Consider the following 72089-nt stretch of genomic DNA (forward strand, 5'->3'; position numbering starts at 1 on the left):
GAGAAGCTTATACCCAAACCTGCCCCAAATGGGACAAAAGTTTTACCACCGCATGTTGATGCCGCTCCATGATAGCATGCCAAGTTTCATGAATTTCATATGGGTTTTGAATTTACTAGAATCTAAAAACCAGGAATCTCAATGTTTGCGATCGAGTGACGGTGGCAGGGTGTTTGACATTCATTCCCATTTCTTGCATGGTACCTAAGCATGCAACCAAGGACACAGATTTGAATTTTCAACCAATTTATATGCATTCGAGCATGTGCATGTAGTTCAAATTTGAATTATGCACCTAAATGCATCGAAAACTCAATTAATGCATAAAAATGTCCAAATGAACCCCAAAAAATCCCAAAAATTGACAAAACACTCTTGTTGTTCTATGTTGACACTAGAAAAAAAATTAAAGTAATAAGAGGCAGCTGATATCGTTTCGTCCCCAAAGGTCGAAGTTCCCTACGAAACCATCAGGCTTGTTGTGAGAAGCTCTAGTTTGTGAGAAGCATATCCCCAAACCTGCCCCAAATGGGACAATATTTTTACCACTGCATGTTGATGCTGCTCCATGATAGCATGCCAAGTTTCATGAATTTCAAACTAGTTTTGGATTTATTAGAATTTAAAAACCAGGAATCTTAATGTTTGCGGCCGAGTGACGGTGGCAGGGTGTTTGACATTCATTCCCATTTCTTGCATGGGACCTAAGCATGCAACAAAGGACACAGATTTGAATTTTCAACCAATTTATATGCATTAGAGCATGTGCATGTAGTTCAAATTTGAATTGTGCTCATAAATGCATTGAAAATGCAATTAATGCATAAAAATGTCAAAACAAACCCCGAAAAATCCCGAAAATTGACACAAGACTCATGTTGTTCTATGTTAACACGAGAAATATTTTGAAAGGAAGAAGAGGCAACATATATCGTTTCGTCCCCCAAGGTGGCACGTACCCTACTGAAACCATCAGGCTTGTTGTGAGAGAAGCTCTGGTTCGCGAGAAGCTTATATCCACACCTGCCCCAAATGGGACAATATTTTTACCACGGCATGTCGCTGCCGTTCCATGATATCATGTCAAGTTTCAATGAATTTTAGACGAGTTTTCAATTTAGTAGAATGTTAAAAGCATGTATCTCAATGTTAGTGGCTGAGCGACAGTGTCAAGGTGTTTGACATTCATTCTCATTTCTTGCATGTGACCTAAGCTTGCAACCAAGGACAAACATTTGATTTTGCAACCCGTTTTTATGGACTGGAGCATGTGGTTTAATTTTGAATTGTGTACCTGAAATTCCTAGAAAACCAAGTTACCATATAAAAATGTCCAAACGAACCCTGAACAATTCCATTTTTTTATGACACACATATAGTTTCATGTTCACTACAGATAAAAGGTCTAGAAATTCAAACACCATCCATTGCGGTTGTGATCCCATTATGTAATTCAAATCAAAATTCAAAATCAAGTAGATCCCACACAGTTTATTATCACCAACCGTGTGAGATGCAGTACAAAATATCCTGGAGCACCGTCGGTGTATAGTACGCCTATGGCTTATGCGAGAAGGTGTGTCGGCTACAGTCCACAGCGGGTGTCATGCACACTAGCTCGCTCCCCAGATATCATTTCACTGTTCAATCGTCGCAGGTGAAAGATGGGGACGTGGACCCGTGTCGTGAGGGCAACTTCGGCGGCCCACTTAGGCGAGAGCGTGGACGTAGCCGCCATGCGCGTGCTAACAAGGTGCATGAGCGCGGCCGCAATCTGCGACCGGGCGCCCATGGCAGCCCAAACGGCCGTTGTTGCTTCTCAGGTGGTGGCAGCAACATCTGCCTCGGGGATAGAAGCTGGCGAGAGCGGCATAGCAGTTGTCCGTTCCACGGCGGCGCCCTTAGCCCTGATGGAGGCCGCCCATGCCCAGCTCGTGGCGGTCACCACACAAATCGAATGAAGCTTCTCTCACAATGTTCGGCAACCCACGGCCGAAGAGTTGGCAATCACCGATAGCGTTCGAGCAGCGGTCCGTTCCTATGCTGCATACCTTGCAACGATGGAGCCCGTCCAAGCCCAGATCACGGCCGCCCACGCCCAGATCATGACGGCCTTTTCCAAAGAGATGGCGGACGCGGATGGCGATGCTTGCTGAATATGGTGCGATGGATTCCATGAAGCTCCTTCCCTAGGAGACCGCCAGGCGCAAGTTAGACATGGAAGAGGAGGCGGAGATCGACGAGCACCAGCCGTAGTAGTACTCTTTGTTTTGTTTAATTAAGAGCATCGGTTTTCAATTTGTTAGAGTAATGTTTAGGCCAGCTAGCTCTGTTTAATTGTTGAACTTGCTCAACTAAGAAGTGTGGGTGTGCTGTAATCTCCTTTGTGTACCCAAATTATGCAATGACATGGATGAGAGTTGTAACCAGGGAAATTGGAACCAAAATTTTTGACGCTCAAACTCATCGCACATGGGTTAAGCTATCTGAATAGTTTTTGATGTTCACATATCATACACAGTTCTGAATAAGGGACCGTGTGTGATGATACTTTGCGCACCAGTTTTTCGCTGAAGCGATTCCAAATTTTTGGCCTCCGCGGAAATATCTACCTCCCTGCCCCCTCCCCCTTACTAAAAGCCACATTTCCCATGTTTCCGCGTTCCTTTCCAAGTTGAAAACTTCACTCCTTGCTTGCAGCGCCGCCCCCTCGCCGGCGACCCTCCTTCACACTGCTCGGCCTGGTCTATCCACGCAGGTAATCCACACCAGACCCCCATCCTCCTCTTCCTTCCACATCCCACATGCCCCGACCGCCGGCGCAACACCTTCCACCCAAATCACTTACCCATCCACCAAATAAGCACCGCCCTAAGCCATGGTGCACACAGTATAGCCAGGAGCTCAAGGAGCATTTGGCAGCGGAGAAGCAAATCATGGTTGCACGCGCGGATGAGGTCATGATGTCTACCATTCGTACCTACCCCCAGATCTTGGAGGAGCACCTTGCCATTTGCTAGCTATGTCGGTTAAGCATGCTTGGTTTACCCATTGCGTGTGCCGCTCCTGCCTTTCCTTAACAAATTCTAGTGAATTGTGATATCTAATTTTACCATGCAATATGTTTCTCCTGTGTATATGTTCTATACGTCGTGCAGTGTGGTCCTCACTTATTAACTGTTTGATTAATTAGTTGTTGTCTTCAGGCAACTATTTGGTTCAATTCTGCAAATGTGATGTTCAATTCTTCAGGCTGCAATTTTGTATTGTCTTCCATGTGAGAAATAAATCGAATTTATCTTTACAAAATACATGAGAGGCGAATACAATTGCTATATTTCCAGGTTGTCAAGCATGCTTGGTTTGGTTATACATTGTGCAATGTGGTGCTTAGTTAACGTTTGGTTCATTTGTGTTGTGGTGTTTAGTTAAATGTTTGGTTCAATTCTGCAATACGATGTTCAATACTTGTGGGTGCATTCTGTTATTGTGTACCATGTGAGAAGTAAATCGAATTTGGTTGTACTAAATATATGATAAACAAATATTGTTGGTATCTACGGTAGGGTGTGTCGACTGCAAATTAAAATTTTCCTACACGCAGAACAACCAGGAACATGCTGCGGGAATGGATCATAGATCGTTACAACTAGACGCGTAGTGTCATGCAGTGGAAGAAGAGTTGGGGCAGAGCGTCCGCGTGGTTCGTCTCCTTCCCATCCGATCTCCCTCGAACAGCCGGCCGTCGGATCCCTCGTATAGGTTCACCGGAGCGGTGCAAGTGCATCGCCTCTAACAGTATCCGTGCGTGCCGGAGTAACGTCGTGCGGCGGACTACCAGGTCCGATCACACAACCGGCAGCAAGTGGAGGTGTCTATTCACAACACATGCAAACCCTAGTGACAACACTGAAGCGATCAATCAAATGTGTGCGCCGAACCTCCACTTTATATAGGTGTTCGTCGTGGGCTCAACACTTGGGCCTCGCACGGACCCTAAAGCCCAAAATCTGTTCGGTCAGTATTCGAGTCTGAGTAGGATCACATCTGACTCGTGGAGTCTGACCCGGCCTCACAGGTTCCTTCCCTTAAGCGCGTGACCCCTTAGGTTCAAGTCATCTTGGCCGCAGGTCAGATCATCTCCGACCTGCTCGGCTGGTAGCGGCCTCTAGCAAGACGTGCCGACCACCAAGCGTACAATGAAGCCAGTAGGTGAACCTACACATCACACTTCCATTCCCTTTGCCACACGATATATGTTATTGGGATCAAGGCGAGTTTGTCATCCTTGTCCTAGCCCGACCTCTTTCTGTTCTAGTGATGCTGACCACAAACCGGATTATCTCATAATCCTTATCGCATGGCCATGCTTATGCTGGTCGGATCACACGAGGGGCTCAGAGTATATCTCTCCTAATCGGTGGGGCAAATCCCATCTTGCTCGACCATGTCTCACGGCATGGGTCTGGACAAGCCTGAAACCTACCTTTGTAACTACCCAGTCATGGAGTAGCCTTTGGTTGGCCCAAAGCAGGTCTGTCACCATCCCATGTACATGCGCCAGCTCAGGTCTTAGGACATAGAATGTATGTTGTACTAGAGACTCACAGATTACATATCACTACGCCTCATAGCTGGGTCTGTCTGACTCACACCTTATCTCGACTCGGATCCGACTACGTAGAATCCGACCAGATCCTTCCGAGTCCATATTATCAGGTTAGCATCCAATGCTCCATGGCTAGTGAGACCAAGCCATCCACCGTGTCATATGCTAGTCTAGTTGGATGCGCGTCCACACAGCCCTTTCGACTAGGGACCTTTTAGGATAGTAATCATACAATGCATAGTCCCACAAACAAGTCACGTACTTGCTGATATACATCATTGATAATGTCCAAGGACTATCTTTATTCATAAACACAAGGAAATATCATCATACATGATTGCCTCTAGGGCATATCTCCAACAGTCTCCCACTTGCCCTAAAGTCAATCAAATAGACATCGAATGCCCATAGATCTAACGTGCCCCTCATGCTTGGGTTGTGGAAGTGGCTTAGTCAACGGATCTGCAACATTTGCATCTGTGTGAATTTTGCATAACTCTACATCACCATTCTTTACGATATTTCATGTCAGGTGATATTTCTGATCTATGTGTCTGACCTTGTGGTGATTCCTCGGCTCCTTGGCTTGTGCGATGGCACCAGAATTATCATAATAAAGGTCCAATGGTTTTACCGAGGCTGGGAAAATACCAAGATCATCCAAAAAGTTCCGGATCCAAACACCTTCCTTTGCAGCTTCACAAGCCGCAATGTATTCGGCTTTTGTGGTAGAATCGGCCACCGTATCTTGCTTGGAACTCATCCAGCTCACCGCTCCTCCGTTCATGACGTACACAAATCCAGAATGTGATTGACAATCATCTCTCTCAGTTTGGAAACTAGCATCAGCGTAACCACTTACGACGAGCTCTTCCTCACCTCCATAAACTAGGAACATCTCTTTAGTACTTTTCAGGTACTTCAAAATAGTCTTTGCCGGTGCCCAGTGACTCTCACCTGGGTTGGCCTGGTATCTACTTGTTAGGCTTATTGCAAAAGCAACATGAGGCCGTGTACATATCATGGCATACATGATGGATCCGATTGCCGATGCATACGGAATCCTACTCATCCTGCTTCGCTCATCAGATGTCGAAGGACTCTGAGTGTCGCTTAGCCTTATACCATGTGAGAGAGGCAAGAATCCTTTCTTCGCCTCACCCATGTTGAACCGCTTCAACACTTTATCTTTGTACGTGCTCTGGCTTAAGCCGAGTAGCCTCCAAGATCTATCTCTATAGATCTTAATGCCTAAAGTATACATTACCTAACCAAGGTCCTTCATCAAAAACTTGCCATTCAATGACTCCTTGACCGAGTTTAGCATCTAGAAATCATTCCCGATCAACAATATGTCATCCACATACAAGATCAAAAACACTATCGAGCTCCCACTTAACTTCTTGTATAAACAAGCGTCCTCTTCGCTTTTGATGAAAACGAGACCAGTGACGACCTCATCCAAATGAATATTCCAGCTCCGAGATGCTTGTCTCAACCCATAAATGGATCTCTTGAGCTTGCATACCTTACTAGCACTAGTCGGGTCGACAAAACCCTCGGGCAGTATCATATACACATCCTCGGTTAAATTTCTGTGAAGGAAAGTTGTCTTGACATCCATCTGCCATATCTCGTAATCGAAATATGCAGCTATAGCTAGTATGATCCTCACCAACTACAGCATCGCTACCGGCGAGTAAGTCTTGTCGTAGTCAATTCCTTGAACATGTCCATAACCCTTAGCGACAAGCCGAGCTTTGTGGATCTGAACATTTCCATCCACATCGGTTTTCTTCTTAAAGACCCATTTGCAACCAATGGATGTTACGCCAGGAGGTGGATCAACCAAGTCACAGACTTGATTCTCATCCATGGACTTTAACTCGAATCTCATGGCCTCCAACCATGCCTCAGAATCTGGGCTCACCATCACTTCCGCATATGTGGTCGGCTCGTCGCTTTCTAGCAACAATACATCACGCACTCTGCGCAACCTTTCCGACCTCCGTAGTTTTGGTGCTGCTTCCACTACAGGTTCCCTGACTGACTACGGTATGATCTCATCACCAGCTGAGCCATCCCCGAGTGGTCCTCGAATTTCTTTGAGTCAGACCGTCCTCCCACTGGCCTCCCGACTGAGAAACTCTTTCTCAAGGAAAACCCCGTTCTGAGCAACAAACACTTTGTTCTCTTCACGGTTGTAGAAGCTATATCCCAAAGTTTCCCTCAGATATCCTACAAATATGCATTTATCCGAGGGTGTAAGATAGTCTGACATAAGTCGCTTGACAAATGCTTCACAACCCCAAATCTTTAGAAAAGACAAACTGGGACTGTCGTGGATTTGTCACGACAGATGTCCTTAGCATGAGGACTTAGTCGCGAGGCCAACGCATCTATTTGGTAGCTTGAGAGGGGTTGATCGGGACGAGAGACGCAACACGCAAGACAAGGATTTAGACAGCTTCGGGCCCCGGGAAACATCATCCGGTAATAACCCTACATGCTGTTTGTGGTTATGTCTCATTATGATCATGAGGGAGTTGCCGGCAAGCCGGCTCTTTGTGTCTAGCCCTAGAGATTGTTTCTTCTTTCTTGTCCCTCTTTGGGGAGCCCTGCCCCTCCTTATATAAGTTAGAGGGTGGGTTACATGTGGAGTCCAAATAGGATTAGGACTAGCCTATCTTATACTACAAGCCGGATACAAGTCCGGGTCTTGAATCCTTGTAAGGGAGATATTCCTCACGCCTTTCCTCTTAAGCCGGCCTATCACAACATAAGCCGGTCTTTCGGGCCTTGAGCCTCCTGGGCCCCCAGGTCTTGTCGCTCCTCTGATCTGCTTGCCAGGTCACCCATAAGTCGCCAGGATCGGGCGGGTCACTTAGTGTGTCGTCCAGCCAGGGCAGGTCATTAGTGAGTCGCCAAGTCCGGCCGGGTTATACTTCCGGCCGGGTTACACCGCGGGGTATATCCCCGACATTAGCCCCCAAGTTTAGCTTGGATTTATCCATGGTAAACTTATGCTGCAAAATAAACACAAGAACAAATTTGACAGCTTGTGCTCCGGGTTAAGAGTTCTTGCAAACCGGCACCTGAACATCCTGAAGTCCTTGTCATTTCCTTCTTCTAGAAAATCCGGGTCAATAGACCAGCTTCACAATCAATTTGCTTGTAGAAGAAATATTGTAAACAAGTAATCCACTTGAACCGGCTTCCAAAGCGTCGGCTTAAAACATATTGGTCTTGAAATATTCATCTGGGCTTGAAGAGGTAAAACTTATCGGTTTATCCTAACCAAAATTGTCGGCTTGTAAATATTGATAGCACCGGGTCATAACTGTAGCCGACGCCGGGTCATAATTATTGATGATACCGGATCATGATTATTGCAAACACCGGGTCAAGCTGATCTGCTCAAAACTGAGAATTTGAAGATTTTTCCCTTTATATGTATATCACCTATAGCCCCCAAGTGCCGGGTTGTCATGCTTGCAGCAACCTCGGACTTGTAATTGCCTTATGCTCATAAAACTTCAACCAGTGTAGCCCCCAAGAGCCGGGTCATTATGCAATAATGAGCAGGGACTTTGTAAATATAATCTTGTAAACTTGAACAGCAATGTGTAGCCCCCAAGGGCCATGGTGCATGCTGGCAGTGTCATGGGACTTGTATATTCGATGTAATCTCGATTTGAACAATGTAGCCCCCAAGTGCCGGGTCGTAAGCCTGCAGCGACTCGGGACTATTTCCTCCATTGTAAAATAAATCATGCCCATTGATAAAAACAATAGCCATTGCGCTAAAGCGACTTTGAAAACCTCAATCATAACACTGGTTATTGATAATCATAGTAGAAATCCAGCCATGTTGGCTATTGAAGATTTGAATAATATAATCCGGTATGAAAACCTCAATCATTCAATATCATCATGAAAATCCAGCCAGTTTTGGCTATTAAAGATTTGAATACCTCATTAGTTGACAAGTAAATCCAGAGTTCAAATACCTGGCGGCTCTTGGCCGATGACGACTTAATGCGCATTCATTGTAAGCCAGAATTTTTGTAACCCGGCGGCTTATAGCCTTTGAGAAAAATCCAGAATGGATAATCATTTTGAAGCATCAATGTTGGTAATGCGCTTGAACTTAATCATTTATATGTCATATTTCTGCAAATCCTGCAAAGAGTTTTAAAAAAACATATGCCCTGGCGACTTACCGTCGAAAGCCAGGGCGGGTAATCACCCAAATGTAGTCTTATCCTGTACACAAGTAGATCAAGATCCCTATGATCCTTTGAATGATACCGCCGGTTTATGTGACCCGGACAGTGAAGTTAATAACTCAGCTCTGTAAGAGCCGGCACATATGATATTTGTGACAACTCAAATACTTGCGATTGTATAAAGTTGTAGAAGAAACAGACAAAATTTTGAGGCTTCTGATTCGAATACGATCAGTAAACCGTTCCAAAGGGGTTAAGCTAAGATTCGAATACGATCATATAGCCCCTAGTGGCTTTGGCGATGCCGATCAAGTGGGTATCGACAGCTATGTTCTCTTTGGTTCGAATACGACCTATGTTTGAACAGGAAGCCCCCAAGTGACCATGATAGTTGTTTAACGATGATGATTCGAATACGATCCACGTCGATTCCCAAAGGGTTGAGCTATGATTCGGATATGATCAAGAAGCCCCCAAGTAGGTTCAGCAGTTTGCTAATCAAAAGGGTATCGACAGCTATGTTCTCTTTGGTTCGAATACGACCTATGTTTGAACAGGAAGCCCCCAAGTGACCATATAAGTTTTGGCATTGCGCCGATCAAGAGGGTACTGATAGCTATGCCCGATGAGCAGGAAGCCCCCAAGTGACCATAATAAGATAAGCCGTAAGGCATGATACCTATGTTTGAACCGCGCATCATGGCAGCAAGTTCTTTTTAATCTTTCTAAGAGCTCGAACTTGCGAGAGATTAATTCTTTTTGAACCGGAAGTTTAAACCGGATTTGAAAGCTTCAAAACTTTGAGAGAGATAAATTTACCTTGAACTGGTTTTTAAACCAGATATTAAGAGTGTCAGTGCTTTGCGGGAGAGAGATGTCTCTTGAACCGGATTTTAAACCGGAGTCCTTCTTTTTAAGCCGGAAATTTTTCTGACGACCTTTAAATTTTTCACCAATGTAGCGGTAGTCTCTGGAACCGGGTTACCTTCCCTCCAATGACCCGGAGTTCTTGAATCCATTGAAACCGGCTAATTCTGCCGAGCCATACCATTGTAGCCCCCGAGTCTCAAGATGACTCGAGGAGTTGGCTTGAGATTCTCCATATTTGACCATGATATAAACTGGCATAACTTGTATATCATTGGTGTTGATAGCACGATGTGAATCCATAGAAGGTTGAGGTGACTGTGGCTGGTTATAAATGATCCCATATGAGCCGTGTCAGCAACTCGGCCAATGGTTCCTTCCAACTGGCGATTTGAAGTTAACCAAACTGTAGTGGCGGCGACTTGTGCGCCTGTCCATTAAGCCCTCCAGCGCAGACGGCGGTTGGTGACAATTTGCCTTCAATTTGTTGGAAGAAAACCGGCTACCCAAGCAGTGCCTTGCTCATACTCAATCAACCGCTCATCCGGATAGGTGCGGCCCAGTGTGTTGATGTAGACCCGACAGGGTTAGACGAATGAACCGGACCACGGTGCGGTCAGTAAGAACGACTGCGGCATAAAAGACAACCACGAACACAGATAGATGAATCGGCCGTGGCATTATAAGCCGGTGCGAACATGGAGTAATCCGCAGGCGCGGTCCCGGCAAGTTGATATAAACCGGACCGCAAGGGCAGCGGCTTGCACATATATTCATTGATAATTATAGCAGGTCAGACGCATGATATCCTTGATATGACCATCACTCTTGTACTGAACATTTGTCCTGCATCCAAAAAATATCGCAAGCCAGAGTAATTGCTCTTTTAAAGAGATGATTATTTAAAAAATATGCTTGATGGATTTCACCTGATATGTTAGGTTGGAAATTATCCGCTGCAGTGTTGATGATCACTATGGTGAAGTTGAAATCAATCACGAGCGAGTCGGCCGCAACGTTTTAAGCCGGTGCAGACGAGCAAGTTTGTCCTCCATGTTGTAAGCTAGCGCGGGCTCATGAACCGGCCACGAGAGCGGGCGAGTCAATCGTGGGCATGGTTTCAGCGAGTTGATGTAGATCGAGCTGCACGGGCGGTGGCTTGCGCACGTATTTGTTGAACAATGCGGTATGGTTGGATGCTGATGCTTGATAATATTGGCCCGAGCTTTATATCCGTGACATAACAATCATTCTTGCAATGAGTAATTGTCTTGCATAGAAAACATCGCGAGCCAGAACAATTGTTTTTGGATAAATTAATATGTACTTTTTAAAATAGATAAAAAAATAGCACCTGGTATTTTTTGTCGGGTCAATGGGTATATTGGTGCTCGATAATGCTGGACGTAGCGAGACGAACAAAATAGCCCGCGTCTAGCTCAGATGATCTTACATACTCCACTAACCCCACGTGGTCTTCTCTTGTCTTGATGTGATGATGAACTGGTCGTAGTATTGTACTACTCCAAGAACATGCATGTACTCCTGCATGTACGTGCACCATCAAACGGGGCTAGCGAGCACATGCCTCGAACACTTTTTTGTCCTGGTGCCTTGGGCGTCTGCTGCCGTAGTTTATTATTATTTTTCTCGTATGCGACAACAATAATAGCAGATTCGCTGCTGCCACTCATTACTTTTTGCTTTCGCTGTCCACACGCAACCACTGGTCATCACTGATATAATTGCTATTATTCAGATCGAAGCCTCCTGATCACTGTCAAATCAATCAGTTTAGCGGCGGCTCGCGGCTCGGCAGAGGCGGCTTGGCGGCGCACGGGTGAGAAGAAGACTGAGTCGTCCACGCCGGCTTGCCGCAGAGGTGAGGCTGGCCCGGCGGAAACGATGGTGAAGTGTGCCCCGACGGCAGAAGCCCTAACCTGGCAGCAGGTGTTGATTTAACGCAAGGGCGTGAGGCGCGGCTCAAAGCCAGCCACAACTTGGAGGCGGCGGCGACTTGGCCGTGGAGGTGCGGGGGCTGACCGCAACGGGAGGTCTCCTCTTTTCCTTTGATTTATTCAAGGCTTGAGTAGACAGAATGTATCTTTTCTATAGAGCGTAGCAATTGTCCAAGCGTGTGCTAGATCACGACCATGAATATATAGAAAAGAGGTAATATCACTGGTAGTCATTAAACTTGCATTGGATGTGCAGTTTAGTGCTACAACTTTAAAAATACGGATTTTCGGTCAGTTAACTTGCGTTTAGGTTCATATACGGTCACTCTCGTTGACTGCCCGCGTATTCGGTGATGACATGGCATGCCACGCAAGGAGAGGCCCACTGTCAGTGACACAGTCCGTTTCGAGGAGTCACGTGCGTGGTGTTTTTGCACAGACCCCCCTGCACTTATTTTCTTCTGCGCAAAAATGTCCTTGCTACAGTGGCCCCACCAAAACCCGGTCACCTGTGGAACAAAGGAAAGAGATGGTACAAATGGTTGGTACAAAAGAGTTGAGTACACGTAACTGAACAAATTAGTCTCACTGCCCGAGTGGTTAGATGGTGTGGGTTGTTGCTAGCACGGCGTGGGCTCGAATCCCAGGCACTCATTTTTTTGGTAAGACTATGAACATATCTGCAGAATGTATTTGAGCATAAAAATCTCAGTAAAACAATGAGAAAAGTAGGCCACTCTTTTTGGGCATATGACGGTAAGCATATGCGCAGACTCAGTTTAGCTTATGGCTGTGAACATATCTGTAGAATGTATTTGAGCATAAAAATCTCAGTAAAACAATGAAAAAAGCAGGCCACTCTTTTTGGGCATATGACTGACCATATGTGCAGACTCAATTTAGCTTATGGCTGTGAACATATCTGCACAATGTATTTGAGCATAAAGATCTCAGTAAAACAATGAAAAAAGCAGGCCAATCTTTTTGGGCATATGACAGTAAACATATGTGCAGAGTGATTTTGGGCATATGACAGTAAACATATGTGCAGACTCAATTTGGGCATAAAAATCAGACAGAAAAATGCATATGTAGAGGAAGAAAGATAGCTCCATAAACAGTCATAGCTCCAAACTGGGAGAAGTAGCGAGCATAATCCATACTAAACAAGGAAATTAGTACTGACAAAAGCATGGTTCATTTGTCATGTAAACCTAAGCAGAACAAGGTCTTTTTTCCTGATTTACCCCAACAAAAGGAGCAGTTCATTCATGAACTATTCTACACAAAAGTTCATTCATGAACTTCATCACTTTGTCTCACCTTTTGCCTTTGGAATAGAACTTTTACAAATAATGGTGAATAGAACCTAGGTGCAGAACTTTGGAATAGAACATTTTACAAATAAAAGAACAAAAAAACTATGACTCACCTTTTGCCTGTCACTCATAATGGTGAATGTTGATGTATTGATTATATTCAGGTCATCCTTCAAAGAGGCTAGAAACCACTCCCAACTGTGTGTTGACTCCACTTCACATATGCCAAATGCTATAGGGAAGATACAATCATTTGGATCAATCCCAACTGCTGTCAATATATTCCCCTTATATCTTGTTTTGATGTGACAACCATCAAGGAAAATTATTGGTTTACAGCCCTTCAAAAAACCCCTCTTACATGCATCATAAGACCAGTACAATGTTGAGAAGTGGTCCTTTGTGACCTTGGCCTTGTCATCAAACACTTCCTTTGTGCACAAGAAAAATAGGCTCCCTGGATTGCTCCTTCTCAACTCCTGCCCATAGTCCCACAAAGTGTTGTATTGATCATCATCTTCTCCCCTGATTTCTTTAACAGCTGCTTTTCTTGCCCTTCCCAGCTTACTCCTGTGAGCAACTAAGTTAAATTCTTGTTCCACCTTCTCTGAAAATTTCAGTAAGGGCATTTTCTCATTGCCTCTGAACTCTTCTCTGAACTGTTTAGTAAGAAAGGGAGCAGTAAGCACTTTCAGATCCCAAGCTTTGGTGCAAGTATGTTTGTCAGTATACTTCTTGATATGAATGCTGCTGGATCTGTTGTCTTTGCCTGCCTTCAAGTACCAAGTACAGTCATCCTTGCATACTGCCTCCAATGACCTGTTAGTATTCCTGAGCTTCCTCACCTTCACTCTATTTCTGACACTGTATGCATTGAGAGCATGTCTCAGCTCTATCATGTCTGCAAATACCATACCTAGCTTGAACACTGGTACATTCAGGTCTGTGGTAGGGTTGAAAACACTGAATTTATGCTTCAACTTCTCTTTCTCTTCTCTTGACATATTCAAATGACTGTCCTCTAGTGCATCTTCTGGGAGTTCTGCTTCATAGTCAGCAATTTCAGTCTTCTCTCTATGGTCATCTACATTTTTGTCAACATGTGCATCAAACAGGTCATCGTCACCATCTTGCACATCAAAGTCACTCTCATAAAAATCCTCATCTGTTAACTCATCCTGAACATCACCCTCTTCTTCATTGCTCTGACCATGCTCCTCTCCTTGCTCTTCATCCACTTCAGCTGTAAACCCAGAACTAGATCCTTCACCATATGACATCCTCCTCTTTGTTTTCTTTGATACATTCTGTCTTGGACTCTTTCCTTTCGCTGAGCAGCTAACATTTTCTTTTCCATTGGGTTTTGTGGGAGTAATGACCTTAGGCAGTTCTATCACTCCAGTAATCAAAACATCATCATCCGATGACTGCAAAGTTTCACCATGATCTACTACAAGCAGTAGGTTCTTGTGCTCTATTGTTGCAATAATCATAAGAACAATATCTTCATCACATTGCATAAGTTTGAGCCCATTAGCAACTGTCTTCCCTGGTTGGCACCAATACACATCTAATTTGGAGGCTTCCATGTCATGTCCCAGTTGTGAAAGAAAATCCTTGATCCATAACATTGACCATGTGTCACTCTCACACATGTCAAACCAGTCAACCTCATAATCCATGTAAGTCTTGTTGCTCTCACTCCCACAGAAGAAACCCTTGTTGTGGATCTGAACACTAAACAAGCCATCAAAATCACCTGCATTGTGAAAATAAAACAAATTCAGTAAGTAGAGTACGTCGAATTTACTGAAGAAAAATTCAGTTAACAAGTAAATAAGTACAACACAAGTTCAACAGCTAATTATCCATTACATTACACATTTTGAGTACATTTTCAGTACACGCATTCAGTAGCTAATTATCCATTACAGTACCAATAGAGCACACAATCTTAAAAAAACATAGTACACGCATTCAGTATCAAAAAAATCCAGTTAACTGCATGAAGTTTCTGAAATTCAGAGTACACACATTTAGTGTCAAAAAATTCAGTTAACTGCATGCAGTTTCTGAAATTCAGAGTACACACATTTACTGTCAAATATTTCAGTTAACTGTATGCACTTTCTAAAATTCTGAAATTCGGTTAACTTCTTGCCCTTCCCAGTACAAACATCAGACATTTGTCAACTATATAATCCAACCAAACAAGAGACCTAGACCTTCCCGAACCCTAGTTCGATTTGTAAACAACGAGCCTAGACCTTCAAAATCCAATTTGTCCGTTCAAGATCGGTTAAGAAGTGCGTCCATACGAGAAACTATCAAAGATAATGGCCATAACACATGAACCCTAGGTACAGGAAACGGGGCAAAAAGAAGACAACCAGGAGCAGATGAGAGAAACTAGAGGAGGAGAGCAGGGAGGAGGGGACGTACCATACGACGGCGCAGCTTTGCCCGGACGTCGACGACGCGGTTCATTCATCGCCTCTGACGACGGCTGCCGTCACGCACCGCCTCCTCCGCCTCCGCCTCTGTTTGATCGGGAGACAAAGCGGTGGGGTGTCAGAATGAATGGCCAGAGAAATTGGGGTACCGCTCCGCAAATATGCATGGTTGGCTTGTTCCCGCCCTTGCAGGGACATTTTGCGCAAAAGAAAATAAGTGCAGGGGGTCTATGCAAAAACACCACGCACGCGACTCCTCGAAACGGACTGTGTCACTGACAGTGGGCCTCTTCTTGCATGGCATGCCATGTTATCACCGAATACGTGGGCAGTCAACGAGAGTGACCGTATATGAACCTAAACGCAAGTTAACTGACCGAAAATCCGTATTTTTAAAGTTGTAGCACTAAACTGCACATCAAACGCAAGTTTAGTGACTACCAGTGATATTAACACTATAGAAAACAAGAGCAGCAACTTGCAGCTAATAGATCGATGTATAGGGCTTAGTTGGAAATCTTCTCTGAACTTTTTAAACGCCGGGCACATCAGGTATGGTATTTGAAAACTGAAAACTGACGTGAGAAATCACTTTTTAAACGCTGGGCACATCAGATGCGGCGACTCTGCAATGGCGCGGTTGGCTGGCTCGGCAACTGATGGCCGCTTTAGCGGGTGAGGGCCGGCTCGGGACCTGACCATGGCAGATGAGTGAGGCTGGTCGGCGACTCGAGGCCGTGGTGGTGACGGTTCGTCACAGCAGAAACGGACGCGCCATGAAGGCGACCGGCGGCTCGCATGAGGGCCGTAGCTCAGATAACGGCAACTGCGGCAGGCCACTGTCGCAGAAGCAACGACAGGCCTCGGCGGCGGCTCAGGATGGGAGGCACGACAGCGGCTGTGGACTCAGCAGGGACCAGGTCTTCACGCAGCCATGGCGGCAATTTTTAGGCGGCTCGATAGCGCGTGACCACGACGGTCGAGCAAAGAGAAACACGGCAAGGTGGCTGAAGCAAGTGGAATCGAAAACGGTCGTGGGCTCGTGGCCGGTTCGGAACACAGCGGCGACGACTCGGAGTGGCGAAGGCGAGTCCGAGCAGGGGTGGCGAAGGCGAGTCCGAGCGGATACGGCTTGAAGGCGGATACCGGGCCGGCTCGAAGCAGCGAGGCCGGACCGTAGAGACCGATCCAGATGCGGCCGTGAGAGCGGAGTGAGGGCGCTCCGCGGGCCGATGGAGTGCCTCCACGACGACGACGGGTTGGAGAGGCACGGTGCAGTGCCACGGCTGCTTGACCCACATGGAAAGTCAACTTTTTTTCCTTCTCTTGTAAATCATGGTGACGTACTACGACGGCCGGCGGCACACTTTTAATTCTGATCTGATTTAGAATGCCGGCAATCAACTTCTCGAAACCATAGATGATATACCTTCAAGAACTCAACACCACCGTGCGCAGGCCCCACGGTGGGCGCCAACTGTCGTGGATTTGTCACGACAGATGTCCTTAGCGTGAGGACTTAGTCGCGAGGCCAACGCATCTATGTGGTAGCTTGAGAGGGGTTGATCGGGACGAGAGACGCAACACGCAAGACAAGGATTTAGACAGCTTCGGGCCCCGGGAAACATCATCCGGTAATAACCCTACATGCTGTTTGTGGTTAGGTCTCATTATGATCATGAGGGAGTCGCCGGTAAGCCGGCTCTTTGTGTCTAGCCCTAGAGATTGTTTCTTCTTTCTTGCCCCTCTTTGGGGAGCCCTGCCCCTCCTTATATAAGTTACAGGGGCGGGTTACATGTGGAGTCCAAATAGGATTAGGACTAGCCTATCTTATACTACAAGCCGGATACAAGTCCGGGTCTTGATTCCTTGTAAGGGAGATATTCCTCACGCCTTTCCTCTTAAGCCGGCCTATCACAACGTAAGCCGGCCTTCTGGGCCTTGAGCCTCCTGGGCCCCCGGGTCTTGTCGCTCCTCTAATCCGCTTGGCAGGTCACCCATAAGTCGCCAGGATCGGGCGGGTCACTTAGTGTGTCGTCCAGCCAGGGCAGGTCATTAGTGAGTCGCCAAGTCCGGCCGGGTTACACCGCGGGGTATATCCCCGACAGGGACTCTTCCCGGCCCACATCTCATGTGATGTCTTGTTTACGGATTTTGATGGTACGCTGTTAAGTGTGAAAGCTACAGTTTCTAGAGCGTATGCCCAGAATGACAAGGGTAAATCTGATTTGCTCATCATAGACCGGACCATGTCCAACAAGGTCCTATTCCTCCGTTCTGACATGCCGTTTCTCTGTGGCGTACCCTGAGGTACTATACCTCGGCTTTTCAGATGATTATCGAACTCCTGGCTCATGTACTCACCTCCATGATTTGATCGTTAAAGTTTTATAGTCTTGTCGAGCTGATTCTCAACCTCATTCTGAAACTCTTTAAACTTTTCAAAAGTTTCCGACTTGTGCCTCATCAAATAGATATATTCATATCTACTCAAGTCGTCGGTAAAAGTCACGAACTACTGATAGCCACCTCTGGCAGTTGTGCTCATTGGACCACACACATCACTATGTATAAGTTCCAACAGCTCGGACGCCCTCTCATAACTCTTTGCGGAAGGAGACTTAGTCATCTTGCCGAGCAAGCATGATTCACATGTCTTAAATGACTCAAAGTCGTACGAAGTTAGGAGCCCATCATCACGGAGCTTCTTCATGTGCTTCAGACTAATGTGTCCAAGCCAGCAATGCCAGAAGTATGTCAGATTTATCTCATTAGGCTTATGCCTCTTTACATTCAGGTTATAGACCGGTTCCTGTTCTAGATTCAATATAAAAAGCCCATCAACAATGGGTGCATAGCCATGGAACATACCATTCAAATAAAAGAAACAACCATTGTCCTTTAAATTGAATTCATAACCCTGACTCATCAAGCATGAGGTAGAAATAATGTTCCGACTAAGTACAGGAATGTAATAACAATTATCCAATTCCAAAATAAATCCAGAAGGGCTGGAGCTGCATCGTGTCGACCGCCAACGCAGCAACTCTTGCTTTGTTGCTGACCCTGATGTCAATCTCCCCTTGTGCCACACGCCTAGTTCTTACCAGCCCTGCATCGAGTTGCAAATGTGAACAACCGATCCGGCATCAAATACCCAAGAGCTACTAGGTATGTCAGCAACGTAAATGTTTATAACATATGCAACAAGTGTATCTTTGCCCGAAGAAGCATTTCCGACCTTCTTGTCATGCTCTACAAGCCACTTGCTACAGTTCCTCTTCCAATGACCGGTCTCCTTGCAGTGATAGCAAATGGTGTCCAAGTTCGGTCTAGACTTCGGCGCAGCGGTGGAGGTTACCGTCTCCGTGCCCTTTGCCTTATCCTTTTTATTGGACCAACTCTTCTTAGCCAATTTCTGCACCATCAACACTTGATGTGTGCCTTTCTTAATATCCCGCTCTGCCACTTTGAGCATCCCATGCAATTCAGTGAGCTTCTTATCCATGCCATGCATATGATAGTTCTAGATGAACATCCCATAGCTGGGCGGAAGAGAAACCAGAACTGCATCAGTAGCCAGCTCATCCAAGAGCGGGAAGCCCAACCAATCCAAAGTTTGCACAATCCGATCATCTTGATCACATGCGGGCTCAGTGGATCACCTTCCTTCAGCTACAATCCATCAAGGATCACCAGACGTTGAACCTCTAGGTCCTAGCCTGTACCTAAAAAATGCTCTTGAGACTCTCGATCATATCGAAAGCCCCAACATCTTCGAAATGCTATTGCAAATCAGGCTCCATACAAGCTAGCATGAGGCAGCTGATCTTGTTTGATTCATCAATGAGTTTCTGGTAGGCATTCTTGGTTGTGGCATTAGCATTATCGGCAGGTTCCTCTGGAAGTGGATCCTCTAGAACATGTTCCTTTTTATCATGCTTGAGAACAATTCCCAAATTTCTATACCAGGTGGTAAATTTTGTTCCATTCAGTTTATCCTTTTCTAGAATTGATTTCAATGCAAAGTTGGGTTGAGCAGATGGTGCCATTGATCTTCAACACAAAATATGCAATCACTAAGCAATGTGTTTATGTAGAGTAATTATAGCCTTAAATAGAAATACTCCCACTGAAGTCAGCATCCCTCCACAAACTCTCAGTGATTCAGGATCCGACTAGCACATGCGACTAGTGAGCTTTAGCATCACTGCTTGACAGCATGCCTATCCGGTAAGCAACTCCTTGCTAATTGCATCTCTATACGACTCCTGTCGGTAGGGAAGGTATCTCATACCTCGGCTCCCAACCTTCTTTGCCACCAGGCCCAAAACCGTTTTGATAGCCTTGTCAGGTAAACCTGATGCAGTGCATGTCCGTGTCCGACACGAACCCTTTAGTTGAAGGACACCTAGTAGTACCCCAATTTTATGAGTCCACTACTAGACGTACTTGACGTGCGAAGGTGCAACATCGGGAATGGCAATTCCGTTGATATTCATGAGGGATCTTTCTACCATTCTAACATGCATAGAAACAAAGAAGCATGACAATCACAAATAAACACATATTGTGAAATTGTATGGCTCCTTCATGGACGTTCTTCCAGGTCAGCTCCGACTCTGATGACCATCTAGGAACTCCATCTTGTTTGTCACGCCGGGACGCTAAGCCACCAACCTGATCTCTATTATCCAACTACTACAACTAGTAATGAATTTTACATAGAGTCACAAGTCGACATGCAGGTCGTTATACATTATAATGACAACACTTTGGCTCCTGCCGGCTGACAAACATGACATGCATGCCATGTATAATTTACACACATGCATCACATACACATGAGCCATACTATTCACATCAAACCCTACAAAATAAAGTAATGCATAGAATCGCATTCTACTGGTTTGAGTGATCGTGTACGAAATACAAGGCGCTACGCACACGGAATTCACATATCACATCTGAACTCCGATCACACTAAGTTTTCTGATCTGACCGATCTTATTGATCATCGCGAGTCCGATTCAGATTTATGTTTCACTGTTAACCCCGATGGAGGATACCGACCAGTAGGGGTAGGTTGTGTCACGACCTCATCGACTCTGATCATCAGAAAACATAGCCTCTTCAATCCCCATGTGCAATTGATCTCATCAATCATGCACATAGCCGATGCTGCCTCCACATATCTAATATGCATACGATCTAAATACCAATCCTATAGTAGAGGCTCTGATACCACTGTTGGTATCTACGGTAGGGTGCGTCGACTGCAAATTAAAATTTTCCTACGCGCAGAACAACCAGGAACATGTTGTGGGAATGGATCACAGATCGTTACCACTAGATGCGCAGTGTCGTGCAGCGGAAGAAGAGTTGGGGCAGCGCGACCACGTGGTTCGTCTCCTCCTCGTCCGATCTCCCTCGAATAGCCGGTCGTCGGATCCCTCGTATAGGTTCACCGGAGTGGCGCAAGTGCACCACATCTAATGGTATCCGCACATGCAGGAGGAACATCATGCGCCGGACTGCTAGGTCCGATCACACAAGCGGCAGTGAGTGGAGGTGTCTATTCGTAACACATGCAAACCCTAGTGACAGCACCGAAGCGATCAATCAAATGAGTGTGCCGCACCTCCACTTTATATAGGCGTCCATCGCGGGCTCAACACTTGGGCCTCGCATGGACCCTAAAGCCCAAAATCTGTTCGGCCGGTATCTGAGTCCAAGTAGGAACAAATCTGACCTGGCCTCGTGGAGTCTGACCCGGCCTCATAGGTTCCTTCCCTTAAGCGCGCGACCCCTTAGGTTCAAGTCGTCTTGGTCGCAGGTCGGATCATCTCCGACCTGCTCAGCTGGTACCGGCCACTAGCAAGGCGTGCCCACCACCAAGCAGACAATGAAGCCGGTACGCGAACCTATACATCACACTTCCATTCCCTTTGTCACACGATATATGTTGTCGAGCTCAAGGCGAGTTTGTCATCCTTGTGCTAGCTCGGCCTCTTTCTCGTTCCAGTGATGCCGAGCACAAACCGGATTATCTCATAATCCTTGTCGCATGGCCATGCTTATCCTGGTCGGATCACACGAGGGACCCAGAGTATATCTCTCCTGATCGGAGGGGCAAATCCTATCTTGCTCGACCATGTCTCGCAACATGGGTCTGGACAAGCCTGAAACCTACCTTTGTAAACACCCAGTCATGGAGTAGCGTTTGGTTGGCCCAAAGTAGGTCTGTCACCATCCCGAGTACATGCTCCAGCTCAGGTCTTAGGACATAGAATTTATGCTTTACTAGAGACTCACAGATGACATATCGCTGCGTCTCATAGTTGGATCTATCCGACTCAAAACTTATCTCGACTCGGATCCGACTACGTCGAATCCGACCAGATCCTTCCGAGTCCATATTATCTAGTTAGCATCCAATGCTCCATGGCTAGTGAGACCAAGCCATCCACCGTGTCATATGCTAGTCTAGTTGGCTGCACGTCCACACAACCCTTTTGACTAGGGACTTTTTAGGACAGTAACCATACAATGCATAGTCCCACAAACAAGTCACGTACTTGCTGATATACATCATTGATAATGTCCAAGGACTGTCTTTATTCATAAACATAAGGAAATATCATCATACATGATTGCCTCTCAGCATATCTCCAACAAATACAATTGCTATATTTCAAAGTTGTCAAGCATGCTTGGTTTGGCTATACATTGTGCAATGTGGTGCTCAGTTAACGTTTGGTTCATTTGTGTTGTGGTGTTTAGTTAACTGTTTAGTTCAATGCAATGCGATGTTCAATAGTTGTGGGTGCATTATGTTATTGTATACCATGTGAGAAGTAAATCGAATTTGTTGTACTAAATACATGAGAAACAACTATAATTGCTATATTTCCAAGTTGTTAAGCAGGCTTGGTTTGGTTAACTATTTGATCTTCTATTAGGAGTATGTTATATTGTGCAATGTGGTGCTCGGTTAATCTTTGGTTCATTTGTTGTGGTGTTTAGTTAACTGCTTGGTTCAATTCTGCAATGCGATGTTCAATTGTCGTGGGTGGAATTTTGTATTGTTGTGCATGTGAGGAATAAATCGAATTTGGCTGCACTTAATACATGAGAAACATATACAAGTGCTATATTTCCTAGTTCTTAATCCTGCTTGGTTTGGATAAATGGGTTTTCCATGTGGCTTGAATTAATCTGATGAATCTGCAATGTGCTTATTTTTCATCAACATATTTTACTAATAGCATGCGAATCCTTACTTAACCTGATGATTGACTACCTTATATGTGTTGTAGGGAAACAATGGGAAGCACTGAGGTTTACAATCGAGGTTAGCACGTTCATGGTCCGTTGTCTAATAGCACATTATTGTGCAATTGCAAGAATCATTCTAATACTTAGATTTTTAACAATTTGGTCTTGCACATGTAGGTCCTGCTGTCAGAGGTTTTTGACCCACTGTTCGACCCTTTTTGCATATGGGGAAATGAGTTGTCCATGAATATCAATCAAGTCAAGAAACTCAGAAAGATTGTTAGGATAAAGAAATTAGCGACAAAAAACAACAAGATCTTTGTCTGCACAATGAAGAAAACATCAGTTCACTACAAGATGGTACTAACTATTATACCTTACCTTTTTTTATTACTTTACCCCATTTTCAATATAGAGTAGATATTTATGCACATCCTTGTTTTCAGGCCTTTCCAAAGCAGTTCACTGAGGATTACCTCTCAAACCACCTCTACGATCAGGAGGCGAGGAAGGTTTTCATACAACACCCATGGTTCAATATTGAAGTGTTCCTGAAGAGGACGAAGGATGGACGGTCAATCATCCACGGGCACTGGCCTAAAGTTGTAAAGACCATCAGCATCAATGAAGGCTCAATATTCGCCTTCCGCTTCACCAGTTGTCCCGATGAGATGCATCTGTCTATGTACCGTCTATGATGTTAATTTCGAAAGGTCATGTGAAAATTAGTGCTGGTGCAGTTGTGTAATGGGGTAGCAGAGTGCTGAAGCTATATCATGTTGTACTCTGATGTATTTCAATTATGAAATGTTGTTTCCTTAATATGTGAATGAAATATATTATGTGTTTAATATGAATGTTAATTAGATTAATAAATGGATTATTAATAATAAGGCAATTAGCCTGATAATTGCTTTTTGCTATTGCAAACGGTTATTGAGAAAATACTGTGGCCGATGACCTAAGGCAACGCATACAGTTTCTAGGAATAAATCGTGTTGGATCGATGAACAATCACACACGACATTCTCTTCAAAACTGTTTGCGTTAGGCCACCTTGCGCAAACGTTTACCGCATAAAAACTGTGTGTAATGGATAGCCTTTGCCACAAGGTTTCTTCTACGCACCGTGTGTGATGCATTCAATAACGTAAATGATAATTTTTTTAATATTGGGTGCAATGGGAACGCTATCACAAACGATTTAACGGGGTAAATTATGCGTGATGTACCTACGAACGGAAACGTTTTCCTTGCAGTGACTGTATGGGATGTATATACAAACAGAAACGTTTCGCGGGGACCGACTGTGTGGGATGTACTTACGACCGGAAATGATTTCGCCTGTATAATTGTATTTTTTTAGCACTACTGTACGTATAACCGTATTTGCTCGCTCGCCGGTCGCACACGACCTTATTTTGCCGAGCGTGTGTGCCGGGAGGGCATATCCCCGACGGTTTCTGGGTCATGTGGTAAGGACCTCCTAATCGCCCACACTCACTAGGTGACGGTTTCGAACGCCGTCGCGGAAAGAGGTTAAAAACCGTTTGTATAGCACCATGATGTACTAGTGTGCATAGTGTTAACCTGACCATCATGGACCGGAAAGCACATCAGTACACTGATATTGTAGTTGATGGCAATACTTGACGCAACATCATACACCCTAAAAAGATGACTTGACAGCATACATCGATTAATTGGTAATGGTCGTTTGGTGGTCTCATAATCTCGATGCAATTTTAGTATGTTTGAGATGTTTTGTACTTCCGGTGAATTTTTATATTATATTTGGTCAATTCTGAAAAAAACACTCTCCACAAAAATTTACATAAACCATATCTTATGCCCGTAGAATAAATCCTAAGAAAAAAATGACAAGAAAATAAGAAAAATTGCTAGAATGAGTTTGTACACTACCACTAAATGGTCAGTTTTAGTTGGAGTTGGAGTTTTTAGAGGGCCCTCTAATAATTATTGGGACAACAGAGGCTCTAGTGAACTGTTATAGTGGTATTTTCTCCATTTTGATACTTTTTATATGGTGGGAATTCGGGGAGTCTAAGTTGCTTTGAGACTAGAGGAACAAATGTATTGCATAGGATGGAACAAGATACAATCTATAATAAAACTAAGGTCGTAGTTGGGTGTCATTTTGGGCTCCAAAACTAGTGTAAACTAGAGGATACCCCACGCGTTGCTGCTGGAATTGTTTGATGAAAATTCGGGTTGATAACATGAGAACCAAAATTAAAAAACATATGACTTACTATATTTGATCATGTATAGTTGTAATGGTATTTAATGAAAATAAGTAGAATAATTGAATGGATTTTTGTCCCATGTAAGGTTGAATTTTATGGTGGGGCTTTTCCCATGCATGATTGCATGTTGAAGGGAGTCTTATTTCATTCATAATTATATGATGAGCTGACCTGCTTGCATATTAAGATAAATAAGTTATGCTAGTCGTAATGGGAGTATCGTATCATGCATGTCAACCAGACAATTTTGTTGAGGTGACATAAAATTAAATGAAAAAAGAGGGGCTTGAGTATCGTATTATGATAATGTATAATAATAAATGATATGCTTCTATATCTTATGCATGGCAATAATAAAGTTATCTATGATACTAATATATGATATTATGCATTATGGAAGTAGTATCATACACTAGTAGTATCATATGCATGATACTAAGTTATGATACTACCCACTACAGGCAGCCTTAGTGGGGATGAATCTATGTTACCATCACATAGCAGTTTTCAATGTAGCATAACTCTACAAAGTAATAAATGAAGCTCTCTATGTTATCACACTTATGATACTAATACTCACTATAAATGTAGTAATATAGACGAAAAATAGACTAGTCATATACACTTTACTCGTCGAAGTTACTCCCCACTATACTAGTCTTAGGTACATAGGATAGGATAGGATAGGATTACAACTCTCGAATAGATTTTGGGAAACGTTAACGCGCGGTGCGCCGGCGGAACGCTCGGGCCGGTCACTTCGCCACGCCATGCTGGCGCTAGCGACCAGGAAGGAAACATGTGTACCTTGTCTTCTCCCCAACGCCCGCATCCATTCCTTCTTCCTTGCGGCCGTGACCTCGCTTTTCCATTGCTTTCCGCCTCGTCTCCTCTGCCATAGCACCAGGCACCACCGAGCACTCCTTCCTTCGCACCTCACGCTGCACCTCCTCCATGGGGGTGCTGCTCCCATGCGCCATGGCCTGCAAGCTCAAGGTCAGTGCGGCCATGCCTTACGAGCTCTGGGCGGACTGCGACGGGGGCTCCTACGAGCTGCTACGGGCGCCATGGCTTATGAGCTCGGGGGCAGACGACGGGAGACTACGAGCTGCTATGGGCGACGCCGTTGAGCATTTACTACTGGGAGAATCTCATCGGAGCTATGAGCATCAAGCGACACCTCCCATGTTACAACTGGTGTTTAAGGAAGCTGCCACAGGCGCCGCAAAAAGCTTCAAGCGGTGACACCAAATGCTGGGACCGCTTAGTGCCATTGCAAAAAGCTACAACCGGCGTCGCAAAAAGCTTCGACCGGCATCGCAAAAAGCTTCAACCACGACGACATATGTCAGGGATGGCTACTGTCAATACCAAAAAAGTTGCACCCGTTGTCGCTTTTGCTACTACCGACATCGTTGTTTTGCTACATACCTCACGGCTTAGCTGTGATGTGCGAACACGGCGGTGATCAACAAGATGTATGTTTTTGCTGGAACGAAGACTATGTGTGCTACAACCGGCTTCGGCAGAGCTACCACCGGTGAATTCTTTTGCTACAACCATGTACGGATTAGTTGTGACCTCGGTCGGGAGCTGCAACAGTTGATGTTTTTGCTACTATCGGCGTTATTGTTTGCTACATGCTTCGCGACTTAGCTGTGACGTTCGACGATGGTGGCGACGTTTTTGCTACAACCGCCGCTGGATTTTGCTTCATCCGTTTATGGATTAGCTGCAACCCGCGACGGCGATTCGCAGCAACTGTGCTTCGGTTTTGCTACCACCGGCGAAGATTTTTTGCTACATCCATGCATATTTGCTACGACGGTGCTTCAAACACGGTGATGAGCAGCGCGAGATGGTCGTGGGGGTTGTGATGGGGGGCGAGGTGGCCAGAGGCAGGACCAGATGTGTGCGGGAGAGACAGGCGCAGAGCTTGGGGGAAGAAGGTGCGGCTGACCTGCTGGTGCCGGATACGCGAGGGGAAGAGATGGCATCATGTCGTGAAGAAGACAACGATAGAGGTCAAAAACGCCAGATTGACGGCTACTGATGCGGCGAGCGGCGACGGCGAGCCGGCGCGAGCTGCAAGCAGCAGGCCATGTGGAGGAGGGGCGATGGGGGGCTACAGAAAATTCCGTCGAGCAATGGCGGACGAGGGCTAAACCAGATGAGGACGAGTGGGGGAAGGAAGAAGAGAACGCAGACCCAATCGGATGGCTGCGCCTGGCTGAATCGGACGGACAGGGGCTGACCGGCCGAACCGTTGGGCCGACGCACCGGCGCAGATTAGTGCATATAGATTTTAGGTGCAGGCGACTTGGATTACTAGGATGGCAAGCAATTATTAGGTCCCAAGTGAGATCGTTTTGTAATAGTGGTAAGTTTCCTTCTCGGTTAAGAAACCCAGATATCATTGCGCAAAAAAAAAAAAAACAAGATATCAATCCATAAACATCTCACTTAAGCCTTCAAGTTACATGAAGTATAACTAAAAGCATACTTGTGTCCCCAACACTTCTAGCGAGGTTTTTAAAGTGCAAAGAAATTGTCACCTTGATGAGAATATGCCCAACTCCAAGTTATATAACTAAGGACTTTCTCATCGAAATTAGGCTTCGAAGTAGAAATGTGAAAGAAATTTGAGAAGATATTCAACCAAGCATGGACGCACCCCTTTTAAAAGCCACCACCCCGGTGCACCTGATAACCCGTACCGGCTATACGTGATACGTGACGGTGCCCGAAAATGTCTCCAGCACCTTCCCACCTCACCGGCGCTGACGCGACGGCGGAACCATTCCGCATCTACGTGGGCTACGACTCCCGCGAGGACATCGCATACCGCGTCTGCCGGCGGTCACTCCTGCGCCGCTCCTCCGTGCCGCTGGAGGTCATCCCGATCGTCCAGCAGGAGCTCCGCGAGGCTGGGCTGTACTGGCGGGAGCGCGGGCCGACGGAGAGCACAGAGTTCTCCTTCACCCGCTTCCTGACGCCGCACCTCGCCGGCTACCGTGGCTGGGCGCTCTTCGTGGACTGCGACTTCCTCTTCGTCGCCGACGTGGCAGAGCTGGCGCGCATGGCCGACCCTCGCTACGCCGTGCTGTGCGTGCACCACGACTACACGCCCAAGGAGGCCACCAAGATGGACGGCGCCGTGCAGACGGTGTACCCCCGCAAGAACTGGTCCTCCATGGTGCTCTTCAACTGCGGCCACCCCAAGAACCGCGCTTCGCTCACGCCGGAGGCCGTGAGCACCCAGAGCGGAGCGCACCTCCACCGATTCGCGTGGCTTGACGACGCCGATGTCGGCGAGGTGCCATTCGCGTGGAACTTCCTCGTGGGGCACAACCGCGTCGACCCGGCGGACGTCGACGGGACCACGCCGCGCGCCATACACTACACGTCCGGCGGGCCGTGGTTCGAGCGGTACAAGGACTGCGAGTTCGCCGACCTCTGGGTCCAGGAGCGCGACGCGTACGAGTCCGAGGAGAAAGAAGACGCGGTGGAAGGTACAGGAGTGCCACCATCGTCTGCAGTTGCAATGGACGCATGATGCACCACGTGTCCTGTTCATCTTTGTTGTTTTCCATGTCGACGTGCGATCATGTCACTGCGTACACGCCGTTGTCAAGTTAGTTCCTACTATGAGTGTGACGACTATCATGTAAAAATAAGGCCCTGGAAGGCGTTCCTTGAGGGCCAAAGTGCAGTATCGAATATAATATATCATACTCCCTCCGTCCGAAAATACTTGTCATCAAAATGAATAAAAATGGATGTATCTAGATGTATTTTAGTTTTAGATACATTCATTTTTGTTCATTTTGATGACAAGTATTTTCGGACGGAGGGAGTATGTTGCAGTTTTTCCCAGAAAAAATAAAATTAAGGATTATGAATACCTAAAAAATTGAGGCGAGCTGACTTTAAATTAACAAAGCCATCAACCAACCAGAATTACAACATAGCCACTTATAATAAAAAAATAAACGGCTAAAATATAGAGTGCTTGCACAGCTTAAAATCAGAAAGGAGAGACATGCAAAAGAAAAGCTAAGAAAACCGAGGCCTGCTCCGGTGCTCCCCCCTAACCTAATTTCGGAGGGGTATTTTTGTCCCCGCGAGTTTGTTTTTTCCTGGCACGCCGTAGCCCAGATCCAAGCCCTGTCTAGCCCTGCCAAGCCCTGTATAGCCCAAACCGTATACGTACAGTACCTGGTCCGGAAAAAAAACATCACACGACCCCACGACCACGTAGGACCTGCCGGATCCAATCATTCACGCACCTCCATCAATCTCGCGAGCATTCACGCAGCTCCATAATTCACGCGGTAGATCTCCAGCGTCGCGCGGCTATCTCATCGCCGGCGATCTCGTCGGACAGCGGGCGTGGCAACATCGTGAATCTCCAGCGCTCACAGGTACCGCATCCTGCATCCCCCCGCACCCCTCTAGTCTCGCTCGCGGCAACAATCGAACGAACTGCCGCCGTCAGATATAGTGGTTAGCCTAGCTGGGAGGGTAACCTACCTACCCGGCGGCGCATGCAATCGTGGATCTTGTTCCGGTAGTGCTGCTCCTCGTGATCTGGGTTTCTTCAGTGTAGGATTCACGTAGCATCGGTTGCCGTCGGCTGTGTCCACCAAGACTATCATTATTTGATGTGGCGGCTAACCTAGGTATCCGGCGGCAGAGGTAATCACAGATCTAGCTAGGTTTTGTAGTGCTGCTCCTCGCGATAGAAAGTGATCACGACGGGTGCCGTGGCCATCTTCCTGGCTTGGTTTGGCAGATCTGAACGGCCTCGGTTGGGGTTGTTTATAGAACATCCGTGATCGTTAGCTATCTGTTGATATTTCATCATTGATAATGTTTTCATCATTTGTTGTAGGAAATGGCGGATAAGGAGTTAACTTATATGATGGTAGACATGGAGTTTGGAGAACTGATGAAAGACTAGATAGAAGATTGGTCAGATGATGACAATTCAGATCTTGGAAATCAGTCAGAGAATGAGAACGAATGGGAAGATTTTAATGTGAGTGGCATTACCACGTTGTAATTTTTTGGTGCCATCGTACAACATTATATTTTTGTGTTGAAAATTTGTAGATGGATGAGCATGATGATGGTCAGGAAAACAATTCGGAGCTCTCAAATGAAGATTACATTAGTCAGGTATGTAAGTGAAAAAATTTATTGGCATGCAAATTGAATTCATTCTGGAATATTATATGATAAGTAATTATGTATTTGTGTTGTATTTTTCAGTTCATTTCCGAATGTCATAATGCATACGACTATTACGGTGAATCCGACGCGGAGACAGGCCTTAACGACGAATCATCAGATGCACCTGATTCTGGTTTTCAAGGTTTTATATTTTTTTAATTTTTTTTGAATTGATACTGCCCTCTAGACTGGCTGCTCAAAACATCGGTCTATACCTCAAGGGGGCCTTGTAAAATATTATTTTTCCAAATTTTATTTGATAGCCATGTTTGGCACATATGGGCCACCATGTACAAGAAAATTTGGGTGATTTGGAGGTGGTGGAAAAAATCACCTATGTTCAAAAACTGGCTTAAGTACCAAATGGCCTCTCCGGAATGCGGTGATTTTTTCGACCACCTCAAAATCACCTCTATTTTGGCACACATGACCTATTACACAAACTAGGCTAGGTTTTCAAGGTTTTCTATTTTTTTAATTTTTTTTTAATTGATACTGCCCTCTAGACTGGCTTCTCAAAACATCGGTATATACCTTAAGGGGGCCTTGTAAAATATTCTTTTTCCAAATTTTATTTGATAGCCATGTTTGGCACATGTGGGCCACCATGTTCAAAAAAATTTGGGTGATTTGGAGGTGGTGGAAAAAACCACCTATGTTCAAAAACTGGCTTAAGTTTAGACCAAATGGCCCCTCCGGAATGCGGTGATTTTTTCGACCACCTCCAAATCACCTCTCTTTTGACACACACGACCTATTGCAGAAACTAGGCTAGGTTTTCAAGGTTTTATATTTTTTTAATTTTTTTTGAATTGATACTGCCCTCTAGACTGGCTGCTCAAAACATCGGTCTATACCTCAAGGGGGCCTTGTAAAATATTCTTTTTCCAAATTTTATTTGATAGCCATGTTTGGCACATGTGGGCCACGATGTTCAAAAAAATTTGGGTGATTTGGAGGTGGTGGAAAAAATCACCTATGTTCAAAAACTGGCTTAAGGACCAAATGGCTCCTCCGGAATGCGGTGATTTTTTCGACCACCTCCAAATCACCTCTATTTTGGCACACATGACCTATTGCACAAACTAGGCTAGGTTTTCAAGGTTTTATATTTTTTTAATTTTTTTTGAATTGATACTGCCCTCTAGACTGGCTGCTCAAAACATCGGTCTATACCTCAAGGGGGCCTTGTAAAATATTCTTTTTCCAAATTTTATTTGATAGCCATGTTTAGCACATGTGGGCCACCATGTACAAGAAAATTTGGATGATTTGGAGGTGGTAGAAAAAATCACCTATGTTCAAAAACTGGCTTAAGTTAGACCAAATGGCCCATCCGGAATGCGTTGATTTTGTCGACCACCTTCAAATCACCTCAACTCTTGCAAACATGACCTCTTCCACAAACAAAGCTAGGTTTCCAAGATTTTATATTTTCTATTTTTTTTGAATTTATACTGCCCTATAGACTTACTGGTCCAAACATCGGTCTACACCTCAAGGAGGCATTGTAAAAATTATTTTTTCCAAATCTATCTTTCATAGCCATGTTTGGCACATGTGGGTCACCATTTAAAAGAAAATTTGTGTGATTAGGAGGTGGTGCAAAAAATCACCATGTAAGCTAGACCAAATGGTCCCTCTAGAAGGCGGCGATTTTAGCGACCACCTCCAAAATTTCCACTTTATAAAATATATCAAAAATGAAAGATTCAATCTTGCTAACTTATGAATTGACAAAAAAATATTTTCAAAATTTTCTAATTCTTATAATATATTTCAAATGGATTATTCAATCATGCTCACTTATGAACATTGACAAAAACAAATTTCAAAATTATCTAATTTTAAAAATATATTAGAAATGGAATATTCAATCATGCTCACTTATGGACATTGACAAAAAAGGATTTTCAACATTTTCTAATTCTAAAAATATATTTGAAATGGAATATTCAATCATGCTAACTTATGAACATTGACAATAAAGGATTGTCAACATTTTCCAATTTTTTATATTATATTTGAAGTGGAATATTCAATCATGCTAACTTAAGAACATTGACAAAAAATGATTTTCAACATTTTCTAAATTTAATAATATATTTATAATGGAAGATTCGATCATGCTAACTTATTAAAACCTCAAGTCAATGTTTTTTAGTATATATCCTATGTAGATAAGGCTGGTTCTTTGCACACACCATTACCAAGCTCATGTCCACTGTATGCAGCATGTCTCATCAGTGAAGCAACATTGAAGCACCTACTGTGATCATTGTAGCATCAGAATATAGACACTGCAACAAAGCATAGCTGACCTGCTTCTAGACAGTTGATATACTTCAGAGACATACTAGAATAATTAAGTCTCTGCCATAATTAAGAGTATGCCATAGTACTTAATAGTCTGCCATACTACTTAACAGTTCACAAACACTTCCACCTTCCAGATTCACAGTTCACAACCATACAAGCGCAAAAGTTAAACATCATCAACTATACTAACGATGATAAGTTCCACTACCAGCTTCACAGATGGTGACTAGATGGGACCCATAGCCTTCAGGAGGGCTGCATGCTCTGCCCTGATCTTCACGTCGCTCCCACTCCTGGTTAAACCGCGTGCATGTGCCATAAGGTGCTCATACACCCCATCCTTGGGAATTGGCTTAGTGGTGCAGTATGGGCACCTGAACTTGCCCCACTTGTAGTACGCCGCCTTCCCCTTCTCCCTGATCTTGTTGGCTTCATGCTCAATGAAGGACCTGTGGTTCCACTCTTCCACCTCATCTCCAGAGTTGTACTGCACATACAAAAGATTTGCATAAATACATACTTCCCAAGTAATGTAATTAACAAACATCAGATAATTGCCATTTACTGGAATGTAATGAACAAACAAACATAATATCCCATTTACAGCTACTTAATGCACAAACAACTAAATAGTTCCATTTAGAAGAATTTAATGGACAAATAACTAAATAGTTCCTTTATATGCATTCATATATGGTTTCATGAAAAAACATCACACATATCCAATTTATAGCTAAGTAATGCACAAACATCAGATAATTGCCATTTACTGGAATGTAATGAACAAAAAACATAATATCTCATTTACAGCTACTTCATGCACAAACAACTAAATAGTTCCATTTAGAAGAATTTAATGGACAAATAACTGAATAGTTCATTTATATGCATTCATATATGGTTTCATGAAAAAACATCACACATATCCCATTTACAGCTAAGTAATGCACAAACATCAGATAATTGCCATTTACTGGAATGTAATGAACAAATAAACATAATATCCCATTTACAGCTACTTAATGCACAAACAACTAAATAGTTCCATTTAGAAGAATTTAATGGACAAATAACTGAATAGTTCATTTATATGCATTCATATATGGTTTCATGAAAAAACATCACACATATCCCATTTACAGCTAAGTAATGCACAAACATCATAACTTTCAGAGCAATTAATTGAAAGTATAACAAAACTTTCCATTTTAGAATAATTCAATGGACAAACAACACAATATTTCCATTTATGAGCATTCAAATATGATTTCATGATCAAAGACTACAAATATGCCATTTAGAGCTAATTAATGACCAAACAACACAACTTTATGATAGAAGTGAATAAACTACATAACATTCCAATTTAGAGGCATTCATATAGGGCATCATCAACAAACAACGTCTCACACAGATTAATAAACAGACATAAAAAAGCTTGTGGTTACCTCCAAGTCGTCGTCAGAATCAGACGGGTCGTCGAACCCAGCGATGTCCAGCTTCCTCTTGTTGCTAGCACCTTCCTCATTGACCTAAAATGATACTTTGACCAATAAGTAATTAATTCATTTATACTACTAACTACATAACACGGTATGCAAAGGTCAAGCAATCTGCAATGTGCTTCTAATAACCTAAAATGATACTTTGACCTAAAATTAAACTATATCAGTGACGCATTGTGGTTGACAACAAGTAATTGCATTGACTTCAACTGGCTCATCTAATGTACATAGTGGTGCATCAGCTGCCCTATTCTCTCAACCGTATATTGGATGGTATATTGTAATGTCATGAGCTTCAAGAAAGGAAATATTTGTGCAATTTTTGGTGCTAGGTGTGAAACTATTTCATATGACATACATGCATGGAGATAGGCAACATAAATTTAATATGATTTGGTCATCTGGCATAGTTGCATGTCTACCAAACCTACTTATGGTTTACTTTATAACTACAGCAATCCTACAGATCAAAAATAAACATACCTACAATTTGAGTTTATAGATAATGAAGTGAAGCTCCTAACTATTTTAAAATTGCGCACTAGTTAAACATACTGTGTTCATTTTAACAATTAATTGATACACTTCTGTCACAGAAAGTAGGATTTAAACCTCATTTCTACAATATCAACTTTAATAGATACACTGGGTAGCTGCTCAGCCCCCGTCGTGGCCCATTGAGTGAATATGCACAACAAATCTAACAAAATATACAGCACAGAACATAAACTGGGCACATGCGGCAATCCAAATTCTAATATAAATTAACTAACTCTCATTATGATGTCTCTAGAATTCAATCATGAATCAACTTGACAAAACCCTAACTCTGAAATGGGGTTCACCATTCAATCAAAAAACCCTAACAAGCAGAAGGGGTGCCGCAATCAATCACAAATCTACTATAAAAAACCCCATCTACTAAATCTTCTGCTTATCTGCTACAAGTATGAAAAGAGGGGAACGAGAAGCATTACCACATCCACCACCTGCCTTCCGCTCGCCTCCGCACCTACATCCAGTGAGCCGCCAGACGCCGTCACCACCAAGTCTGCCACGACGGAGTCCGAGCCCACCACCCCCTGCGCCACCAGATCCGCCGCCGCAGGGACCGATCCAGCGACTGCGGGTGCAGCATCTCCCGCACAGCCGACGGCGGCAACTTCTTGGACGGCATCTGTGGCGGTCTCCGCGCCCTCGACCACATCTCCGTGCGCAGCGACGGCAGCCCCACGACCTTGCTCCATTGAAGCCTGAGAGAACCCGCCGGAGAGAGGGAGGCGGTGGGGTTGAGCAAGTAGGTGCGGTGGCGGGGCGATGGAGACGAGGGGGAGACGATGCGGCAAGGATAGAGGGACTGAGCCGATTTGGGGGTAAATGGTGGGGGCGATGCGGCCAGTGGTGGTTCCCCTCCCTCTTTATAGGATGTGACATTTTTGGAAGTTTTCATGTGATGCGTGGCCGCGTGGCTAGCCCACGACCGCCGCCGCCCACGCCCACGACCGCAGCACGTGACAAGGGAAAACGAATCGCCCACATACAATACATGTATACCCTCAGTGTACAAAAATAATCGGGCCGGTGCGGGCTTGTACAGGGCTGTACGCGCGCCGGTGCGGGCTTCTACAGGGCTGTACGCGCGCTCTCCTCTGGCATAAAAAGACGATCGTGCCCCTCTTCACGAAGCATTTTTGACACATCTCAGCCGTCCTTGTGTTTCTCCCCCTCGCGTTCAACCCAGGGGGGGAGCACCGGAGCAGAAACCAAGAAAACTGGCTTGAGACCCCAAGGTTGGAACCCCATGAATAGCAGCCACCACCAGCAGGAAAGTGAAGATCATGGAAGGGGTCGCCAACACCAGAAAAACACATCCTCTCTCACTCCATACAAGCCAAAATTAGGTCACCCATGCCATCCGACATTGCCTCCGAAGAGGCCACCACCCTCTCGCCTTGGCTCGAAGGACGCCGCATCGCCGGCAGACAAAATGCTTCCACTACAGCTCGCATGAACAACGCCTAACTAGCTACCCAGGAAGAAACCAAAAAAGTCATCATCATAAACACAGCCTGCCACGACCACACCGACACCCGCAGCTCAACCACACAATAAGATGCAAGCTACAAAATCACATTGCACAATGAAACAAGCGAAGATGAGCCAGCATCATCCTAGTGATCCCACACAACACTTCTAGAAAGGGAAGGGGCGACGACACGCCACCATTGTCCACAAGGGGAACTGGGTTTTCACCGGAAGCAGCGGATGCAAATCGGTCTGGGATGGGACCTCGACGAGGCCTTAGAGGAGGGAACCAGCGTAAGTCGAGGGTGGACTTGTAACTGGAGACAAGAAGAAGATTGGACTCGCTTGGAAGTTAATAGTGAGCTTGCAACTGGGACGAAAAAATGGTTGGTCCCAGTGGCAAGGTGAGGGTGGAGTTGCAATTGGGGCAAAATTAAAAAGGATGCCACAGAAAAAGGCAACGGCTATAATGGAAGACAAAAGGGCAAATGGAGAGAGAGAGGAGGAATGGCGAGAGGCAAATCAGCCGCATAATGAGGGCGATAAAAGAGGTAGCTAAGAGAGCACCCTGTCTCTTCCGCTTTTACAAAGCAGGTCAATAACAAGTGACAAAAAGCCCATGAAAATGGCTAGGAAAAACAAAACAAAGGACCAAATAAAAATAAGCCTAACAAAAACCAGCTAACAACTAGACATCACAACGACACATGACGCACGCGACAAAAACGAAGCGGGTTCAAGTTTGCGCCAGGATTACAACAAATAGATTGGACGAACAACAACTTAGCCGAGACATTGTTAAAGTCTCATCTAGATGAGATTTGGCAAATCCTATTTGATCTTTTAAAAATATTTTTGAAATGTTCATGAATTAAAAATCACAAATTCACATAAGTGTTCACAAATTAAAAATTTATGAATTTTAATGATTGTTCGCACAGTTCAGAAAATAACAATGATCAACAGTTCGAAAAACCTAGGGAGATCAGTGACGTGGGACACAGCGACAACAACGATCAACAGTTTGCACAAAATATTTCAGCACCTTGGTCGTGTGGTGGACAAGACGTTACTCCTACATTGCTACTAGCTGGAGCTGGGGCTTGTAAGAACAAGATTGCCAAAATTAACCGACTGCGCTACCCCCTCTAAGCTTACACTTAAAAATGGTCGAAAATAGAACACCATGTTTTTGTTATTTTATTCAAACTCAAACAACTCACACTTCTACAATTTCAACTCGAATGACATTACTTTCTTTGACTTCTAGATGACGATGTTTTTATGCTGTTACTGTGTTGAAGGCATTGCTCGAATATGTTCGGACTGGTTAATCAGGGTGAAAACCAAGCTAGATTCTGATCTTGTGTGGTTGAGTACGGTGCCGGAGTGGTTTGAGCGTCACTCCTTTACTGAAGGCGTTGTTGAAGAAGAATCTTGTCACTTTTGTAGTGTCATGAGATGATTGGCGCGGATATGACCATTGTTGTAATTTGTAAATCGTGCATTTGACGCTCATGTGTTTTTTATGTGCATGCGTTGATGTTGGTTGTATGCATTCTAACTATGCAAAGGTCAATTGTGTTTTTATTGTGTTCGTATCCTATTGTGCTTCATTTTAAACCAGTGAAAAGATTGTGTGCTGCTATTTAAGAAAAAACCGTGCTTGTTCATTCATGTAAATCGACGTGACAACGTGGAGATCGACCGAGTGGATCTTCTCATTTGTAATCGAGTTACACGCACATCGGATATGAGCAAAAGGCACAAACTACACGTACCCACCATTGACCCGAATCACCTGGCCATTAATCCACCCGGCGGCGTCACTACAGAGAAAGCCGACCACCGGCGCCACGTCCGCTGGCTCGCCGATGCGCTTCATGGGGCACTCGTTGGCGACGACCCTCACGCGCTCCTCGGACTTCCCGGCGTAGAACATGGGCGTGGCGACCGGCCCCGGCGCCACGCTGTTGGCCGTGATGCCAGTTCCGGCGAGCTCCTTGGCCAGCACCTTGGTCATGGCCTCCACGGCCGCCTTCGTCGCCACGTACGCGCCATACCCTGGCCGGAGCGACGCAACGTTCGACGAAGAAAAGGTGACTATCCGCCGGCCGCCGCCTCTGACGAGCCGCCGGGCAGCCTGCCGGCAGCACAGGAACGTGCCGCGCGCATTCACTCCGAAGGCGCGATCCCACTGCTCCGGCTCGGTGTCCGCGATGGCTGGGTACGCCGCGTCCTGGAACCCGGCGGCCGCCACCACGATCTGGAGGTCGCGCCCGAACGCCGCCTGCGCCGCGTCGAACAGACGCTCCACCTGCACAGGGTCCGACACGTCGGCACACACCGCGACCGCACGTGGCCCGGAGCTGCCTGCGGCCGCGTTGAGGGATGCGACCAGCTGGTCCGCGGGTGCCGAGTCGCCGATGTAGCCGACGACGATGCGAGCGCCGAGGGATGCGAGGTGCGCGGTGACTTCGGCGCCAATGCCGCCAGCGCCACCGGTCACGATGGCCACGCGGCCGTCGAGCGGCGGCAGCTGGTGGCCACCCGCAGCTGCCAGGAGGGAGGAGACATCTGCGTACTGCGGTGGACTGCTCATTGGATCACGGCATGCGAAGCTACTGCTGCGCCATCTCTCCGATTATAAACTCATGTGTGGGTAAGCGTGGCAGGTGCAAGTGGAACAAATTCGAAATCATGTTTTTTTTGCGGAACTTTTTTAATTAATGTTGTCGAGAGAAAATACTTAGGTGATTTATTGTAAATATGTTGTCTGCAGTAATTAATCCAGTCATATGGTTGCAGGTAATACACACACAAAATTACAATCCTATTAAACAGCTAACTTTCTTTTGCATGGTACATGTGTAGCATTTATATCAAACAACTAACCTAAGAGCTTATTTTAACACAGTACAAATGCAGACGTTTATACATGCGCACATAACTCATCCATATCAACACACGTCATACCCTTATAAACTCCATCAAGAGGCTGAGCTGGCACATCATCTTGAGATCGATAAAATCGATCACCACAAACGTCTTCATAGTCGATGGGAATTTCTCATCCCTGAACGAACATCGCCGAAAAATGGGTTGTTACACCATAATGAACCCAACTATCTGAACTGGGTTCGTTTCATAGTTCAGAATTCCACCGCACAAAGAACCTAACCTACCAACAGTCGTAAGAGCAGTTAGCCAAGCATATTTTACCCAACATCGATGACAGCATAATCTCCATAATGCACACGCTCCCACCTAACCTCAGGCATTCCTCGATCTTTGTGAATGTCTTCGGAGGTTGCGTATCATAGTTTTGCTCGCTTAAAACAACATTATAAGCCAATAAAAGCATTTTTTTTATCACGGAAAATCAAACAAGAATCTACGATAGAACACTTCTGCTTCGGTACACCCCCCCTTAAACACATCAAGGGTTGAGATTCACCCATACCCCTTCGCTGCCAGGGGCACGATCGTCTTATGTAAAAAAAATTGCCCCGGCGCGTCCGCGGTGATACCCCCGCGCGCCTGTGTATACGCGGCTGCGGGACCAGCCGAGCGGCTTGGCAGTCGTGAGGGCGCGAGCCGAGCCGAGCAGTTGGCAGCCGTGAGGGCGTGTTTTTTAAAAAAAAGTCGGCGTTGACCGGTGAGGCGTACGTGTGGGCGTGGTGCGGACGGCCGTATCGTCGTGCAATAACTGCTTTGCAGTAATGGCGGCGTGCATGCAGGCATCGACTGCTCACGGCAGATCTCGTGCCGCCCGCCTGATAGCCTCGTAGTCCGCGCCCTCCACTGCCGTGCGTGCGGCGACCGGGCACCTGCCGCCCGCCTGGTAGCCTCGTAGTCCGCACCGTCCACTGCCGCGCGTGAGGCGACCGGGCGCGTGCCGCCAGCCTTCCGCCTCGGGCCGGCAGTTGACGCGACCGGTCGGCTGCCGCCGCTGCGGTGACCGCCCGCACGCCACCGACGCTTCCACTGCCGCGCCTACCGTCCTCACGCCTTCCCACGCCACCGATCTCTCGCCTGCCGCGCCGCGCCTTCACACGCCGCCGCTGCCTCGCTTTCACACGCCACCGTGGTCGCGCGTGCCGCCAGCCGCCCGCCTCTCCCTCGGGGCACGCGCCACCGACGGCTCGCCCGCCCACCTCCCTCCCCCGCCGTCTATAAAAGGCCGCGCCAGCCCTCACCATGTCGTGCCATCTCCCTCGCCCCGCCCATCTCTCTTCCTCTCATCGCCCGCCCATCTCCCTCTCCTCGCCGGCAATGTCTTCCAGCAACTCCGACGAGGGCGCGTGGCCGACCGGCGTCTGGCTGCTGAGCCTCACCATCAGCGACACGGAGCTTATGCCCCGGTATGGCGTGTTGGTGCCGCCGGCAGCCAAGGTGCCGGGGCCATGGCGGATCGGGGCGAACGGCATCCTCACCATGAGACCACCGCCGACAAGGGAGCAGCTCTACACGTTCCCTAGCGGCCGGTACAACCGGAGGGCCCGACATAGGTTCTGGCGCAGGAAGAACTTCGACATAGTCCTCGGAGCATTCAGGGATGCGGCGGCCGGCCGCATCGTCGGGGTCATTACCAGCGAGGCCGGCACGTCCCGTGGTCGCCGCGGCCACGGCCCACCTCCAGCCGCCCCCACTGCCCCGGCACAGCAGGCGCCCCCTGCCCCGGCGCTGGTCGAAATCCCGCCGGCGCAGGCCACCCTCGCGCAAGACGGAGACCCCGACGACACGCAGGGGCTACTTGCGGTGCTGGCCCAGTCGGCAGAGGAGGCGGCGGCGGCGGCCATTCGTGAGGAACGAGAGCGGCTGGCGGCCATAGCGGCGGTGCAGGAGCAGCAGGCGCAAGAAGACAACTGGTGGGATTTCAGTGACGACGACGACGACGACGATGGCGGCGACGGCGGCGAAGGAGAGGCCGGCGGCATGGCGCCGGTCATCGACCTCACCAGCACCAGCAATGACGAGTAGTCTAGTTTTAGGGTTTTTTATTGAAATTTCGGTCTAAGTTATTTAAACTGCGGTCTAAGTTTTAGTGCTCGGTTATGTTTAGGGTTATGTAAAATAATTTGAATTATGAATGAACCTTGAATGGTTTATCTGGAAAAAAAACCATATGTTTAATTTGATGTTAGTCATGCAACTTCAAAAAATAAACGGAAACATGAATTTCAATGCTACGAGACGATAATCGACACACAAATTGTAGAAAAATCAGTCACAACTTGTCATGCATGCAAAGCAAAAACATATTGCGTCACGTCCGGGGTGTGGTATGTGGTGTTTTCACCTAAAAATTATAAAAAATTCTTAAAGCGATAAAAAAGTCAAAAAACTTTTGAATCCTACTGACGACCAGCAGGTCGAGGTTGGAGAGCCACACCCCGTGCTTCGGCGTCGCCTCGCTTGGCGTCACCATGCACGACTCCAGGATCTCCACTGCCATTTTCTCTCTGAGTGACGGAGTGAGGACTGAGGACCGAGCTGTTAGAGCAGGAGATGGTCTCGCTAAGGGCGTGTTTGGTTCCTTGCATAGCCCCACGCTGCATCGTATGCACCATCCTGGCTGAGTCTAGGCTGGCTAAGCTAGTGCAAAAAAGAGTTGAGATGTGTTGGAAACGAGAGTTTGGCAATGCTTCACGATGTATTGATCGGTGCATAGCGCACGTATATATAAAGTACAAGGTGGGTCACAACCTCAACTATACAATGACTAGGAGGTGGGCCGGGTTATACAATATACATGCACAAACCATATATTCAACCCCCCCCCCCCCCGCGCGCAGTCGAAGCGTCGTCGGAGACGCAAAGACTGGACCTGAACTCCTCGAATACAGAAGTAGGCAGTCCTTTCGTCATGACGTCAGCGAAGTGCTGCGCCGTCGGGACGTGGAGGACCCGGATGCGCCCAAGAGCCACCTGCTCATGAACGAAGTGTACTTCGAGCTCAATATGCTTCGTTCGACGACGGTGGACCGGGTTGGCGAAGAGGTAGATGGCAGAGACGTTGTCACAGTAGACGAGCGTGGCCTTGTGAACATCACAAAGCAACTCCTGGAGAACTGAAGGAGCCAAGAGCATTCAGCAACGGCGTTAGCCACTGCTCGATACTCAGCCTCGACACTCGAGCGGGAGACGGTGGGCTATCTCTTGGAGGACCAAGAGATCAGGGATGGCCCAAGGTAGACACAATACCCCGAGGTGGAGTGCCGTGTGTCCGGGCAGCCGGCCCAGTTCGCATCAGAGTAGGCGACGAGGTCGGTGGAGGCAGAGGCCGTCAGTGTAAGTCCCAGGGACTGAGTGCCGCGTATGTATCGGAGGATACGCTTCACCAGAGTCCAGTGAGAGTCGCGCGGAGCATGCATATGAAGACAGACCTGCTGAACAGCATACTGCAATTCGGGGCGCGTCAGGGTCAGGTACTGCAAGGCGCCCACAATGGAGCGGTAGAAGGCCGCATCAGATGCGGGCAAACCATCCAAATCGGAAACCTTGACCTTGGTGTCGACGGGCGTGGGAGCGGGCTTACAGTTAAGCATGCCATCTCGATCGAGAAGCTCATGGGCGTAGTGTTGCTGATGCGGGAAGAACCCATCTGGCCGTCGAAACACCTCAATGCTAAGGAAGTAATGTAGGGGACCCAAGTCCTTCAGGGCAGACTCATCGTGAAGACGAGCAGTGAGCCGCTGGAGGAGCGCGACAGTGGATGCTGTCAGAATGATGTCATCGATGTACAACAGCAAGTAGGCCGTGTCAACTCCATGATGATACACGAAGAGGGACGCATCGGAGCGAGTCGACGTAAATCCGAGCGTCTACAGGAAGGCGGCGATGCACTGGTACCAGGCCCGAGGTGCCTGCTTCAACCCGTAAAGAGAACGGGAGAGCAAGCACACATGATCTGGATGCATGGCATCGACGAAGCCGGTGGGCTGTTCACAGAACACCTGCTCAGCGAGGTGGTCGTGCAAGAAGGCGTTCGAGACATCCAACTGATGCACAGGCCAAGCTCGGGACACGGCGAGCTGGAGCACGACGCGGATCGTGCCCGATTTAACAACCAGGGCAAATGTGTCGGTGAAGTCCACGCCCGCGCGCTGCCGAAAGCTCTGAACCACCCAACGAGCTTTATAGCGCTCGAGAGTGCCATCCGGACGAGTCTTGTGCCAAAAGACCCACTTGCCCGTGATGATGATGGCACGGGGCGGCCGAGGGACGAGCTGCCAGGTACGATTCCGCTGGAGCGCGTCAAACTTTTCCTGCATCACAGCGAGCCAATGAGGATCCCGAAGGGCGGCTCGAGCTGACGATGGGAGAGGGGACGACTCAGAGACGGAAGCAGCGAGAAGGTACTCATAGCTAGTGTACCGCGTGCTCGGGCGAAAGGTGCTAGCCTGAGAGCGAGTCATCGGGCAGGGCAGCGGGTCCAGGGTGGAGATGGGCGATGACGAAGAAGAGCCCTCCTCCTCCGAGGCCGCGGAGGAGGCCGCCGGTGAGGCGGCGGGCGGGGTGGTGGGCGAGGCCGCCGGGGAGGCCGACGGCATGGTCGGGGCCAGGGATGCCAGGGGCATCGTGGGCGCCGAGGGAGGTGCAGCCCCTAGGGCAGCCAACCGGGAGAGACTCGACCCGTGGCGCGGGGGGCACCCTCAAAGCCGGGAGGCGACCAAGAGAAGCACGCGAGCGGCCGTCACCGGGAGCAGGCAAAGCCGCAACATCCTAAGGTACATGTTTAAACGGAAAAACCATCTCATCAAAGTAAACGTGTCGTGAAGTGATCACCCGATGTGAGATAGGATCATAGCAGCGGTAGCCTTTGGTGTTGGGGGGATAGCCGAGAAAGATGCAGGCCACAGACCGAGGTGCGAGCTTATGAGCAGTGGAAGCGATGCTAGGGTAGCACAGGCAACCGAAAATGCGGAGCTCAGCATAGGAGGGTGACGTGCCAAACAGGAGGTGATGAGGTGTGCTGCAGTGGCAAGCGCGTCAGGGCCAAAAGCGTGGTGGCACGTTGGCGTAAAAGAGGAGGGTGCGGATGCAGTCATTAAGGGTGCGAAGGACATGCTCAGCGCAGCCGTTTTGTTGCGAAGTGTACGGGCAAGTGAGACGAAAGATCGTGCCGTGTGTGGCGAGAAGGTTGCGGATTGCAAGGTTTTCAAACTCCTTCCCGTTGTCTGTTTGCAACGCATGAATGGGACGTCCAAACTGCATGGAGACATAGGAGTAGAAAGCAGTGGGAGTAGCAACAGAGTCTGACTTTCGCCACAATGGGAAGGTCCACACATAGTGCGAAAAATCATCAAGTATGACAAGATAATAAAGATAGCCTGTGTTACTTGCAACAAGAGAGGTCCAAACATCACTATGAATTAACTCAAATGGGTATGATGCGACATGCGAGGAAGTGCTAAAAGGAAGACGAGCATGTTTGCCGAGACGACAAGCATGACAAGTGTGATCATCGATCTTATTACACATGAATGAAAAACTCAAAAGAATATGACGAAGGGTGGCGGTGTTGGGATGACCGACACGAGCATGCCAAAGGTCCACTCCGGCGGAAAGCGCCATGGGTGCAGCGATGGAGGAGGTGGATGAGTGGACCAGGTAGAGCTCGTCGGGGTTGTCACATCGGTGGAGCACCATCCGAATACGGGCATCCTTAACAGAAAAGTCAAACATGTCAAATGCAATGGTAACAGGATTTTCACATGTAAGAGAACGAACGGAAACAAGATTTTTAATGATGTCAGGAGAGACAAGTACGTTAGAAAGATATAATGGCATGGATTTAGAAGGAAAAGCAGCATGGCCGACATGAGTAATAGGCATGGAGGAACCGTCACCCACGGTAATGCGAGCAGCGGTGTGAACAGGGTGAGCGGCAAGAAGGTTACCGGGGTTGGCGACCATGTGAGCCGTGGCTTCAGTGTCCATATACCAGTCGCCACCGCTAGTGTACTGCTGTAGCGTGGGGGCGGTGTGGAGGGCCGCTAGGAGTGCGGGGTCCCAAGGCGCCGGCGGGAGAACCGGGGCTGACGGCACCAGTTGAGGCGGTGGCGCCACGAACCCACCGGCCGAAGGCAGCCCATAGGCCGCAGAGGGGCCGTAGAGCAGCACAGGCGGGTATGTCTGAGGGGCCGCGTGAAGCGCCTGATGAGAGGCCGGCTGGGCGTCGAAGAGGCCCGAAGCGGGGGCACGGGGTACAGGCATGGAGTACGCATGCACAACCCCGGTCCAGGGGTTCTAGCCGGCCTGCTAGGGCGTCGATGGGAGCTGCTGCTGCTATTGGCAAAACGCCCCGCCGGGCGCAGCCGACTGCTGCTGCTGCTGTTTGTGGCCGCGTCGGCCATGGCGGCCCCTGCGGCGCTGCTGCTGCTGCTCGGCAGGGGGCTGCGGAGGGGCCGGCGGCGGCTGCGGGTATGGGAACCCGGGCGGCGGCGGCGCCTAGAAGGGGCCCGAGGCGACCCTCGGCGGGGCGGTGGGCGGCGCACCGCCGTGGGTACCGACGGTGAGGGCGGTGTGGGTGGCCCGGGTGCATGACATCCGCATTCTCCTCTCCTCCAACTTCAGGTACGCAACTATCTTGGGGAATGTCAGGTTGGTGATGAGGGGGATGTTGGAGGCGGCGTTCCCGAAATCATCGTTCAGGCCAGCGATGAGGGTGCTGAGGAGGAGCTCGTCGCAGACCGTCTCACCAAGGTCATGGAGCTCGTCAACAAGCTTCTTGAGGCGGATGCAGTAATCGTCAACAGACGAGTCGAGCTGCTGGCACCCAAAAAACTCGTTGTGCAAGAAAACCTTGCATTGGAGCGCGTTGTTGGTGAAGAGGCCGTTGATCTTGGTCCAAACGGTGTGAGCATCCTCATCGGCGGAGACCACCGTGTGGAAGAGGTCCTTCGAGAAGGTGGTGTAGAACCAACGAATGAGAGTGGCGTCGATGGACATCCACTCCTCTCATCCTCGATGAAGCGGGAATCCATGGAACCATCGATGTGATCCCGGATGTTGTACTCCCGGAACACAAGGAAGAAGTACGTCTTCCATGCGTAGTAGGTGGAGGTGAGATGGTCGAGGACGACAGGAACCCGAGCGAGGATGTTGAGATCGCGGATGACGACGGGGTCAGGACCCTCAAACAGGTTGGTGCATCGGCTGCGGTTGGTGCCGGAGGAGCCGGGGGAGGCCATGAGGAGATGGGGGTGACGGTGTCACGCGGGAGGCGGCGCGACGGAGGGGTGGAAGCGCGGCCCTAGGGCGGCGCGGCGGGGTGGGGGCGAAAGCATGGGCGGTGGCGCACACGGGGGCGGTCGCGGCAGCGTGGGAATGTTGCAGCGATGGCGGTGGTGTTTGGTGGCGGCGGCGGCGGCGATGGGATCGCGGCAGCGGCAGCGCAAGGGTTAGGGTTAGGATCTTAGGTATGATACCTTGTTGGAAATGAGAGTTTGGAAATGCTTCACGATTTATTGATCGGTGCATAGCGCATGTATATATGGAGTATAAGGTGGGCCACAACCTCAACTATACAATGACTGGGAGGTGGGCCGGGCTATACAATATACATGTGCAAACCATATATTCAACAAGATGGATGTTTGGTTGTGTGCATACTTTAGGGTAGGCCAATGTTAGAAGTTGTTTGCTAGGCTGTATGAGAAATCTGCACATACTTCCCAACCCATCATTCGCTTGAACCTCCACCACCAGTGCCCCATGACGGGCCGTCCGCGGCACAGGTGCGCCTCCTCTTTTGTCGCAGCCCCTGCAAAGCACACACCGGCGGGCGGCGGAGCATGGATGCCCGGCGGCGGGGTCATAGTGGACGATGGAGCTCGGACCGATGGAGAAAGAGGGAGCTCAGATGGCGGGTTGAGGCAGACAAAGGAGCTCAGACCGACTGCGCAAGAGGGAGCTCCCCCCCCCCCGGTGGCGGCAGGGGCGGTTGGTTGCTATGAATCGATCTGATTCGATGCGTGGGGAGAGGAAAGATAGATATGAGAGGCTACAATGGCACTTTTGAAGTAATTCCAGCAAACAACAGGGCTAGTCGCACATACCATTTTGTTTTAAGTGGAGGCATGGGTGCGGATAACCCACAAGTGTAGGAGATCGCAACATCTTTCGAGGGTAAAGTATTCAACCCAAATTTATTGATTCGACACAACGGGAGCCAAAGAATATTCTTGAGTATTAGCAGTTGAGTTGTCAATTCAACCACACCTGGATAACTTAGTATCTGCAGCAAAGTGTTTAGTAGCAAAGTAGTATGATAATATTGTAACGGTGGCAAAAGTAAAGATAATAGTTTTGGGGTTTTTGTAGTAGTTGTAACAGTAGCAACGGAAAAGTAAATAAGCGAAGAACAATATGTGAAAATCTCGTAGGCAATGGATCAGTGATGGATAATTATGCCAGATGCGATTCCTCATGTAATAGCTATAACATAGGGTGACACAGAACTAGCTCCAGTTCATCAATGTAATGTAGGCATGTATTCCGTAAATAGTCATACGTGCTTATGGAAAAGAACTTGCATGACATCTTTTGTCCTTCCATCCCGTGGCAGCGGGGTCCTAGTGGAAACTAAGGGATATTAAGGCCTCCTTTTAATAGAGAACCGGACCAAAGCATTAACACATAGTGAATACATGAACTCCTCAAACTACGGTCATGACCGAGAAGTATCCCGATTATTGTCACTTCGGGGTTGTCGGATCATAACACATAATAGGTGACTATAGACTTTCAAGATTGGATCAAGAACACACATATATTCATGAAAACAGAATAGGTTTAGTTCTGAAATCATGGCACTCGGGCCCTAGTGACAAGCATTAAGCATAGCAAAGTCATAGCAACATTAATCTCAGAACATAGTGGATACTAGGGATCAAACCCTAACAAAACTAACTTGATTACATGGTAAATCTCATCCAACCCATCACCGTCCAGTAAGCCTATGATGGAATTACTCACGCACGGCGGTGAGCATCATGAAATTGGTTATGGAGGATGGTTGATGATGACGAAGGCGGCGAATCCCCGTCTCCGGAGCCCCGTACGGACTCCAGAACAGCCCTCTCGAGAGAGATTAGGGCTTGGCAGCGGCTCCATGTCGTAAAACGCAATGAAACTTTCTCTCTGATTTTTTTCTCCCCGAGACGGAAGATATGGAGTTGGAGTTGAGGTCGGTGGAGGTCCAGGGGGCCCACGAGATAGGAGGGCGCGCCCTATAGGGGGGGGGCGCCCACGAGATAGGAGTGCGCGCCCTATAGGGGGGCGCCCCCTGTCTTGTGGACAGAGTATGGGCCCCCCGGTGTATTTCTTTTGCCCAGAAATTCTTATTAATTCCAAAAGGTGCCTCCGTGGATTTTCAGGACATTCCGAGAACTTTTCTTTTCTACACATAAAACAACATCATGAAAGTTCTGCTGAAAACAGCGTCAGTCCGGGTTAGTTTCATTCAAATCATGCAAGTTAGAGTCCAAAACAAGGGCAAAAGTGTTTGGAAAAGTAGATACGTTGGAGACGTATCAACTCCCCCAAGCTTAAACCTTTGCTTGTCCTCAAGCAATTCAGTTGATAGACTGAAATTGATAAAGAAAAACTTTTACAAACTCTGTTTGCTCTTGTTGTTGTAAACATGCAAAGCCAGCATTCAGGTTTCAGCAATTATTATGAACTAACCATACTCACAATAGCACTTAGGTCTCACAATTACTCATATCAATAACATAATCAGCTAGCGAGCCATAATAATAAAACTCAAATGACAACACTTTCTCAAAACAATCATAACAAGATATAACAAAATGGTATCTCACTAGCCCTTTCTGAGACCGCAAAACATAAATGCAGAGCACCTTTAAAGATCAAGGACTGACTAAACATTGTAATTCATGGTAAAAGAGATCCAGTCAAGTCATACCCAATATAAACCAATAGTAATGAATGCAAATGACAGTGCGCTCTCTAGCGGGTGCTTTTTAATAAGAAGGGTGATGACTCAACATAAAAGTAAATAGATAGGCCCTTCGCAGAGGGAATCATGGATTTGTAGAGGTGCCAGAGCTCGATTTTAAAACAGAGATTGAATAACATTTTGAGCAGCATACTTTCGCTGTCAACGCAACAACTATGAGATGCTTGTATCTTCCATACTAAATGCATTATAGGCAGTTCCCAAACAGAATGGTAAAGGTTTATACTCCCCCAACCACCAACAAGCATCAATCCATGGCTTGCTCGAAACGAAGAGTGCCTCCAACTAACAATAGCCCTGGGGGAGTTTTGTTTAATTATTTTGATTTGCTTTGATCTTTTTGGATCATGGGACTGGGCATCCCGGTTACCAGCCCTTTCTCGTGAATGACGAGCGGAGTCCACTCCTCTTGAGAATAACCCACCTAGCATGGAAGATATAGGCAGCCCTAGTTATAACATGAGCTGCTCGAGCATACAAAATAGAATTTCATTTAAAGGTTTGGAGTTTGGCACATACAAATTTACTTGGAACGACATGTAAATACCGCATATACGAAGGTATAGTGGACTCATATGGAACAACTTTGGGGTTTAAGGATTTTGGATGCACAAGCAGTATTCCCGCTCAGTACAGGTGAAGGCTAGCAAAAGACTGGGAAGCGACCAACTAAGAGAGCGACAACAGTCATAAACATGCATTAAAATTAATTCACACCGAATACGAGCATGAGTAGGATATAATCGACCATGAACATAAATATCGTGAAGGCTATGTTGATTTGATTCAACTACATGCGTGAACATGTGCCAAGTCAAGTCACTCAATTGATTCAAAGGAGGATACCATCCCATCATACCATATCATAATCATTCTAATAGCATGTTGGCATGCAAGGTAAACCATTATAACTCAAAGCTAATCAAGCATGGCACAAGCAACTATAATATCTAAATGTTATTGCAAATATGTTTACTTCATAATAAGCTGACTGAGGAACGATGAACTCATCATATTTACAAAAACAAGAGAGGTCGAGTTCATACCAGCTCCTCTTATCCCAATAAGTCCATCATATGTCGTCATTATTGCCTTTCACTTGCACGACCGAACGATGTGTATAATAATAAGAGTGCACGTGCATTGGACTAAGCTGGAATCTGCAAGCATTCAACTCAAAAGAGAAGACAAGTAATAAGGGCTCTAAGTTAAATCAATAATCATGCATATGAGAGCCACTAAACATTTTCAATATGGTCTTCTCGACCCCCAAAGGAAAGAAAAGAAAATAAAACTATTTACACGGGAAAGCTCCCAACAAGAAAGAAGAAGAACTAGAAATCTTTTTGGGTTTTCATTTTAATTTCTACTACAAGCATGGAAATTAAACTAACTATGTTTTTGGTTTTTCTCAAGGTTTATCGAACACACAAGAAGAAAACTAGAAAAAGGGATTTAAACTAACAAGGATAATACAATGAAAGAGTATGAACACCGACAACTAGTGTGTGAACATGAATGTAAAGTCGGTGAGAAATACGTACTCCCTCAAGCTTAGCCTTTTGGCCTAAGTTGGTCTAATACCAGGGACCGCCTGGCTGATATCCATAAGTGAAACCAGGGTCGTATTGAGATGCAGCGGCAACCGCCTCTTGAGCTGCAGCGTGTTGGCGAGCTGCCTCCGCTCTCCTCTCGTGTTCAGCTGCTTCCTCCCTGGTGACAACATATCTTCCTTTTGCCTGATAATCAAAAAGGTAGGGAGCAGGAAGAGTAACATGGACGATGTTGCGTCTGTCATAGGTTAGTCGATATTGGAGGAATTGTTCATTCCTCCCAAGAAATTGATGACTGACCATAGCTTCAAAATCCAAATAAACGGGAGGTATTATCATATCTCCCTCTCGTGGGGCTATACCAAGATAATTAGCCACACGGGTTGCATAAATTCCTCCAAATAAATTTCCCTTTCTACTATTATTCTACAACCTACGTGCAACTATTGCCCCCAAGTTATAACCTTTATAACCTAACACAACACTCTTGAGGATACTCAGATCAGGGACACACATGTGACATGCTTCATCCTTACCACTAATACATCTACCGATGAAGAGAGCAAAATAATGTATAGCAGGAAAATGAATGCTCCCTATGGTAGCTTGTGCTATGTCCCTAGATTCTCCCACAGTAATATTAGCAAGAAAATCTCTAAATTCAGATTTGTGAGGATCATTAATATTATCCGACTGCGGGAGTTTACAAGCAGTTGTGAAATCCTCTAAATCCATGGTATAAGATGTATCATAAATATCAAATATGACACTAGGAGAATTACGCGTACAGTTATATTTAAACCTCTGCACAAATGAATCGGTTAATTGATAGTACTGCGGACACTTATCTTGTAAGAAGTCCTCCAGCTCGGCATTACACACATATGCATCGAATTCCTCCTTAAAGCTCGCTTTGACCATAAAATCATCGGATGGCCACTCACAAGCTCGTACATCCGCGTTCCTCGGCAATTCAACATCTTGCTCACGTATAGCATTCCTGGGCCCTTTCTTCACCCAGGAACCACCTTGGTACATTCTCCTAAGCATATTTCTTTTTCTGCAATAATTCTGAAATTTTAGTAACTTCAAAATAAAAGTGAATAAAACTTAACAAGAATGGTAGCAACTACACTTACAAGTGCCTAGAGCCTATATCATGCATCAGAATTACTTGTAACCTCATAAATTTAACATGAAAGCTCAAGAACGGGATCAGAAAGGCAGCAAAAATTTGCAATGAATAAAGCACTAGAACAAAAACTAATTGGACCAATGGAGGAGTCACATACCAAGCAACGATCTCCCAAAGCAGTTTTGTGAATGGAGCTTTGAGCAAGGAGATCGAAAATCGCAGCAAAATGAGCTAGAACTCGTGCTTGAGCTGGATGGGGATTTTTTGGGTAGAGGATGAAGTGTGTGGGTGCTGGCATAAGTGGAGGGGAGCCACCTGGGGCCCACGAGACAGGCTGGCGTGCCCTATAGGGGGGGGGGGCTCCACTCTCGTGGCGTGGTGCTTGCCCCTCCTGCAGTGATTTCAGTGCCTAAAATCCTCAAATATTCCATAAAAAATCATACTATATTTGCAGGGCATTTGGAGCATTTTTATTTTTGGGATATTTTTTTATTGCACGAAAAAAATCAGAAAATAGGCAGATAATACTATTTTTGCTTAATTTATTTTAAATAACAGAAAGTAAAAAGAGGGTACAGAAGGTTGTGCCTTCTAGTTTCATCCATCTCATGATCATCAAAATGAATCCACGAACAAGGTTGATCAAGTCTTGTTAACAAACTCATTCTGAATAACACGGAACCGAAGAAATTTCGAATAACACTAAGTTACCTCAAGGGGATATGAAAATCCCCAACAATAAGAATATCATACTTTTTCTTGACAGTAGGGAGAGGAAATTCAAAACCTCCAATAATGATAGATGGAACTTTTCCAATGGAATTGATGCTATGAACTTGAGATTCTTTCCTCGGAAAGTGTACCGTATGCTCATTACCATTAACATGAAAAGTGACATTGCCTTTGTTGCAATCAATAACAGCCCCTGCAGTATTCAAAAAGGGTCTACCAAGGATAATAGACATACTATCGTCCTCAGGAATATAAAGAATAACAAAGTCCTTTAAGATAGTGACATTTGCAACCACAACAGGCACATCCTCACAAATACCGACAGGTATAGCATTTGATTTATCAGCCATTTGCAAAGATATTTCAGTAGGTGTCAACTTATTCAATTCAAGTCTACGATATAAAGAGAGAGGCATAACACTAACACCGGATCCAAGATCACATAAAGTAGTTCTAACATAGTTTCGTTTAATGGAGCATGGTATAGTCGGTACCCCTGGATCTCCAAGTTTCTTTGGTATTGCACCCTTAAAGGTGTAATTAGCAAGCATGGTGGAAATTTCATCTCCCGGTATCTTTCTTTTGTTTGTAATGATATCCTTCATATACTTAGCATAAGGATTTACTTTAAGCATATCAGTTAAGCACATACGAAAGAAAATAGGTCTAGTCATTTCAGCAAAGCGCTCAAAATCCTCATCATCCTTTGTCTTGGATGGTTTAGGAGGAAAGGGCATGGGTTTCTGAACCCATGGTTCTCTTTCTCTACCGTGCTTCCTAGCAACAAAATCTCTCATATCATAACATTGATTTTTTGATTGTGGGTTATCAAGATCAATAGCAGGTTCAACCTCTACTTCATTGTTTTTGCTAGGTTGAGCATCAACATGAACATTATCATTAACATTATCACTAGGTTCATGTTCATCACCTGATTGTGTTTCAGCATCAGAGATAGAAATATCATTGGGATTCTCAGGTGTGTCTACAGTAGGTTCACTAGAACCATGCAAAGTCCTATCATTTTTCTTTTTCTTCTTTTTAGAAGAACTAGGTGCCTCTAAATTATTTCTCTAAGAATCTTGCTCGATTCTCTTAGGGTGGCCTTCAAGATACAAAGGTTCCTGAGTCATTCTACCAGTTCTAGTGGCCACTCTAACAGCAAAGTCATTTTTATTATTTAATTCCTCAAGCAAATCATTTTGAGATTTAAGTACTTGCTTAGCTTGAGTAGCAACCATAGACACATATTTGCTAATGAGTTGGAGTTCACCTTTAACTCTAGCCAAGTTATCGCTCACGCGTCCTATCTCGAAAGCATTATTCTTTAACTCTCTACCAACATAAGCATTAAAACTTTCTTGCCTAGCCATAAAGTCATCAAATTCATCTAAGCAAGGGCTATGAAATTTAGTACAGGGGATTTCAACTTTATCATATCTATAGAGAGAATTTACCTTTACTACCTGTGTCGGGTTATCAAGACAATGTGGTTCTTCAACAGGCGGAGCCAAAGAATATTCTTGAGTATTAGCAGTTGAGTTGTCAATTCAACCACACCTGGATAACTTAGTATCTGCAGCAAAGTGTTTAGTAGCAAAGTAGTATGATAATAATGGTAACGGTGGCAAAACTAAAGATAATAGTTTTTGGGTTTTTGTAGTAGTTGTAACAGTAGCAATGGAAAAGTAAATAAGCGAAGAATAATATGTAAAAGCTCGTAGGCAATCGATCAGTGATGGATAATTATGCCGGATGCGATTCCTCATGTAATAGCTATAACATAGGGTGACACAGAACTAGCTCCAGTTCATCAATATAATGTAGGCATGTATTCCGTAAATAGTCATACGTGCTTATGGAAAAGAACTTGCATGACATCTTTTGTCCTACCCTCCCGTGGCAGCGGGGTCCTAGTGGAAACTAAGGGATATTAAGGCCTCCTCTTAATAGAGAACCGGACCAAAGCATTAACACATAGTGAATACATGAACTCCTCAAACTACGGTCATCACCAAGAAGTATCCCGATTATTGTCACTTCAGGGTTGTCGGATCATAACACATAATAGGTGACTACAGACTTGCAAGATAGGATCAAGAACACACATATATTCATGAAAACATAATAGGTTCAGATCTGAAATCATGTCACTCGGGCCCTAGTGACAAGCATTAAGCATAGCAAAGTCATAGCAACATCAATCTCAGAACATAGTGGATACTAGGGATCAAACCCTAACAAAACTAACTTGATTACATGGTAAATCTCATCCAACCCATCACCGTCCAGCAAGCCTACAATGGAATTACTCACGCACGGCGGTGAGCATCATGAAATTGGTGATGGAGGATGGTTGATGATGACGACAACGACGAATCCCCCTCTCCGGAGCCCCGAACGGACTCCAGATCAGCCCTCCCGAGAGAGATTAGAGCTTGGCAGCGGCTCTGTGTCGTAAAATGCGATGAAACTTTCTCTCTGATTTTTTTCTCCCTGAGACGGAAGATATGGAGTTGGAGTTGAGGTCGGTGGAGGTCCAGGGGGCCCACGAGATAGGAGGGCGCGCCCTATAGGGGGGGCGTCCCCTGTCTCGTGGACAGGGTATGGCCCCCTGATGTATTTCTTTTGCCCAGAAATTCTTATTAATTCCAAAAAGTGCCTCCGTGGATTTTCAGGACATTCCGAGAACTTTTCTTTTCTACACATAAAACAACATCATGGCAGTTCTGCTGAAAACAGCATCAGTCTGGGTTAGTTTCATTCAAATCATGCAAGTTAGAGTCCAAAACAAGGGCAAAAGTGTTTGGAAAAGTAGATACGTTGGAGACATATCAGGTGCAGGCGCGATGCTGCATCAGCTATACGCCCTATTCTCGCGTTTCTCTTTGCCTGGCTGAGAAGCCTCTTTTGCACCAGTCAGGACAGGCTGTAGAAGCCCACACACGAAGCCAAACAGGCGGAATTTTGCATGCCGCATGCGAGCTAGGTGCACCCAACCAAACACGCCCTAAATGTTAGTGCTTGGTTCTCTGCTAATCTGCAACTTCGTTTCAAGCATGGGAAGATACCAAATTCATGTTCAAAAATGAGGGGCGGAATATGCGCTGAATTTTTCTTTTATGGGGAAATATGCGCTGAATTGTTCTCCCATTGATCCATTTTTTTCTACAAATAGCAACAATTTTCTTAAGGGCATCCCCAAGGCTGACTCTTAGACCACTTGCAACCATTCGGACCACATGGTCCGGACATGTTTTACCATCGAATACGGGCCTGCATCGGTCCGCCAATTGGTTTGGTCGCATATTTTCCGCAAACTGAAGACAAGCTGGAGGGCTTTGCGGGTGTCCAGACTATTGCCACGCCCGCATCTAACTAACCTGGCCCACTTAAAAACCCTTTCCCTCGTCCACACGTATTCCCGCCTGGAGTCAGCTGCCCACATTCAAGACGCTCTAGAGAGGTTGCTCTGCACTGACGCTGGCCCAAAGCGGACGTGACCACTCCCTGGCATCGGCATCAAAGCGGCTTGCCATCCGAGGGCGCCGTCCGCCCCGCGTCCCAGTGTCCGCCCTTGTTCAATGTTGGAGAGACATTTACTGGACCGGATGGGACGGATATCTACCACGTCTGTTTAATGCGCGTCCATCTGCCGCCATTAAACAGGCTTGCTGTCCGAGGAACCAACTCCGGTGCCCGCGCATTGACGCATCCAGACAATTGGCCTGGCCAGAATCTGCTATTTAAAGGCGGTCACACCAAGCTCACAATGCACCATAGCACATCCATTGCACATCCTTCTCCCATGAACCACATCCCCTATGACCGCGAGCGGGAATGCTTTGTGGAAGAGCCTCTTGACCCAGTAGAAGCATGAGGTGTCCGCCCTTGCGGCCGCCTGGCAGAGCCATCGTACCAGGCGGATCAAGGTCGGCCTGCCCCCCGGTCTACGATAAGAAGCCCACGATGGAGACTGGCTCCAACGATAACTCCTCAATGGAGCCTGCGAAGTTGCATATCGTCTAGACGATGGAGCAGGCACAGGCGCACTTCAACTATGCCATGCCCGAGGAGCAGTCGGCGCCTGCACCTGTGTCGGTGTTCCAGCGCGGGAGTAGGAGGAACAACACTACAACCTATTCCACCTTCAGCAGCACCAGCTGTCAGAAGGACGGATCAACAGAGAGCGCAAGAGCGAGAAGGCTATGGCAGCCATGCTCGCGGCTAACCCCATCTCATCATGGCAGTTATTGCCCCATGGACCGAACCCTTCTTGGCTTACCTTAATAGGCGAGAACTCCCTGAGGATCAGAATGAGGCGCGCTACATTGTGCGGCGCTCTAAAGCCTACAAGGTTCACAAGGGAGAACTTTACAAGAAAAGCGCTACTGGAGTACTCCAAAGATGTATCTCCGAGGAAGAAGGGCGGCAGCTCTTGGCTGAAATTCATGCCGGTCTTAGTGGTCACCACGCCGCAGCTCGGGCCCTTGTAATCAAGGCCTTCTGTACAGGTTTCTATTGGACAACGGCCCGAGCAGACACACAGGACCTTGTCCAACATTGCGTTAGATGCCAGCTTTTCGCCAACCAAAGCCACATGCCACCCACCGCTCTACAAACAATCCCCATCACTTGGCCTTTTGCGGTCTAGGGGCTTGATATGGTCGGACCCCTTAAAGGAGGAAGCCATAAGAAAAAATATCTGTTGGTCATGGTGGATAAATTCACTAAGTGGATAGAAGCCAAACCAGTTAAAACGCCCGAAGCCGGACCAGTGATAGATTTTATATCCAGTGTTGTGCATCGTTATAGTGTTCCACACAGCATCATCATCGATAACGGCTCCAATTTCACAGCCGATGAGGTGAAAACTTGGTGTGCTAATCTGGGCATCAAGCTCGATTACGCCTCCGTCTATCACCCGCAAACCAACGGTCAAGTCGAACAAGCCAATGGTCTTATTATGAGCGGCATTAAACCCAGACTAGTGCGGTCTTTGATAGAATCAGACAAACGCTAGGTCAAGGAGCTCGACTCTGTACTCTGGGGGCTGCGGACCATGCCCAATCACTCTACCGGATATACACCTTTTTTCATGGTGTATGGCGCAGAGGTTGTGTTACCCTGCGACATTATTCCTGACTCACCTCGAGTGTGCATGTATGAAGAGAGACAGGTCGAGCTTGATCGGTAGGACAGCTTAGATGCCCTGGAGGAGGAGCACGACGTTGCAAAAGCCCGTTCCACATTTTATCAACAACAGGCCCGCAGATATCAAAGTAGAGAAGTACGGGCCAAGACTTATAATGTTGGTGAACTCGTTCTACGCTTGCCGGAGAAGAAAAAGGACAAAATCAAGCCCAAGTGGGAGGGTTCCTTCATCATTGACGAAGTCCTCACCAGAGGAGCATACCGCCTGCGTGCTGCATCAGACAATCTCCTAGAGCAAAACCCATGGAATGCGGCCAAACTCCAAAGATTATATGCCTAGCGCCAGACTCTTCGTTCCTCTTTTTTCCTTTTTATTTCCATTATTTATTTTCCTCTCTTTTCACAATTTGTTTTTTAAGCTTTAAAGCTCCCATGCGGCTAAGCCGTACAACTACGACCCACACATTCTAAAATATGTACGTCAATTATACCTGGGGGGCTTCTTGTACAGAAGCTTATTGAGGGAGTCCTGGATTAGGGGGTGTCCGGATGGCCGGACTATGACCTTCGGCCGGACTCCCGGACTATGAAGATACAATATTGAAGACTCCATCCCGTGTCCGGATGGGACTTTCCTTGGCATGGAAGGCAAGCTTAGCGATACGATATGAAGATCTCCTCCCATTCTAACCGACTCTGTGTAACCCTAGCCCTCTCCGGTGTCTATATAAACCGGAGAGTTTTAGTCCGTAGGACGAACAACAATCATACCATAGGCTAGCTTCTAGGGTTTAGCCTCTCTGATCTCGTGGTAGATCCACTCTTGTACTACCCATATCATCAATATTAATCAAGCAGGAGTAGGGTTTTACCTCCATCGAGAGGGCCCGAACCTGGGTAAAAACATCGTGTCCCTTGTCTCCTGTTACCATCCGCCTAGACGCACAGTTCGGGACCCCCTACCCGAGATCCGCCGGTTTTGACACCGACATTGGTGCTTTCATTGAGAGTTCCTCTATGTCGTCGCCCTTGGGCCCGATGGCTTCTCCGATCATCAACCACAACGCGGTCCAGGGTGAGACTTTTCTCCCTAGACAGATCTTCGTATTCGGCGGCTTCGCACTGCGGGCAACTCGCTTGGCCATCTGGAGCAGATCGAAAGCTACGCCCCTGGCCATCAGGTCAGGTTCGGAAGTTTAAACTACACGGCCGACATCCGCGGGGACTTGATCTTCGACGGATTCGAGCCACGACCGAGCACGCCGCACTGTCACGATGGGCATGATCTGGCTCTGCCGCCGGACAGCGCCCGGAGTGCCGCTCTGGTCTCCGCTCCGACCATTAGCCCAGAGCCGACTGCGCTAATCAGGGACGGACGGTTAGACGCCGCCTCAGGAGCCGCAATCTCTACGGCGATAGAGCCGAATACCAGCCTAGTCCTTTGCAAGGCCCATGACTCCAAGGTGCCGGACTCCGTTTTGGACTCCGAATCTTCCACACCCCTTCCGATCGAACCCGATTGGGCTCCGATCATGGAGTTCACCGCCGCGGACGTCTTTCAGCGCTCGCCTCTTGGCGACATCCTGAATTCACTAAAGTCTCTCTCTTTGTCAGGAGAGCCCTGGCCGGACTACGGTCAGCATCGCTGGGAAGCGGACGACGAAGAAATTCGAAACCCACCCACCACCCACTTGGTAGCCACTGTCGATGATCTAACCGACATGCTCGACTTCGACTCCAAAGATATCGACGGTATGGACGCTGATAGAGGAGATAAACAAGAACCAGCACCTATAGGGCACCGTAAAGCCACCTCATCACACGATATATATATGGTGGGCACACCCAACAGAAATGACAACGAGGATCAAAAGGGCGCAACCAGGGATCGCTCCCTCGAAAAGCAATCAAAACGGCGGCGTAAGCGCAAGGCCAAGCCCCACCTCGACAAAGACCCAGCCATAGACCAGGGTGAACCAACGAAAGACGAACATGCCATCGAGCAACCGTCCAAATAGGGCGGACAATCCGAACAGCCCATCCCCGGGACAGATAATAGTCCGGACGATCTCACGCCGGACAAATTGCTGAAGCATCAGAACCTCCAACAAAGGCTCATCGCCACCGCACATAGCCTGAAAAAGCAGAAACAGAGGCTCAAAACAGCGGAAGATGCAATTAGAATCAGATGGGGCAAAGTACTCAATACCGCATACAAGTACGGCAATAGCCGTCATACAAAGTGCTATCCGAAGTGGAAACTACTACCAAAATTTGATGAAGAGGCCATAAAGCCCCCACAGTCAAAAAACAAGGAAGCCACAAGGTCGGATAGACGACCCCACGATCGATCTCAAGCAACAGGGGGCGCCGAACTCCATACGGCGCGCGATCTGTCCAAGAATTCGCATCAAAAAACTGGCCCAACCAGATCCATCTATGGGCCAAGAAAGCAATCTCCAGTGAGCAATGCAATGCAAAAAATATCCGATCATCACGGCACACCTAAATATAGGGGCGCCGCACATCCCCTATGTTTTACCGATGAGGTGCTGGATCATGAATTTCCAGCGGGATTCAAGCCCGTAAACATAGAAGCATACGACGGAACAACAGACCCTGGAGTCTAGATCGAGGATTACATCCTCCACATACACATGGCCAGAGGAGATGACCTCCAGGCCATAAAATACTTACCACTTAAACTCAAAGGCCCAGCCCGGCATTGGCTTAAAAGCCTTCCCGAAAACACCATGGGAAGTTGGGAAGCGCTCGAGGATGCTTTCCGGGCAAATTTTCAAGGGACCTATGTCTGACCTCCGGATGCAGATGATCTGAGTCATATAACTCAGCATCCTGGAGAGTCCGCTCGGAAACTCTGGAACAGATTCCTCACTAAAAAGAATCAGATAGTCGACTGTCCGGACGCCGAGGCCCTAGCAGCTTTCAAACATAGCGTCCGAGACGAATGGCTCGCCAGACACCTCGGCCAAGAAAAGCCAAGAACAATGACCGCATTAACAAGCCTCATGACCCGCTTCTGTGCAGGAGAGGATAGCTGGTTGGCAAGAAGCAGCACCAGCGACCCGAATACATCCGAACCCAGAGATGGAAATGGGAAACCGCGCCATAACAAAGAACCGCGCCGGATCAAGGACAACAGCCCGATGAGCACGGCAGTAAATGCCGGATTCAAAAGCTCTCGGCAAAATCAGAAAAGCCGCCCCCCAAAGATGACAGGGACGAGCTATCCAACCTCAACAAAATCTTGGACAAAATATGTCAAATCCACAGTACTCCGGGGAGGCCTGCCAACCATACCCACACAGATTGTTGGGTCTTCAAACAGTCCGGCAAACTCAACGCCGAACACAAGGAGCTCGACACACCAAGCGAGGATGACGACGCACCCCACAAGCAGAACACCGGAGAACAAAAGAAGTTCCCACAAGAAGTCAAGACAGTAAATTTACTTCAGATGACAAAAGGGAAAAACAGAATGGCGCTTACGAAGACACGCGCCGTATGGCCAGCCCCAGAGGAGCACCGCCAATGGTTGTTACAACCAATCACCTTCGATCATCAGGATTACTCCAAAGGAGCCCGGAACGCAGGCTGGACTGCCTTGGTCGTGAATCCGATTATTAACGAACTCCAATTTACAAAAGTCCTTATGGACGACGGCAGTGACTTGAACCTGTTATATCAGGACACAATCCGCAAACTCGGGGTAAACCCAGCTATAATCCGCCATGGCAACACTTCCTTTCAAGGAGTCACGCCGGGTCCAGATACCCAAAGTATGGGTTCCCTTTCGTTAGAAGTCAAGTTCGGCTCACCCGATAACTTCCGAAGTGAAAAGCTAACATTCCACATCGCCCCATTCGTAAGTCGCTATCAAGCGCTACTGGGACGAGAAGCCTTCGCCCGCTTTAATGCAATACCGCATTATGCATCCCTTACACTTAAAATGCCCGGCCCACGAGGCATCATTTCATTACAGGGGGATATAAATTGACCCCAAAAGTACGGGAAAAGGTGCGGCCGCCTAGACAGCCACCCACTAATCCAGCCCTACTATCCCGGACACGGCTCGACGAGTCCGGCGTAAATGTACATATGCTTAATAGCCGCATAACCCCGTACAAGGGGCTCCTCGTGTCCACGCCCGGAGACAATACGGCATAATTCTTGCTCCAACTATATTTTGTTTATTTTAATATAGATTTCTCGCACGCTTATTTTTTTTAATAAGTTCCTCTCTTTCGCAGATGAACATCGTGCTACGCCCGTCCAGGATACGGCACAACGGAGACACAGGCGCAAACGTGCAGCAGGGACCCGTTTCAAGGATTCTTTTCAGATTAAGACCCTGTGTAAACCTTTTTTACTGTCTCTTGTTGACAACATCCCCCGGTTTTCGCTATAACCGAGGAGGAGGCTGGCGTCTTGGCATTTGGCCACGCTAGAATTTTTGCGCGTACCTGGACACCAGGGGCTTTTTTACCAAGGGCTCTATTTCGGCCCGTCCTCATAAAGACCGAATACCTTAGGGAGTGTTCGGCGTCGCGAGTTTGGCCCTATATGCATCAGCTCTGAATCATGTCTTTGGTCAAATGTTGGGTTTACCCGGCTCCTGTGTTTTGCTGCCTTACGTTCCGTTATATCGGCTAACGCGGCACCAGGAGAACTACTACGATTGTGCCCCGGTTCGTCCAGGCGAGCACCTCAGTAGAGAAAGCCGAAAACTGACTGTCATGATATAGCGAGAGACTGGTCAACCACTCGATGACTTTAGGAATCTTTGGGATTCCTCCGCTTTAACGAAGGGCCGCTTCCCGGTCAGGCACGCTCGCGCCCCGAATCCGGGTGAGCGCGGTGCTCCTAGGGGCTATTCAGTAGCCCCACTGTCAAACTCCTATGGCTAAGTGAAAGTGATAAAGCATTATAGTCCGGTTGCCTAGTTCGCCACGCCACCACCTCCTTTATAGGACCAAGACATTGGATTAAGTGTGAAAAGGCGCCTTTTTGCGAACACCCCCGCATTCTATGCATGGGGGCTGAAGCCAACGACTGCCATCTTTCAGGTTATATACAAATATATACATTAAACGGCCACACAGGAGGCATCATAATTTTTGCAAGCACAAGTATAAAAAGATTTTATATTCCATCAAAATATTCATTTTACAAATAGCACATGCTATTCGAACACAACATCCTTCGAGCAATGCGACTCTATTAAACGAGCGCCATGAAGAACTTCCTCAAAGTAGTGCTTGGCAGGTACTCGGCTTTCGTCCGAATCCCAGGATGCAACAACACTGGCCTTCATATCCGCCCAATGTGTTTTGACACGGGCAAGATCCATCCATGCGCCCTCTATGCACGCCGACCTCTTCATTGCATCAGCATGCGGCACCGAACCAAGGAACTGTTGCACCAAGCCAAAATAACTCTTCGGCTCCGGCTTCTCCGGCCACAGACGACTCGCAACATACCTCATGGCGAGTCCGGATAACCTATTCAGCTCCGCCCAGGCGGCCAAACGGTCGGATACCAAAAGTGGGCTTTCTGGATTGTGGAACTGCGACAAAACAAGCTCTTCCAATCCGTGGTCACCTCGGCCGCGGAAGTGTTCGGTTGCGTCCCCCGCACTAGCTGCCAAATCCAGATAAGGGTTTTCCGCACTCCACTGCCGGTCTAACGGAGCATACTTGGGGTCTCCGAACTTCATCCACAGCATATAGGGCTTTCCAGACGTGATATCTCCGGCCTGACGCAGCTCCTCCTTCATAGCTCTCATTGCAGAGCGAGTATCCTTGGCTTTGGCAGTGATCTTTTCAAGATCCTTTTGAGCCGCCCTATCTTCTTGTTCAAGAAATTTACAGCGGTCGGTAGCATCCTTCAACTTTATGGTCATTTCGGCTATCAACTTTTTTCTCTGGCAGTGAGCAGCCTGTTCGGCTTTTAGCTCTTCAGCCGCTTTAACGGCAGCCGCATCACTTCTCCTTGCTTGCTCCTTTCCTCGGGCAAGTTCCACCCGAAGGTTCTCCATGGCAGCAGCACCATCTACATTAAACACATATATGTAAGGCCTGAGCATCGAGCTCCTATTACCAGGTGTCTTTGGAACATACATTGGGCCTCGTCTAGCCGCTTATTTACAAGCGCGATGTCAGCATCTGCCACGTCAAGTTGCCACTTTCGTTCGGCAGATTCATCAGTCCGGCTAGCCACCGCACGCCTCGCCACCTTCATGGAAAATGCGACATATTACACCTGGGATTATGATCCTCTGTGCGCCGTCACTCTTGACGACACACAGAGTCTCAGGGGCTACTATTTATACAGGGCACATTCAATATGCGGCTCTACCAAAAGGTACAACTTCTTGCGTACCTCAAAGCCTGTTAGTAAACTCCTGGCAGCCTCATACAATCCGCTTTCCGCGGATGAAATCCTTCCAATCACCGTATTCATCAACATATGGTGTTCTTCTGAGATGGATGCCCTCTCAAGCAGATCCTCCAGCCCCTCCGACTGTGCACCAGAGGGTGCCAGACTAACCTAATGACCTTCTCCAGGATCCGAACTTGCGAAGACCCTCCGAGACGACACCTCGGGGTCGCCTGCCTCGTGAGACGGCGCAACAAGAGGAGGCGTTTCGCTCTCTATCATTTCCGGACGAAGATCCCCTGAAGATGAGCTTTGTTGAGAAGGGTTGAGATCCGAACTGTGAGGTAATGTTTCGGTTATCTTCCTCAGAAATAAAACAGGAGTGTTATTTATTATGGAACCCCTCCCTTCACTTACGTCTCGGGGGAGAGCGGGTCCCCCTTAGGGGGCGATTCAGCCGGGGCGTTCTCCAGTGTCGAACCCTCTGGTGAAGATTTCTTCCCCCATTTTGAGGCCATCACCTTCGGGTCTTCAGAGGCAGTCCTTTTCTTTCCCTGGTCGGGGGAATTTTTGATTCTTCCCTTCCTAATAGCCTCCTTCACGAAGGCAGTAGCTCCTTGGTTCCCCCCTTCGCCTTCCACCAGAAGCGCGACCCCCAGCATCCTGGTTAGCATGCGGTTCGGCGCGGTCTCGGGCAGGGGGGCTGGACACCTGATAAGCTTTGCCTTCACTATCCACTCCTGTTCAAGGGACAACTCTCTTAAGGGTAATTTTGTGATGAAAATACGGATGGTGTGTCCAAATACAGGGCTACTTACCTTATCATCCGGGCGATTGCAGCTAAGACCTGCGTCCTCGGACAAATCCGGACACCTTGCATGTGATCCGAAGAACAATTTGTACATCTCCATGGGTGCCGCACCCATGAAATGTTGGAGGACTCACGGTCCCTCCGGATTAAATTCCCACAGGCGTAGAGGTCGACGTTTGCAGGGCAGTGTGCGGCGAATCAGCATGACTTGCGCCACTGCGGTCAAATTGATATCTCTTTCTAGAAGATCTCGAATGCGGTCCTGCAGCAAGGGCACGTCTTTGGGCGGCCCCCGGATAAGTCCTTCATTAACCCATGACGCTAGCCGCGGTGGGGGACCCGAGCGAAAAGTAGGTGGTGCCACCCATGTGGTACCCCTGGGGGCTGTGATGTAAAACCAGTTCCGTTGCCATAAGCCGAACTCCTCTTGAAAAAAGCCCTCGGGCCATGGAGCGTCGGCAATCTTGCTTATTATAGCTCCTCCGCACTCAGCGTGTTGCCCCTCGATCATCTGTGGTTCCACCTTGAAGGTTTTTAGCCACAATCCGAAGTGAGGAGTGATATGGAGGAAGGCCTCACACACGACAATGAATGATGAGATTTGGAGGATGGACTCCGGAGCTAAGTCGTGGAACTCCAGCCCGTAATAAAACATAAGCCCCCTCACGAAGGGATCGATCGGGAAGCCTAGCCCCCGAAGGAAGTGACATGCGAACACCACGCTCTCACCGGGCTGGGGAGTGGGAATGGCCTGCCCTTGAGCAGGCAGCCTATGCGAGATTTCGCTGGTTAGATACCTAGCATCTCTCAGCTTTCGCACATCTTCTTCCGTAACGAAGGAAGGCATCCACCGGCCTTGAAGGTCGGAGCCGGACATCGTCGAAGGTCCGAGGCGCCTAAAACTAGAGCTTTGGGTGTTGGAACTCGAAGCAAGGGGAGGATTCGATTGGATTAAGAAAAAGGGGAGTCGAGCATTGGTCCCTTTATAAAGGAGTTGAATACCAAGAGCCCTCCACGTAACCGTTTGGGACTCACTTTCAATTTGGGAGTCATACCAAAGGCACGGTTGGGTTACCCACGCCCGTATTGATGAGAATCCCGGAATAAGGGGACACGATCTCTGCTTTGACAAGACGTGCCAAGGAAACTGCCTCGCTAAACGCGCTTAGGTGGAACAGTAAAATGATTCGAATAAAGGCCTGGCCGTGACGTCACTCTATGGAATACGTCAGCGGATCAGATTTGTGCAGATATTATTCTCTCTACGGTGGCATGTGGAACTTATCTTTCAGAGCCGGACACTATCCTTGTGTTCAACATCATCTATGGAATATTCGGAGAAGGAACCCGTCTTGCAATGCCGAAGACAATTTGCGCGCCGGATTCGTCGTCATTGAAGCCTGGTTCTGGGGCTACTGAGGGAGTCCTGGATTAGGGGGTGTCCGGACGGCCGGACTATGACCTTCGGCCGGACTCCCAGACTATGAAGATACAAGATTGAAGACTCTGTCCCGTGTCCGGATGGGACTTTCCTTGGCGTGGAAGGCAAGCTTGGCGATATGATATGAAGATCTCCTCCCATTGTAACCGACTCTGTGTAACCCTAGCCCTCTCCGGTGTCTATATAAACCGGAGAGTTTCAGTTCGTAGGACGAACAACAATCATACCATAGGCTAGCTTCTAGGGTTTAGCCTCTCTGATCTTGTGGTAGATCCACTCTTGTACTACCCATATCATCAATATTAATCAAGCAGGAGTAGGGTTTTACCTCCATCGAGAGGGCCCGAACCTGGGTAAAAACATCGTGTCCCTTGTCTCCTGTTACCATCCGCCTAGACGCACAGTTCGGGACCCCCTACCCGAGATCCGCCGGTTTTGACACCGACACTTATTATTATTATTATTATTTTCCAAGCATCAAGCTCACCACATATGTGTCTTTTCCGCGTATGTACCTTTTCTTCGCCATTATATGCATCGATATGACTTAAGTTTTGGCCAAGCTAGGTTGTCTGGCTCCTGTGCTTATGCCCTATGTTCCCGTTAGTTCGGCTACAGCATAAAGGGAGCACCTCTGCGATTGTTACTGCTGGGTCATCCTGATGTGTACCTCAGACTGGGTGAAGCCGAAAACTAGCGTTCTTAAGGGAATATTCGGTCCGCGGACTAAAGATGTTTTTACTAGTTACACTATGAACCCCTAGATGTTAAGAATGTTGTGGTTTTTCAATCATAGTTCGGACATGCACGTTAACGCATGCGGACCCAGGGAAAGGAACCCTCAACGGAACTATTCTCTCTGGAAGATGTTTCTTACGATTAAACATGTAATATAATATAGCTAGTTGTATACTTGTCTTTTCAAGCAACTATGACCCATATGACTGGTTTCCACGCATACCCCGGTATATATTACTGAGCGGGTATTCAGAAGCACTCCGCACCTTTGGGTCCAAAGGTCGAAGCGAAAAGGTCCGCCATGACATTTGTTTTATAATCTGGCTAGGGAAAAAATTGTCAATTGAAGTACATAGTCACTTGGACTCAAAAAATTCTTCCTCTATGCCATCCAATAGGCTATCTAGCCTACAATCTTGTTGGGAATACTTGGCGGCTACTTGTACCTGGTCATATACCAAACTAACAGGAATTTCTTTTCCATCTGACCCTAAAGGTCCGACCCGGGCCATGTGATTCAGGTCGAGCTTGGTATACCGTGTTTTCACCATGGCCCAGGCCTCTCGCGCACCTTCCTGGCAGGCCGATATCTTCCATAATCGGAAGCACTGCCATGCTCCCTTGAATAGTTGAACAAGCTCCTCCATACTTCCTGGAGGGGAGTCAGACATAAGTCCTTGGCAATACTTTGCATCACCTGCCGAACTCTCTCGTGCATTTGTGATAGCTCTTGTAGCAGATCGCCCGAAGATCCGGGCATCTCCTCTTCGGGACGGCCGGTCAGCATACCTACATACATAACTCTGTCAGTTCCTTTCCTCGCCGAACTACGTAAAGGTAAGTTTCAACACATACTAAATATGCCACCTCGTAGCCTCTTATTTTCCTTCATGGAGTCAGCCAGCTGGGCTCAAACATGTTTTAGTTCCATGCCCAGCTCGGTGTTGGCATCCTGGAGTTTGTTCTTCTCCTCCCTGACCCATGTCAGTATAAGTTCGCCCGCAACCAGTTGCCTTTGAGCTTCTGGACCTCTTGCCTGTGCAACTTCCGTTACCTCTCCCGGATGACATGACGACTCTGCCATAAGATGTGCACCTGCATTAATAATTCTGGTATATGATTATGTTTTCTTGATAGAGGGGAACATTACCAGACACTGCCTTCTTGGATTTCTCTAGTTCGACGGTAGCAGCACCTAGCTGGGTCTGACACTTTTTTAGCTCTTGAGACAGCAGGTTGTTCTTCTCTGTAAGCACCTGGTCATACAATGATCCTTAAATTAGTTGTACCAACTGTTTCAAGTCTCGGGGGCTACTGGTATATGATTATCAGATTTGTACAAATGTGTACTTACCCGCATATCTTTCAAATACTGGTATGTGGCTCTGGTAAGCCCATCCCGAGCAGCTCGGATGTATGCATCACCCGAGTTGAAGGCGTTGAAAGCCTCTTCTGGGAAACCAGGGTCGCGAAGAGCAGCCCGCCGACACCAATGATTTATGGCGCTTTCCACTTCAGAATTTGTGACGGATACATCATCTGAATCCTCTGCAGAAAGACAATCCGGTGCCACTCCCGCGCCAGCCTCAGTCCTTGAGACAGGGTCCGGAATCTGGCTAGTGGAGGCATGACCGGCAGGATCCCCGGACACAGTCCGGTGAATGTTTTTCCTGATAATACACAACGGATAGTGTCACACTTCAATGTGACATCCAATGAGCGTATTTACAAAACCATACCTCTTTGATGAAGGCTCTGTCGTGTTTCTATTTGCCTTCCTCCTCGAAGGCCTGCCCGGCGTAGGCGCCGCTTTCTTGATCGTTGCATCAGGTGCAACATGGCGTGATGTTCGCCTCCCTTTGGAACACGAGATAGTACGATGGGCGGGGCAGAATGAGGAAATTCTTTCGAAGGAGAAGTCTCTTGATTACTTACATGTGAGGCAGGGAGAAGACAGGGATAGTCGGCAGTGATGGCCACTTCCGTGCCGTCATGGCTCGCCTGGTAAAATACTCCATCCTCAAGCTCCATGAATATATCTGGATCCTCTTTAAATCCGGGGTCAAGGGCCCGGTTGTGGTCCTCCGGCTATGGAGCGGGGCTATGGAGCTCCTTGGTGATCTTCTGTCATTCCTGTTACAAATGGACGGATTAATATTTAAGGAAAGTGACTCGGGGAGTAAATAGAGTGGAGTAGTGGGGTGGAAACTCACCCAACTGGGAGGGTTGTACATAGAAAATCCATCTCGACGCTTAATGCGGATGAACTCCTCTTTCTCCCCTTTGTATAGTCCGGCCAGAATTTTGGCCAAAGCGGCGGGGGTGTCCGGACCCTTCCGACCGCAACGGATGGCGCCATCTTCTCCGCTATAGTGCCACATGGGACGCCCTCTGTATTGGAGCGGTTGGACCTTCCATACTATGGATGGCGCCATAACCTCGACTATTGACAATCCGGACCGGGAAAGCATCTTTATCTTGCTCATCGATTGACGGACTTCGGTGCTATCTTCCTCCCCGAGGCTTCGAGGGCGCCAGCTGTAGCGTTTCTTCAACGGAGCACTTGAAAATTCGGGAAGACCCATTCGGACTGGGTTGGGAAGGGAAACGTCCTTGATATAGAACCATTCGGAAGGCCACTCTTCAGATGCCTTCTTCAGCGTATCGGACAGGTAGCTGGTCCCGGCGATGCGCCATACCTCGGCGCTGCCCACTTGAAATATTGATCCCTCTGTATTACGAGGGACGAGGCAGAACAGTTTCTTCCATAACTCAAAATGGGCCTCATAACCCAGGAATAGCTCACAAAGGGCAACGTAACCCGCGATGTGTAGGATAGAGGCAGGAGTGAAATTGTGTAGTTGGAGACCATAATACTCCAGAAGCCCTCAGAGGAACGGATGGATTGGAAATCCGACACCTCTCAATAAATAGGGAACGAAGCATACTTGTTCCCCATGGATGGGTTGGGGAAATTCTCCGCCTGCGCCCCACCGTCGAAGGAAGCCAATCCGGCTCAAACGGGGACTAGATCTGCCGGGGGAAGAAATCCCTGAGTCTGCAGCTTCACTAGCTGATCGTGGGATATGGAACACTTTTTCCAATCACCCTTTTTGGGGCCGTGAGGGTGGGAGTAGGAGCTAGGAGCGCTAGCCATGTTGGGGTGGTTTCTGCTGGCAAGCTTTGAGGATTTCGCGCTTGGCGTGGACTGGATATGAAGATCCCCTTCTCTTTAAATAGACAACTTTTTTGCATGGTCAGGGTGGTAAGTGCAAAAATGCCTCGACCTCTCGTATTCGCTCAACACGTGGAAGCTGAAATCATGAAGGTGCAGAAGCCGATGAGCACAGCATTAAATGAAAAGCCGGATACTGCTCTTTAAGTCAGGTACTTTGAAGTGTTCGGAGAAGGAACCCGCCCTGCAATGCCGAAGACAATCTGCGCATCAGACTCATCGTCATTGAAGCCTGGTTCAGGGGCTACTGAGGGAGTCCTGGATTAAGGGGTCCTCGGACAGCCGGACTATTATCCTGGGCCGGACTGTTGGGCTATGAAGATACAAGACAGAAGACTTCTTCCCGTGTCCGGATGGGACTCTCCTTTGCATGGACGGCAAACTTGGTGATTCAGATATGTAGATTCCTTTCTCTGTAACCGACTTTGTGTAACCCTAGCCCCCGCCGGTGTCTATATAAATCGGAGGGTTTGGTCCGTAGAGGCAACAACAATCATAATCATAGGCTAGACATCTAGGGTTTTAGCCATTACGATCTCATGGTAGATCAACTTTTGTAATACTCATATTCATCAAGATCAATCAAGCAGGAAGTAGGGTATTACCTCCATAGAGAGGGCCCGAACCTGGGTAAACATTGTGTCCCCCGCCTCCTGTTACCATTAGCCTTAGACACACAGTTTGGGACCCCCTACCCGAGATCCGCCGGTTTTGACACCGACAATGATCATCTCATATAACAAATTATATCACATCATGTCTTGACCATGTCACACCACAGCAAGTCCTGCAAAAACAAGTTAGACGTCCTCTACTTTGTTGTTGCAAGTTTTACGTGGCTGCTACGGGATTCTAGCAAGAACCGTTCTTACCTACGCATCAAAACCACAACGATTTTTGGTTAAGTGTGATGTTTTAACCTTCAACAAAGACCGGGCGTAGCCACACTCGATTCAACTAAAGTTGGAGAAACAGACACCCACTAGCCACCTATGTGCGAAGCACGTCGGTAGAACTAGTCTCATGAACGCGGTCATGTATTGTTGGTCTGGGCCCCTTCATCCAACAATACCGCCGAATCAAAGTATGAGATGTTGGTAAGCAGTATGACTATTATCGCACACAACTCTTCGTGTTCTACTCGTGCATATAACATCTACGTATAGAACGGGCTCGGATGCCACTGTTGGGGAACGCGGTAATTTCAAAAAAATTCCTACGATCACGCAAGATCTATCTAGGAGATGCATAGCAACAAGAGGGGAGAGTGTTGTCTATGTACCCACGTAGATCGAAAGAGGAAGCATTATGACAACGCGGTTGATGTAGTTGTACGTCTTCACGATCCGACTGATCCTAGTACCGAAGGTATGGAACCTCCGCGATCTGCACATGTTCAGCTCGGTGACGTCCCTCAAACTCTAGTTCCAGCTGAGGCCGATGGAGAGTTCCTTCAGCACGACGGCGTGGTGATGATGATGATGAAGTTACCGGCGCAGGGCTTCGCCTAAGCACTACGTCAATATGACTGAGGTGGAAAACTGTGGAGGGGGGCACCGCACACGGCTAAAGATCAACTTGTGTGTCTATGGGGAGCCCCCTGACCACATATATAAAAGAGGGGAGGGAAGAGGTGGCCGGCCCAAGGGGGCACGCCAGGTGTGGGGAATCCTACTAGGACTCCCTAGCCCAAGTAGGATTCCCCTCCTCTTTCCTACTCCTAGCAGGAGAAGCAGGGAAGGAGGAAGAATGGAGAAGGAAGGAGGGGGGCGCCGCCCCCTCCTAATCCAATTCGGACCAGCCCAAGGGGGGCGCGCGGCAACCCCTTGCGGCCCT

At 47.4% G+C, this 72089-nt stretch overlaps 2 protein-coding genes across 2 annotated transcripts; one reads left to right on the plus strand and one right to left on the minus strand.

The window, feature by feature from the left end:
• The first annotated feature begins 27705 nt into the window (after nt 1–27705).
• LOC123155449 (protein CDI-like) lies at nt 27706–28630 on the plus strand. The gene has a single exon (XM_044573618.1). The coding sequence runs from the start codon at nt 27730–27732 to the stop codon at nt 28534–28536; it is 807 nt and encodes a 268-aa protein (XP_044429553.1). The 5' UTR covers nt 27706–27729; the 3' UTR covers nt 28537–28630.
• Nucleotides 28631–37834: 9204 nt separating this feature from the next.
• Nucleotides 37835–40266, minus strand: LOC123157640 (NADPH-dependent aldehyde reductase-like protein, chloroplastic). The gene is made up of 2 exons (XM_044575897.1): nt 39895–40266; nt 37835–38702 (listed from the first exon to the last, which is right to left on the minus strand). The coding sequence occupies exons 1-2, from the start codon at nt 40264–40266 to the stop codon at nt 37836–37838; spliced, it is 1239 nt and encodes a 412-aa protein (XP_044431832.1). The 3' UTR covers nt 37835.
• Between the last annotated feature and the right edge of the window lie 31823 nt (nt 40267–72089).

Source organism: Triticum aestivum, chromosome 7B (genome assembly GCF_018294505.1).
Source record: "Triticum aestivum cultivar Chinese Spring chromosome 7B, IWGSC CS RefSeq v2.1, whole genome shotgun sequence".
In the NCBI taxonomy this organism is placed as follows: Eukaryota; Viridiplantae; Streptophyta; class Magnoliopsida; order Poales; family Poaceae; genus Triticum; species Triticum aestivum.

Bases quoted from the DNA above. Each gene is read 5' to 3' on its own strand.
- LOC123157640 (XM_044575897.1), bottom strand. From the start codon at position 40,266: ATGGTGAGGGCTGGCGCGGCCTTTTATAGACGGCGGGGGAGGGAGGTG. The intron at 38,703-39,894 runs GTGCCCGGTCGC...TTATAATCGGAG, and splicing joins GGCTACCAGGCGGGCGGCAG to AGATGGCGCAGCAGTAGCTT.
- LOC123155449 (XM_044573618.1), top strand. From the start codon at position 27,730: ATGTCTCCAGCACCTTCCCACCTCACCGGCGCTGACGCGACGGCGGAA.